Source organism: Setaria italica, chromosome III (assembly GCF_000263155.2).
Source record: "Setaria italica strain Yugu1 chromosome III, Setaria_italica_v2.0, whole genome shotgun sequence".
Taxonomy (NCBI): domain Eukaryota; kingdom Viridiplantae; phylum Streptophyta; class Magnoliopsida; order Poales; family Poaceae; genus Setaria; species Setaria italica.
Genome location: NC_028452.1, coordinates 29,099,037 through 29,171,125, shown reverse-complemented (window position 1 = coordinate 29,171,125; position 72,089 = coordinate 29,099,037). Strand labels below are relative to the sequence as shown.

Sequence of the window (72,089 nt, the reverse complement as noted above, 5' to 3'; positions counted from 1 at the left end):
GGGCCGCTAGGTGGTCCGGAGTTGACCTGAGGCGTGGGTTCATGTGAACAGGAGGTCTGTGTATTTCTTACGAGATGCATTTTACGCTCGTTATATATATAATACCCTGGAATAATATTATGTACCCGGGCCCTCCCTCCAACCGGCTCGCACCACGGCTAGTCCCTGGTTTTTTCTACCAATTTTTTCAACCTTTTTACTTCGGTCGATCCCACGTTACGAACTAATTCAGATCGTGGGTCCACATACCGTGCAGTTCCTGTCTTTGCCCGACTCTTTCCCTGCTGGCCACGACTCTCTCCCTCCCGGCCACCGCTCGCCGGCCGCCAGCCCCGCCGTTCCGTCCCCGCGCAGCCGCGCCCTCCCCATCCTTCCGTCGACGCGGTTCCTCACCTTGTCGACGCAGTGCTGTACACCGCAGGAGCCTACCGTAGCTAGGTCTCCACCAGCGCTAGGTGTTGGTGTTGCTCTTGCCATCGGCCGCTCAAATCCTCGCGCTCCGACGCTGCCAGTGAGGAACTCCACCGCGGTGAGTTCTACTTAGCTCTTACACAAGTTATCGTCGTCAATCTGCCGTGGAAGGACCCATCGCGTGAACCCCGGTTCTCGGCGCCGGTTCCTCCCCCGCCGCTAGATCCCGTTTCTCGGCGCCGCCCGTCTCCCCGAAACTGCCGCCACTAGCACACAAGCGTGAGGGGCTGAGGTCCAAACTTGTCGGCAGTTTGTACACCCTACCAACCAGCTGACCTAGATTGGAGACGCATTTGCGGAGTTGAAGCTCGGCGGCGGCAGGTTCCTACCCGTCCCTTACGGCAGCCTCCAATTTCTTTCCTCACCAGTTCCCCCTTCCAATCCCGCTCGCCAGGACATGAATCGCATTTGAGGCGTTGCTCCTCGATGGCAGCAGCTTCCTATCCCTCCCCTTCGGCGTGGATTTATTCGGATTAAGGAGCTATTCTCCCCCATTGCAAGGTTCCTTCCAGTCTCCTCCCGTATGATTTCAGTTGATTTTGATTGATTTCCCGCGGAAGTACCGTTGATTTGTGCAGGTTATAGAACAACGTTGGCCGTAGATTGTTGCAATGTCTTTGTTTCGTGATCATTTTCCTTGTTTCCCGTTTGATTCCATAGCGTGTATTTTTTTTTTCTATTCAATTTCGATCTCCAGTGGCTAGAATTGGACGGCGCGGCCAGCTTGACGAGTGGCCCCTACTCATCGGCGTCTCCCCCGCACCTACTGCACGGCGACTGGGGCTGCCTCCATCTGCCGTGGCAGGTGTGCAGTGGCACATTGAGGCATGAGGCGAGGACGCTGTCGCGAGATGTTGCCGCCAAGTACTCCGGGGTCATCGACGCTGCCGTAGCGGAAGATGATAGCCACCAACTAGGCTGCTTCATAGTAAGGATACTGTGCGACTATCTCTTCTCTCCTCGTCTGCTTCAGGTGTAGCAGGAAGTAGAATATTTGGTTACAGCAGTACTTGGTTGCACTTGCGCGTCAGGTGCTTGAGCAAATGCATATACGCTGTGAATTAAGTAGAATATTGCATTTTTGAATATTATTTTTCCTATCACACATTGATTATAACTGGTAGGCAATGATTTTTTCAACCAGCCCTCAAGCAAAGTTGCCTTCATTGGTGTTCTGCAACCTAATGCTCACATGCAAAATATGGTTCGTTGGCTGATTATTATGCTCATAGAGGCCTTGGAATTTAGCGCCCTTTATTACTGAATAAATGGTCACACATTTTCTGCATCTTAGGCTAGTCCCAGTGCAAGGTTTCATTGCACTGTTTCCAAGGATGCCACATCATCATTTGAGATGTATTCTCATGAATGAAATAGGGAGTCCCAGTGCACAGTTTCATTTCACGATTTCATAGGATGCCTATGACATTTAATTGTGAGGCATGTGATTGGATATGGTTAGATGAGATGAAACTCTATAGCCCCCAATGCAAGTTTCAATAGGTTTCATAGTCTTGGAAACAGTGTATACACAGTTTCATCCTGATGAAACTCCTTCCCTCTCTTACTTCATAACTACCATGCCATGTCATCACATATGCTGATGTGTCACCGTATTTAATGTGCATGAAACCTCTATGAAACTCCCACTGGGATTAGCCTTAGTAAATCAAATGCACTCTGAGTCTGTATTATTCTTGTTTGGTTATTGGAGTACTAGATTTTTTTCTTTTCCCAGGGCTTCTAAGTTTGTATTAATCTCAGTAAAATCTTGAGGCCCATCTTCTTTATTACTAGGGCCACGAGTAGTTTAGAAAATAATAATGGTTCAACACATTTGTAATTCAGGACCTAATGTTGGAGTAGACATTTTCAAGAGCATTTTTCTTTCGATTTTTTGTATACAGCAACTGATTTATACGAGATTGTAGATCCAAGTTTCTTGGAAGTTCTGACCATTTCCCTGTATATATGTTTTTGCATCTTAGCTGCAGCCTTTCCCTATTGAGTCCTGTCTATGGCAATGGTTTTCATGAACAAAGCAATTCTTATGCAGTATGAATTCCAAGACCCATCTCACTGTACGTTTATGGCTGATTTTCACGGCTGAGAATGTCAAACGAAAAGACTTCAGCTTGATGACCATAAAGAAGCTTCTTATGGTGCCATTACCCACACGGCCACACTGGTAAGAGTGCATTACTGGAGACTTCTTTGGGCTTCTTTCACATACAGCACAATGGTTGCTTCTGGCCCCTCACTTTCTTCATTTGATGTTTCGAAAATGGATCGAGCTCCATAGCTAACTTTAGTCTGTACGAGTACAATCATTTGGCCATGACCACCAATTTGTTGCTGATGACAAATGTAGTCTTGCCTGATTGATCTGTACAATACTGATGTTTTTAACTTCAGGGACTTGCGATCCCTAACATTTCAGGGGACTGCTTATTACCTTCATTATGACATCAGTTACAAATCTAACTATATATATTGTGCTAAAAGCGATATCAACAGATATCAGCTATTTGAAGCGATGAACAATACATCAGCTTTAACCTATTACCTATGGATACTACCATCTAACAGGCCATCCGACGTAAACGTCTTTATACCTCCTCATTAGCTGCATGAATCGGCTGGAACAGGAGCTTTGCAACATCTATGAATTCCTCTTCTTCCCAGGCCTTGTCGGATAAGCAGCGCACGTCATCAGACTCCCAAAGAGGCACATCGGCCGCAGCGATGCTAGTAGTTTCATCAGCTGCCACAATTTCTACCATTTCTCCATCCCATTCAATAAGTAGTTGATGCATTGTAGAAGGGATGCAACAATTAGCATGAATCCAATCACGACCAAGAAGAAGGTTGTATGAACCCTCCCCATCAATGACGAAGAAGGTAGTAGGGAAAGTCTTGCTACCCATCGTTAATTCGACATCTAGGATCCTTTTAGCTTCTAATCTCTTACCCTCAAAATCCTTCTGGATCATGTTGGTCTTGATTAAATCATCTGGAGTCTTCCCAAGCTTGCGGTAAGTAGCATATGACATTATATTAACAGGCGCACCACCATCAACTAGCATCTTGGTCATTGGCCGACCGTCAACATGCCCCTTCACATACAAAGGTTTAAAGTGATGATGTTTCTCCTCTTCTGGTTTTCTCAAATATAGCTTGCTGGACCAGCAAAACCAATTGGGCAACCTCCTCTTCACCGTTGTGATAGATCCCAAATTCAGCTGGTAAGATAAAGACCATATTAATTTTAGCCAATACCTCTTTTCCTTTAACAGGTTGCTTGATGCGCCACTCCTGGTTCTGTTCCTTAAAGCATAGGAGTTGAACCCTCTATCCTTGAGTCTTGATTAGCCCTTCTGGACACCAACGCTCTCTAGGGACCATCTTCTCCCTTCGGCTGATACGATCCTCCTTGGGCTCATCAATAACAGGCTTGCGTCTGGGTGGATAGCTTAGTCTTTCATGCACAGATTGGACCTGTTCTTTGATGAGGACATGACACACTTAGATATGACCATTCATGCTAAAGATAAGGTGAACTCATTCCTATGTATACTTTTTAGTTATTTTGAGAATAGATTGCTACCTAAAGATATTATTATAATTAGGAACCATGGAGAGGATCATGAAGTATTTGAAGAGAGGCACGGAGGCGGAGAGGACCGGACGTCCAAGCCAAGTTGGAGGCACAAACTATATCGAGTTCGAGTCCACCTTGGAGTACAAGAGCAACAAACTATATCGAGTTCGAGTCCACCTTGGAGTACAAGAGCAGTGCGCCTTAGAATTGACATCCAAAGAATGGAGTCCATTTTGGATGTTCTATATATGCATGCAAAGCTAAGAAGATACACTTTCCAATGTTACTAGTCACATGTCAAAATTCCATTGAGTCAATGGAAATCATCGAAATAAATGGACGTACAGAATCTGTCAGGGTGCTGCGTCACCTTTTGTCGGGCCTCAGGCCTTGTAAGTTTGCTTCAGACTTAGGCCCAACTTGTTGTGCGCCCCAACTAGGAGGAGAACGCCCCAAGGGTGCCCTAGGTCCTCCTCCCCTTTGGCCTCCACCTCTTGGATGTATAAAACTCAGTAGCTTCCACCTTAGACACTGGAGTTTTGCTTAGATTAATCTGTCTCTGAACAGTTTTGTCGTTTATCAGTTTGTGAGACCCCAACTCATGTGCTTCATATTATTAGCAATATTCAGATTGCATCTACCTTGTTCTTGCTTTCTTTGATTCGCATGCAGGGATTAGCCTTCATGGCGAGGTTAATCGAGCTGCACACGGTTGATAACCAGAGGAGAAGTGCTTCGATTGCAGGGTTTAGATTTTGCTGATCGGAAGTCGGATCGAGTGTGTTACTACTCCATCAAATTGAGAGTTATCCTTACCTGATGGAAGATTGGCCCTCTAGTTCCCATCAAGTGCTAATCAGAGATTCAGGTAATTTCCCCTAGTTTAGTTTGTGCTATCGTCCTAACACTAGTAGAGAACTCGCCTTTAGTCTCGGTTGGTAGGGTGCATATCTCCCGAAAATCCATCCGGGATAAACCAATCGAGACAAAGGGGGGTTCTTTAGTCCCGGGCAAAGTTTAAAGTAGCGAATAGCGGGTTGGTAGCGGATTGACGTCGAGGTAGCGGATTGCGGATAGCGGACGATATTGCGGACGATAAGTTCCAATAGCGGCACCTAATAATCTCACATAATTTTAATTATATATCTCATGAACAATAAGTATAAATAGATATTTAATTGCACACAAACAATTGATGTCTCACATGCTTAAATTAAGAAAATAAATATCAGTGTTCCACACGTTAAATCATCACATATTCACATATAGTTTGCAAAGAAACATATTATGAGCCATAAAATAGTTCACAAGACTATCATTCGTTGTCAGAAGCAACATCATCGGCCTCATGGTCATTTGAACCATCTCCATCTGCATAAGGGATGTTCCCTTCCTCTTCCTCTTCACTTTCAGAAGAATCAAATTCTTCCTGCTTTGCTTGATGAACTTTTATGGATTAATCTTCGCTTACCTCTCACACTTCCACTCTGAGCATCATCTTCTAATTGCGGTGCTGGTGCATCAGGATCTACAATCCATTCATTTGTTGACTCATCATCAATGAATTTCGCAACCAAGGGGTCCTTATCCTTTTGAGAATACTTCCATTGTAGCCTCTTGTTGAACATGACGAAGACAAGAGCATTTAGTTTACGCTGACCTAATCTAGTTCTTTTCTTAGAATGCACCTACAAGAACATAATGTCCAAGCATTTCATATTATTGATGATACCAACAGTGCATAACAGAATGGATGTTTATAGTCCAAAGTTGGAGAACTTACTCTCTCAAATGCGCTCCAAGTTCTTTCACATGCAGAAGAGCTACAAGTTAGACTTAAAATTCTGATAGCCATCTTCCTTAGATCCTTTGCACTAGCTCCATGTACAGACCACCAGTTTGCTACAATAATAGGAAAGAGCAGATTAACAAACTTGAAAATATTTTCATTTGATGAGAGAAAAAAATTAAGAATGAATTATACAACTGTACATACTAACCTGGGGAAATTGTTGGAATATTTCTTTGTCTTATAGCCATTGGTGTTCCAAAAGAACCTGTGGCTTCAGTGTACATAGTAAGCTGAGAAACAATATTATCTTGCATTGTTATATCATCACGGTGTTGGGATACGAGGTAGGCTACGCTAGCGCAAATCAAAATTTTCTACCGCGTATAACCAGGAAGAACTGCCGTATAAGGATCACGGGATTACCACTCGACGCACTACTGGTGCGGAAGATGTAGATATGCGTCGGTGCAGTGAAGACGATCACGTAGTCGTACGTAGTCGATCACGTCCAGCAGCTCCTCAGCAGCTCGTCCACGTGCACAGCAAGATCGCCTCCGGTACCGCGGCTCGTCGTGGCTCGTCGGCGGCTCGTCGGCGGCTCGTCCAAGTGCTGCAGGCGCAACACCTCCAAGGTATCCACACGTGCAGGGAGGAAGCGTCGCAAGCCGGATTGCTAGATCCGCGAGTTGCAACAGGCGAGGGCGTGGGAGGCGCGGCAAGTGTGTTCAGCCAAAAGGTGTAAACCCTAGGGCGCCCCCACCCCTCTATTTATAGAGGTTCCTGATGGGCCTCTGGATCCGAGGCCCATTAGTACTCCTAAACCTAATCCAACTCGGATCAGATCCGAATTGGGCTTCCAGCCCCTTAAGTGTGTGACCCTATGGGTTCGGATACGTATAGACATGGCCCGAGTACTCCTACTCGGCCCAATAGTCGGTAGCGGCCTCTAGCAAGACGTGCCAACTCCTATACGCACACGAAGATCATATCAGACGAACCATCACAACATAATATACATGCTATTCCCTTTGCCTCACGATATTTGGTCTAGCTTTAAGCCGACCGCTCTTTCTCGATCCTGTGATTCGGAATCCCTTTGTAGGTTAACTCTTAACCGTACGTAGCATGGCCATGCATTTTCGGATCCGATCACTCGAGGGGCCCAGAGATATCACTCTCAATCAGAGAGGGGCAAATCCCATCTTGACTGACCATGTCTCATAGCATGCTTCTTGACAAACCCGAAAGCTACCTTTATAACTACCGTGTTACGGCGTAGCGTTTGATAGCCCCTAAGTAGGTCGATCCACATCTAGAATACATGCGACAGTCTCAGGTCTAAGGACAAAGCGTATATGTTGTTTAAAGAGAGAACTACTTCTCGTGTTGGGTCAGTCCTAGCACATGTCTCCACATGTGTCCACATTATTAGTTCAACATCTCCATGTCCATGACTTGTGAAACATAGTCATCAACTAATACATGTGCTAGTCTAATATTCATGTGTGTCCTCACATGAACTCCGACTAGGGACAACTTTAGAATAACCATACAAGTAAAGAGTTTCACATACAATTCACATAATTGCAAATCAATTCAAGTATCCTTTAATGGATATTCAATGAACACAATATACAAATCATGGATACAAGTGGAATATCATCATCTCTATGATTGCCTCTAGGGCATACCTTTAACAGTCTCCCACTTGCACTAGAGTCAATCTAGAAGGTACCTAATACCCATAGCTCTTACATGCGCATCATGCTTAGCCTGCGGGAGTGGTTTTGTCAACGGATCAGAAATGTTCAGATCCGTGTGTATTTTTCATATCTTGATCTCACCCCGGTTAACGAAGTCTCGAATGAGATGACATCGCCGCATTACGTGTTTGTTCTTCTGGTGGTTCCTTGGCTCCTTTGCTTGCGCAATTGCCCCATTGTTATCACAGTAGAGATTCAATGGGCTGGACGCATTCGGGAACACACCAAGCTCAATGAGGAAATTCCTTATCCAAACACCTTCCTTCGCGGCTTCCGAAGCCGCGATGTACTCGGCTTCTGTCGTAGAATCGGCTACCGTCTCCTGCTTGGAACTCTTCCAACTAACAGCACCACCATTTAGCGTGAACACAAATCCTGATTGTGACTTTGAATCATCTGTGTCGGTTTGGAAACTAGCATCGGTGTAACTTGTTACAACGAGCTCCTCCTGACCTCCATAGACGAGGAACATATCTTTAGTCCTTCTCAAGTACTTAAGAATGTTTTTCACCGCTGTCCAGTGACTCTCACCTGGATCAGATTGGTGTCTGCTTGTCATACTTAGCGCATATGAAACATCTGGGCGAGTACTTATCATTGCATACATGATAGATCCAATAGCCGAGGCATATGGCACTCTACTCATGCGATCCCGCTCGTCAGCAGTCGAAGGACACTGAGTCTTGCTGAGATGTATGCCATGTGACATAGGCAAGAACCCTTTCTTTGCCTCTTCCATGCTGAACCGCTTCAACACTTTGTCAACATAAGTATCTTGGCTCAAACCTAAAAGCCTTCTCGATCTATCTCTATAGATCTTAATGCCCAGAATATATGCCGCTTCCCCTAAGTCCTTCATCGAAAAACTATTTTTCAGTGAAGTCTTTACGGACTCAAGCATATGAATGTTATTTCCAATCAGTAATATGTCATCCACATATAAGATTAGAAATACTACAGAGCTCCCACTAACCTTCTTGTAAACACAAGACTCTTTTTCGTTCTTGGTGAAGTCAAACCCTTTGACCACTTCATCAAAACGAATGTTCCAACTCCTAGATGCTTGCTTCAATCCATAAATGGATCTCTGAAGCTTGCATACCTTTCCAGCATTTTTCGGATCGACAAAACCCTCGGGCTGTATCATATACACGTCCTCAGCTAGGTTTCCATTCAGGAAAGCTGTCTTGACATCCATCTGCCATATCTCATAATCGAAATATGCAGCTATAGCTAGAATAATCCGAATGGACTTAAGCATCACTACGGGCGAGAAGGTCTCGTCGTAGTCAACTCCTTGAACTTGTCGAAAACCTTTTGCGACAAGTCGTGCTTTATAGATGTGAACATTTCCATCCATGTCCTTTTGCTTCTTATAGATCCACTTGCACTCTATGGCTTTAACACCATCAGGCGGGTCAACCAAGTTCCAAATTTGATTGTCTCCCATGGACTCTATTTCGGATTGCATGGCACTCTACCATTTTTCGGAGTCTGAGTCCATCATTGCTTCTGCATATGTCGCAGGCTCATCATTGTCCAACAATAATATTTCCCGCATTTCGCGGAGCCTTGCCGACCTTCGTGGTTGTGGCGGTGCTTCTCTTGCCATGGGTATCTCAACTTGTTCTGCTACGTTAGCATCACTCATTGATTCTTGCCCGATTGGCTCATCTTGAACTTCTTCAAGATGCACTGTCTTTCCACTCTTTTCTCCTTTGAGAAACTCTTTCTCTAGGAAAACCCCGTTCCGAGCGACAAACACTTTGCCTTCTGATCGGTTGTAGAAATAATATCCCAAAGTTTCCTTTGGGTATCCCACGAAAATGCACTTATCCGACTTGGGTGTGATCTTGTCCGACTGAAGTCGCTTGACAAACACTTCATATCCCCAAATCTTTAGAAAAGACAAACTAGGAACCTTTCCAGTCCATATCTCATATGGTGTCTTAACAACGGATTTAGATGGTACCCTATTTAGTGTGAAAGCTGCTGTTTCTAGAGCGTATCCTCAAAATGACAACGGTAGGTCCGACTGGCTCATCATTGATCGAACCATGTCTAACAAAGTTCGATTACGTCGCTCGGACACACCGTTTCTCTGAGGTGTTCCAGGCGGCGTAAGTTGTGGAACAATTCCGCAACTCTTTAGATGATTGCTAAACTCGTGGCTCAAATACTCGCCTCCACGATCAGATCGTAAGGCCTTAATTTTCTTGCCACGCTGATTTTCAACTTCATTCTGAAATTCCTTGAACTTTTCAAAGGTTTCAGACTTGTGCCTCATCAAGTAGACATAGCCATATCTACTAAAATCATCAGTGAAAGTTATGAAGTATTGGAATCCTCCTCTAGCCGTCGTGCTCATTGGTCCGCATACATCACTATGTACGAGTTCCAACAAGTCTACTGCTCTCTCAGGAAATCCTGTGAAAGGCGTCTTGGTCATCTTGCCTAGCAAGCAAGCCTCGCATGTCTCGTATGATTCAAAATCAAACGAAGTTAGAAGTCCATCAGAATGAAGCTTCTTCATGCGCTTTTCACTTATATGACCCAAACGACAATGCCACAAGTAGGTAGGACTCAAATCATTAGGCCGAGGCCTTTTAGCACTTACATTACAGACAGGTGAACCATCAAGATTTAAAACAAACAATCCATTCACAATGGGTGCAAAAGCCATAAACATATTATTCTTAGAGATCACACAACCATTGTTTTCACTCGCAAATGAATAACCATCCTTTATCAACCATAAAGGAGATAAAATGTTTCGACTTAAACTAGGAACAAAATAACAATTATTCAACTCCATAATAAATCCTGACGGGAGGTGGAGTTGCATTGTCCCGACGGTCAAAGCAGCAACTCTTGCATTATTGCCCACGCGGAAATCAACTTCTCCTCTTTCCACGCTTCTACTTCTTATCATTCCCTGCATCGAATTGCAAATATGAGCAACCGATCCGGTATCAAATACCCAAGAATTAATAACTGTATCAGCGAGAAATATGTTGTCTATAACATAAACAACAAGCGTACCTGAGGTAGAAGTACTCTTACTTCCGCCGTTCTTCAACGAAGTTAGGTACTGCTTGCAGTTTCTCTTCCAGTGACCAAGTTCATGACAGTAAAAGCACTCTTTATCTGGAGCAGGTCCAGGTCCAGCTTTAACCTTGGGCGGTGGGTTTGGCTTGGACGTTCCAGCCTTGCCCTTCTTCTTCCAAGAATTGCCCTTCTTCTTAAAGCTGGACTTGTTCTGTATCGCCATCACATGGCTGGTACTAGCGCTTTTCTTTATGTCAGCCTCTGCTGTTTTAAGCATGCCACACAGCTCATTCAGACCCTTCTCCATCCCATGCATATGGTAGTTCGAGATGAAGTTCCCATAGCTAGGCGGAAGAGACGAAAGAATGAAATCAGTGGCCAACTCTTGGCCCAGTGCGAAGCCCAGCTTCTCCAACCGTTGAGTGTAACCAACCATCTTGATTACGTGTGGTCCTACTGCTGCGCCTTCTGCTAGCTTGCTCTCAACAAAGGCCTTAGACACATTGAACCTTTCAGTCCTGGCCTGTGTTTGGAACATGTCTCTAAGCGCCACGATCATATCGTGCGCCTCATGGTTTGTTTCGAACTGCATCTGCAGCTCGGGTTCCATGCAAGCAAGCATAAGACAGCTTACTTCAAGGTTAGCATCACATGCTTTCTTGTAATTATTCTTAGCAGCAGCGGGTGCATCCTCAGCAGGTTCTTCTGGTAGTGGGTTGTCTAGAACATCTTCCTTTTTCTCAGCCCTGAGAACAATTCTCAGGTTGCGGATCCAATCCGAGTAGTTTGTTCCATTCAACTTGTCCTTCTCAAGGACCGAACGCAAAGCAAACGATGTGGTGGTGTTGCTAGGTGCCATTTAATCTACAACAAAAGTAATGCAAAATACACTAAGACAAACGTATCCATGATAGAGCAAATTACATTAAACTATTTTAACAGAATCTACTCCCACTAAAATCAATATCCCTCTATTGAAACTTAGTGATTCAGGATCCACAACTAACAAGTCCACTAGTGAGCTTTAGCATCACCGCTAGCAAACGAGGTAGATCGGTAAGCAACTTTTGCTAATCATATCACATATAACTCCTGTTGTTGGGTGACATCTCTATGTCTCGGCGCCCAACCTTTATGCCCCAAGGTCCTTAACCGTTAAGATGACCTCGTTAAGCAAACCAACCCTTATGCGTGTAAGTGTCCGACACAAACCCGTCTAGTCAAGGAAAACCAGTGGCACCTTAATTTCATAGACCCACCACTAATTGTACAAGACATGGAACGGTGCAAGTTTTAGTTGGGAGGGCATACTAACTTAAACTTTGTGAGGGATCGTTCTACTTCTAACATCACAGCATGCAGAAAGTAAGACATAAACAGAATAGCATTCACACAGTTGTGACACAGTATGGCCCGTTTTTCTTATGGTGATCTCCATCTCCATAGAACCTGTTCACCATGGTGATCTCCATCTCCATGTTCCATGTGCGCCATCCTCCTGGTGATGAGTCCTCCAAGAACAAGAGCATGCTATTACGCCTAATAGCTAGTAAAGAATCTAGTAATGAAGATTACATAGTTGCTTGGATCATCACAGATTGGTACGCAGACCATTAATTACAATAAAGTGACAACACATATGGCTCCTGCCGTGTTGCCGTACGCGTGACACGCAGGTCACGAATGAGTTACACACATGCATCACATACACAAGGGGGCCATACTGATCACAAGATACATGCATACATCCTGCAAAACAGAGTTAGGCGTCCTAACGTTCCAAACTTCGGAGGCCCGAAACTCCATCTTCCAAGCCGAATTTGGCAAATCTAATTTCGCCGAAAACGGCAAAGCGGTTGAAATTCACGTGTAACTTTTTCTGTAGATCAATTTTCGTATAGAAATCGCCCCGATCCGAGATCGTACCGAAAAGTTACGGCTGATTTACCGAAGCATGCGCATACGGCAAAATCCCGACCCCGGCAGTAGATCCCATCTACCATTGCACATCTAATGCGCCTGGCGTATGACCCTGGATCTCGATTCAACCAATCATATTGATCTTCCCTCACTGCAACTGGATTTACGTGTATCACTTAACTCTGATGGCGGAAACCGACCGGTAGGAGTATGTCGTTACACTACCATTGTAGCAAGGGCACGAAACCAGGACATAGATCAAACAGAAAACTCGCATATCTCCATATGCACACATCCCGAATCCAAAACTAAGCAGCTACGGCTCTGATACCACTGTTGGGATACGAGGTAGGCTACGCTAGCGCAAATCAAAATTTTCTACCGCGTATAACCAGGAAGAACTGCCGTATAAGGATCACGGGATTACCACTCGACGCACTACTGGTGCGGAAGATGTAGATATGCGTCGGTGCAGTGAAGACGATCACGTAGTCGTACGTAGTCGATCACGTCCAGCAGCTCCTCAGCAGCTCGTCCACGTGCACAGCAAGATCGCCTCCGGTACCGCGGCTCGTCGTCGTCTCGTCGTGGCTCGTCGGCGGCTCGTCGGCGGCTCGTCCAAGTGCTGCAGGCGCAACACCTCCAAGGTATCCACACATGCAGGGAGGAAGCGTCGCAAGCCGGATTGCTAGATCCGCGAGTTGCAACAGGCGAGGGCGTGGGAGGCGCGGCAAGTGTGTTCAGCCAAAAGGTGTAAACCCTAGGGCGCCCCCACCCCTCTATTTATAGAGGTTCCTGATGGGCCTCTGGATCCGAGGCCCATTAGTACTCCTAAACCTAGAGGCAATCATAGAGATGATGATATTCCATTTGTATCCATGATTTGTATACTGTGTTCATTGAATATCCATTAAAGGCTACTTGAATTGATTTGCAATTATGTGAATTGTATGTGAAACTCTTTACTTGTATGGTTATTCTAAAGTTGTCCCTAGTCGGAGTTCATGTGAGGACACACATGAATATTAGACTAGCACATGTATTGGTTGATGACTATGTTTCACAAGTCATGGACATGGAGATGTTGAACTAATAATGTGGACACATGTGGAGACATGTGTTAGGACTGACCCAACACGAGAAGTAGTTCTCTCTTTAAATAACATATACGCTTTGTCCTTAGACCTGAGATTGTCGCATGTATTCTAGATGTGGATTGACCTACTTAGGGGCTATCAAACGCTACGCCGTAACAGGGTAGTTATAAAGGTAGCTTTCGGGTTTGTCAAGAAGCATGCTATGAGACATGGTCAATCAAGATGGGATTTGCCCCTCTCTGATTGAGAGTGATATCTCTGGGCCCCTCGAGTGATCGGATCAGAAAATGCATGGCCATGCTACGTACGGTTAAGAGTTAACCTACAAAGGGATTCCGAATCACAGGATCGACAAAGAGCGGTCGGCTTGAAGCTAGACCAAATATCGTGAGGCAAAGGGAATAGCATGTATATTATGTTGTGATGGTTCGTCTGATATGATCTTCGTATGCGTATAGGAGTTGGCACGTCTTGCTAGAGGCCGCTACCGACTATTGGGCCGAGTAGGAGTACTCGGGCCATGTCTATACGTATCCGAACCCAAAGGGTCGCACACTTAAGGGGCTGGAAGCCCAAATTCGGATTTGATCCGAGTTGGATTAGGTTTAGGAGTACTAATGGGCCTCGGATCCAGAAGCCCATCAGGAACCCCTATAAATAGAGGGGTGGGGGCGCCCTAGGGTTTCACACCTTTTGGCTGCACACTTGCCGCGCCTCCCACGCCCTCGCCTGTTGCAACTCGCGGATCTAGCAATCCGGCTTGCGACGCTTCCTCCCTGCACGTGTGGATACCTTGGAGGTGTTGCGCCTGCAGCACTTGGACGAGCCATCGACGAGCCGCCGACGAGCCACGACGAGCCGACGACGAGCCGCGGCACCGGAGGCGATCTTGCTGTGCACGTGGACGAGCTGCTGAGGAGCCGCTGGACGTGATCGACTACGTACGACTACGTTGTTCGACTACGTACGACTACGTGATCGTCTTCACTGCACCGACGCATATCTACATCTTCCGCACCAGTAGTGCGTCGAGTGGTAATCCCGTGATCCTTATACGGCAGTTCTTCCTGGTTATACGCGGTAGAAATTTTGATTTGCGCTAGCGTAGCCTACCTCGTATCCCAACAGTGGTATCAAGAGCCTTAGCTGCTTAGTTTTGGATTCGGGATGTGTGCATATGGAGATATGCGAGTTTTCTGTTTGATCTATGTCCTGGTTTCGTGCCCTTGCTGCAATGGTAGTGTAACGACATACTCCTACCGGTCGGTTTCCGCCATCGGAGTTAAGTGATACACGTAAATCCAGTTGCAGTGAGGGAAGATCAATATGATTGGTCGAATCGAGATCCAGAGTCATACGCCAGGCGCATTAGATGTGCAATGGTAGATGGGATCTACTGCCGGGGTCGGGATTTTGCCGTATGCGCATGCTTCGGTAAATCAGCCGTAACTTTTCGGTACGATCTCGGATCGGGGCGATTTCTATACGAAAATTGATCTACAGAAAAAGTTACACGTGAATTTCAACCGCTTCGCCGTTTTCGGCGACATTAGATTTGCCAAATTCAAGTTTGGAACGTTAGGACGCCTAACTCTCTTTTGCAGGATGTATGTATATATCTTGTGATCAGTATGGCCCCCTTGTGTATGTGATGCATGTGTGTAACTAATTCGTGACCTGCGTGTCGCGCGTACGGCAACACGGCAGGAGCCATATGTGTTGTCACTTTATTGTATTTAATGGTCTGCGTACCAATCTGTGATGATCCAAGCAACTATGTAATCTTCATTACTAGATTCTTTACTAGCTATTAGGCGTAATAGCATGTTCTAGTTCTTGGAGGACTCATCACCAGGAGGATGGCGCACATGGAACATGGAGATGGAGATCACCATGGTGAACAGCTTCTATGGAGATGGAGATCACCATATGAAAACGGGCCATACTGTGTCACAACTGTGTGAATGCTATTCTGTTTATGTTTTACTTTCTGCATGCTGTGATGTTAGAAGTAGAACGATCCCTCGCAAAGTTTAAGTTAGTATGCCCTCCCAACTAAAACTTACACCGTCCCATGTCTTGTACAATTAGTGGTGGGTCTATGAAATTAGAGTGCCACTAGTTTTCCTTGACTAGACGGGTTTGTGTCGGACACTTACACGCATAAGGGTTGGTTAGCTTAACGAGGTCATCTTAACGGTTAAGGACCTTGGGGCATAAAGGTTGGGCGCCGAGACATGGAGATGTCACCCAACAACAGGAGTCATATGTGATATGATTAGCAAAAGTTGCTTACCGATCTACCTCGTTTGCTAGCGGTGATGCTAAAGCTCACTAGTAGACTTGTTAGTTGTGGATCCTGAATCACTAAGTTTCAATAGAGGGATATTGATTTTAGTGGGAGTAGATTCTGTTAAAATAGTTTAATGTGATTTGCTCTATCATGGATACGTTTGTCTTAGTGTATTTTGCATTACTTTTGTTGTAGATTAAATGGCACCTAGCAACACCACCACATCGTTTGCTTTGCGTTCGGTCCTTGAGAAGGACAAGTTGAATGGAACAAACTACTCGGATTGGATCCGCAACCTGAGAATTGTTCTCAGGGCTGAGAAAAAGGAAGATGTTCTAGACAACCCACTACCAGAAGAACTTGCTGAGGATGCACCCGCTGCTGCTAAGAATGCTTACAAGAAAGCATGTGATGCTAACCTTGAAGTAAGCTGCCTTATGCTTGCTTGCATGGAACCCGAGCTGCAGATGCAGTTCGAAACAAACCATGAGGCGCACGATATGATCGTGGCGCTTAGAGACATGTTCCAAACACAGGCCAGGACTGAAAGGTTCAATGTGTCTAAGGCCTTTGTTGAGAGCAAGCTAGCAGAAGGTGCAGCAGTAGGACCACACGTAATCAAGATGGTTGGTTACACTCAACGGTTGGAGAAGCTAGGCTTCCCACTGGGCCAAGAGTTGGCCACTGATTTCATTCTTTCATCTCTTCCGGCTAGCTATGGGAACTTCATCTCGAACTACCATATGCATGGGACGGAGAAGGGTCTGAATGAGCTGTGTGGTATGCTCAAGACAGCAGAGGCTGACATAAAGAAAAGCGCTAGTACCAGCCATGTGATGGCGATACAGAACAAGCCCAGCTTTAAGAAGAAGGGCAATTCTTGGAAGAAGAAGGGCAAGGCTGGAACGTCCAAGCCAAACCCACCGCCCAAGGTTAAAGCTGGACCTGGACCTGCTCCAGACAAGGAGTGCTTTTACTGTCATGAACTTGGTCACTGGAAGAGAAACTGCAAGCAGTACCTAGCTTCCTTGAAGAACGGCGGAAGTAAGAGTACTTCTACCTCAGGTACGCTTGTTGTTTATGTTATAGACAACATATTTCTCGCTGATACAGTTATTAATTCTTGGGTATTTGATACCGGATCGGTTGCTCATATTTGCAATTCGATGCAGGGAATGATAAGAAGTAGAAGCGTGGAAAGAGGAGAAGTTGATTTCCGCGTGGGCAATAATGCAAGAGTTGCTGCTTTGACCGTCGGGACGATGCAACTCCACCTCCCGTCAGGATTTATTATGGAGTTGAATAATTGTTATTTTGTTCCTAGTTTAAGTCGAAACATTTTATCTCCTTCATGTTTGATGAAGGATGGTTATTCATTTGCGAGTGAAAACAATGGTTGTGTGATCTCTAAGAATAATATGTTTATGGCTTTTGCACCCATTGTGAATGGATTATTTGTTTTAAATCTTGATGGTTCACCTGTCTGTAATGTAAGTGCTAAAAGGCCTCGGCCTAATGATTTGAGTCCTACCTACTTGTGGCATTGTCGTTTGGGTCATATAAGTGATAAGCGCATGAAGAAGCTCCATTCTGATGGACTTCTAACTTCGTTTGATTTTGAATCATACGAGACATGTGAGGCTTGCTTGCTAGGCAAGATGACCAAGACGCCTTTCACAGGATTTCCTGAGAGAGCAGTAGACTTGTTGGAACTCGTACATAGTGATGTATGCGGACCAATGAGCACGACGGCTAGAGGAGGATTCCAATACTTCATAACTTTCACTGATGATTTTAGTAGATATGGCTATGTCTACTTGATGAGGCACAAGTCTGAAACCTTTGAAAAGTTCAAGGAATTTCAGAATGAAGTTGAAAATCAGCGTGGCAAGAAAATTAAGGCCTTACGATCTGATCGTGGAGGCGAGTATTTGAGCCACGAGTTTAGCAATCATCTAAAGAGTTGCGGAATTGTTCCACAACTTACGCCGCCTGGAACACCTCAGAGAAATGGTGTGTCCGAACGACGTAATCGAACTTTGTTAGACATGGTTCGATCAATGATGAGCCAGTCGGACCTACCGTTGTCATTTTGGGGATATGCTCTAGAAACAGCAGCTTTCACACTTAATAGGGTACCATCTAAATCCGTAGTTAAGACACCATATGAGATGTGGACTGGAAAGGTTCCTAGTTTGTCTTTTCTAAAGATTTGGGGATGTGAAGTGTTTGTCAAGCGACTTCAGTCGGACAAGATCACACCCAAGTCGGATAAGTGCATTTTCGTGGGATATCCAAAGGAAACTTTGGGATATTATTTCTACAACCGATCAGAAGGCAAAGTGTTTGTCGCTCGGAATGGGGTTTTCCTAGAGAAAGAGTTTCTCAAAGGAGAAAAGAGTGGAAAGACAGTGCATCTTGAAGAAGTTCAAGATGAGCCAATCGGGCAAGAATCAATGAGTGATGCTAACGTAGCAGAACAAGTTGAGATACCCATGGCAAGAGAAGCACCGCCACAACCACGAAGGTCGGCAAGGCTCCGCGAAATGCGGGAAATATTATTGTTGGACAATGATGAGCCTGCGACATATGCAGAAGCAATGATGGACCCAGACTCCGAAAAATGGCAGAGTGCCATGCAATCCGAAATAGAGTCCATGGGAGACAATCAAGTTTGGAACTTGGTTGACCCGCCTGATGGTGTTAAAGCCATAGAGTGCAAGTGGATCTATAAGAAGAAAAAGGACATGGATGGAAATGTTCACATCTACAAAGCACGACTTGTCGCAAAAGGTTTTCGACAAGTTCAAGGAGTTGACTACGACGAGACCTTCTCGCCCGTAGTGATGCTTAAGTCCATTCGGATTATTCTAGCTATAGCTGCATATTTCGATTATGAGATATGGCAGATGGATGTCAAGACAGCTTTCCTGAATGGAAACCTAGCTGAGGACGTGTATATGATACAGCCCGAGGGTTTTGTCGATCCGAAAAATGCTGGAAAGGTATGCAAGCTTCAGAGATCCATTTATGGATTGAAGCAAGCATCTAGGAGTTGGAACATTCGTTTTGATGAAGTGGTCAAAGGGTTTGACTTCACCAAGAACGAAGAAGAGTCTTGTGTTTACAAGAAGGTTAGTGGGAGCTCTGTAGTATTTCTAATCTTATATGTGGATGACATATTACTGATTGGAAATAACATTCCTATGCTTGAGTCCGTAAAGACTTCACTGAAAAATAGTTTTTCGATGAAGGACTTAGGGGAAGCGGCATATATTCTGGGCATTAAGATCTATAGAGATAGATCGAGAAGGCTTATAGGTTTGAGCCAAGATACTTATATTGACAAAGTGTTGAAGCGGTTCAGCATGGAAGAGGCAAAGAAAGGGTTCTTGCCTATGTCACATGGCATACATCTCAGCAAGACTCAGTGTCCTTCGACTGCTGATGAGCGGGATCGCATGAGTAGAGTGCCATATGCCTCGGCTATTGGATCTATCATGTATGCAATGATAAGTACTCGCCCAGATGTTTCATATGCGCTAAGTATGACAAGCAGACACCAATCTGATCCAGGTGAGAGTCACTGGACAGCGGTGAAAAACATTCTTAAGTACTTGAGAAGGACTAAAGATATGTTCCTCGTCTATGGAGGTCAGGAGGAGCTCGTTGTAACAGGTTACACCGATGCTAGTTTCCAAACCGACAGAGACGATTCAAAGTCACAATCAGGATTTGTGTTCACGCTAAATGGTGGTGCTGTTAGTTGGAAGAGTTCCAAGCAGGAGACGGTGGCCGATTCTACGACAGAAGCCGAGTACATCGCGGCTTCGGAAGCCGCGAAGGAAGGTGTTTGGATAAGGAATTTCCTCATTGAGCTTGGTGTGTTCCCGAATGCGTCCAGCCCATTGAATCTCTACTGTGATAATAATGGGGCAATTGCGCAAGCAAAGGAGCCAAGGAACCACCAGAAGAACAAACACGTAATGCGGCGATTTCATCTCATTCGAGACTTCGTTAACCGGGGTGAGATCAAGATATGCAAAATACACACGGATCTGAACATTTCTGATCCGTTGACAAAACCACTCCCGCAGGCTAAGCATGATGCGCATGTAAGAGCTATGGGTATTAGGTACCTTCTAGATTGACTCTAGTGCAAGTGGGAGACTGTTGGAGGTATGCCCTAGAGGCAATCATAGAGATGATGATATTCCATTTGTATCCATGATTTGTATACTGTGTTCATTGAATATCCATTAAAGGCTACTTGAATTGATTTGCAATTATGTGAATTGTATGTGAAACTCTTTACTTGTATGGTTATTCTAAAGTTGTCCCTAGTCGGAGTTCATGTGAGGACACACATGAATATTAGACTAGCACATGTATTGGTTGATGACTATGTTTCACAAGTCATGGACATGGAGATGTTGAACTAATAATGTGGACACATGTGGAGACATGTGTTAGGACTGACCCAACACGAGAAGTAGTTCTCTCTTTAAACAACATATACGCTTTGTCCTTAGACCTGAGATTGTCGCATGTATTCTAGATGTGGATTGACCTACTTAGGGGCTATCAAACGCTACGCCGTAACAGGGTAGTTATAAAGGTAGCTTTCGGGTTTGTCAAGAAGCATGCTATGAGACATGGTCAATCAAGATGGGATTTGCCCCTCTCTGATTGAGAGTGATATCTCTGGGCCCCTCGAGTGATCGGATCAGAAAATGCATGGCCATGCTACGTACGGTTAAGAGTTAACCTACAAAGGGATTCCGAATCACAGGATCGACAAAGAGCGGTCGGCTTGAAGCTAGACCAAATATCGTGAGGCAAAGGGAATAGCATGTATATTATGTTGTGATGGTTCGTCTGATATGATCTTCGTATGCGTATAGGAGTTGGCACGTCTTGCTAGAGGCCGCTACCGACTATTGGGCCGAGTAGGAGTACTCGGGCCATGTCTATACGTATCCGAACCCAAAGGGTCGCACACTTAAGGGGCTGGAAGCCCAATTCGGATTTGATCCGAGTTGGATTAGGTTTAGGAGTACTAATGGGCCTCGGATCCAGAAGCCCATCAGGAACCCCTATAAATAGAGGGGTGGGGGCGCCCTAGGGTTTCACACCTTTTGGCTGCACACTTGCCGCGCCTCCCACGCCCTCGCCTGTTGCAACTCGCGGATCTAGCAATCCGGCTTGCGACGCTTCCTCCCTGCACGTGTGGATACCTTGGAGGTGTTGCGCCTGCAGCACTTGGACGAGCCATCGACGAGCCGCCGACGAGCCACGACGAGCCGACGACGAGCCGCGGCACCGGAGGCGATCTTGCTGTGCACGTGGACGAGCTGCTGAGGAGCCGCTGGACGTGATCGACTACGTACGACTACGTTGTTCGACTACGTACGACTACGTGATCGTCTTCACTGCACCGACGCATATCTACATCTTCCGCACCAGTAGTGCGTCGAGTGGTAATCCCGTGATCCTTATACGGCAGTTCTTCCTGGTTATACGCGGTAGAAATTTTGATTTGCGCTAGCGTAGCCTACCTCGTATCCCAACACCTTGGAGGTGTTGCGCCTGCAACACTTGGACGAGCCGCCGACGAGCCACGACAAGCCGCCGACGAGCCACGACGAGCCGACGACGAGCCGCGGCACGAGGGCGATCTTGCTGCACGTGGACGAGTTGCTGAGGAGCTGCTGGACATCGACGTGATCGACTACTTACGACTACACTGATCGACTTCGCTGCATCGACACGAATCTACATCTTCCGCACCAGTAGTGCGTCGAGTGGTAAATCCCGTGATCCTTATATGGCAGTTTTCCTGGTTTACGCGGTAGAAATTTTTAATTTGTGCTAGTGTAGCCTACCTCGTATCCCATCAGTACGTACCCCGGCCCTTTTGTTAACCTTTAGTAGGTTAGACTTTTTTATAATAAAATCAACTAGTATTTAAACGAATGAAATTAGTAATTATACAATTAATATATATATACACAATTCATATACAATTCAACTAGTATAATGAAATCAACTATATATACAAATCGATCTTAGCGCGTACTATATATACAAATCAAACTATATATCTACAATCTTCCCGTCGAGGTGTTGCTCGGAGCGTTTAAATTTCGTCCATCGTAATAAAATTCTCCTTGTGGATTTACCACCTCGTCCATTAGGAATCCAATGAGACCTTCACATATTGCCGCTACTCTTTCTTTCTTCAAGAGTCTTTGTTGAATATTTAACATCTATAATTTGGAAATATGTGAATATTACACAAACAATTAAATATAAGGAGTTAGAAAATAATTAACTAGTAATAGTTTTATTTTACGTACTTTAAAGTTGTGCGGCGTCATCTTTAGTCCCTTGGGTCCCGTAAAACTGTGCATGTGCTCACAGATGTAGTAGCCACATAGATTATTCCTAGGTTCATGTCTTAAGCACTTTAGTGCGGAAAAAAATAAGTTATGAAATATTTGTGTTATACAATGTACTAAATGTGCAGACTTCATACGTACCGGGAAGTTTGTGTTCCATGTAAGCTTTTCTTTGAATGGACCTTTGTGTGTCCTTATGAATTGTTTCCATGCGCTGCGGATTAGATTAATGAATGATATAGTGTAACAGGGATAAAATTTAGGAAACAAAATTTTGCATAGAGATAAAGGTCCAGAATTATTACAAGCCTAGCATGTCTTGCATGTCTCGGTACTCTACCGGATCTTTCCTTAACGAATCGAAGATAGTGATGTGGCTTCTTTCAGGCTCAATTATAATGAGGATCCAGTGGAAGCTGCGTACCTAAAATGTTTATACATATTAGAGCTACCTAACATTAATTAGGTAAGGAAAAAGAAAAATGAAAGTAGATGGTATACACACACATACTTGAAGTTGTATGGAAATAGTATCAAATCCTTGAATTCTTGTTTGTCTAGGAAATTGTATACTTCCACCAAGGTTTTTTCCAGCGATAATTGTATCTGTTTTTGATTAACTACGGATGGATCCATAAAGCCAATATGTAGGTACGCCTCTCGTCGACACGTCTGAATTAGTATCCTACATAAAATGGAAGACAAAGTTAGTACGGTGACGCACGCAAAAAAAATAATGATATGAGCCAAAATTTACATGTAGATAAACGGACACTTACAGAATCCAGACGCTGATCAGAGAGACGTCCAGGGCATCATGATGGTACACTTCGTATATATCCTCTAAGTCTAGTCACAGAACTTTCTCGCATTCGCCGTAAAAATCTATCGGTTTTACCTTAAGGCCGAATATCTCCCTCGAGTCGGCGGACACCTTCATGTACCATTGATGGAATTCGTACATCTTTGTTGATAGCTTTCGTACCAACTTAGGCCTTACTAGAGATTTGCCTAGCTCAAAAGTCCATCTCGGTTGAACTGGCGGTGCAGCTGGCGGCTCAACTTGCCCTAAACATTCATCAAGTCCCACACCTGTTTCTTCCATGAATTTCAATATTTGTGCTTGTTGATCCAAGGGCATTGCTGCTATCTTTTGAGCATCCTTTTTTGGTAGATGCCCGAGGTCGGGGACATCACCACTGGAATATGACTTTCCTTTCCTTTTGTCCCTCTCATCAGCCTTTACTAAATCCCGTTCATAGTTTGATAGTAGTGGCATCCTTTTCTTGGCTCCTTCCATCCTGATAAAAAAATTTAAATCTTTTCGATTTACTAGCGGTGGCTCCATCTCTCTTGCTTTTTTTTTCTTCGGCTTGTTTCTTGAACCACTCACTGGCCTCTGCTTGGATTTCTGCCCACTGTTCTGCATGACTTATTGCTTCCCAGCGTTCCTTACGAGTCACTTCAGGCTCCTTTGTTTTCTTCTTTCTCTGTCTTTGCTTGGGAGGCGGTGCTTGTGACTTCTTTAGTGGTGCTGTAGGTTCCTTTATCGGGGCTGCTCTTAGTCCCGGCGATGGTAATCGGGGAGGGGTGTTGTTATTGTCGTCGTCACTCTCACCACCAGGATGTGGTGGAGATGGAGACCTTCATCGAGCAGGAAGCGACGGTCCTGGAGCAGGTTGTGCAGGAGATGATGGTCTCGAGCTATGAAGAGAAGGTCGCTGCTGGGGATCTACGGGGACCGGTCTTGAACTCTGAGGAGATGGCTCCGTGCCGGTCATGATGATGTAGCGTTTGCGCCATAGAATGATCCCATGAAGCGCATCTGCCAGTGTCATTTCCTCGTTACCTCCTGGGAGGTCAAGCTCTAGGCCTTCATATTGGCTATCAACAAGTTGCTCTACGCTGATGCTGGCGTAGCCAGGTGGAATCTCCATTCCATGGCTTGTCTGCCCTACCAGGATCGGTAACGCACTCCCGTATGCCACCTGTACATATAACAAAAGTAAACAAGTTATTAAACTCTGATCCCGAGGCGTGAATCATTTGAGAAGATTGCATAAATATTATGTATAAGTATACCTTAATGGTGAGGTTGCCGACCGGTGCATGCAGCTCATATAAGATGCGTTGTGTGATGGCATCGACAGCGAATCGTTGCTCCTTCACGGGTAACCTGGGCGTCTGCGCATCGGGGAGCCCTGTAGAAGCACAACTGCTCAAGAGGCATTGAGAAGGGCTGGCGTAGTTTGGATTCGGCTATGCTCCAGATTGGGCCAACTCCGCAACTGCGTGGGCCACTCGATGATTGATTTCCTCCAACATTCTTTTTTCTTGTGACTGCACTTTGGATTCTATCATATGCCGCCAGCTCTCCTCGATCTGTTCCTTTTTTCACTTGCGGCTTCTGTACGATGTGCTGTCGTCTCGGAAAGCAAACTTCCACGGAATGACCCCAAACCCTCGGCAACGTCCTGGGTGCTCGGGATTACCGAGGGCCAATGTGAGCTCATCATTCTCTTGGTCCACCTTCAACCTCTCAGCCTTAAAATCTTCAATGTTCTTCATAAGCCTTTTGGCCTTCTGACGTATTGTCTCATTGAATATCAACGTCCCATCCTCTTGGCTCAGGGAGCCTCCATGAGCGTAATACCAATTTTTCGATCATTCGGGCCATTCAATAGTTGCAGGTACGATACCCCGTTCGATCAGGTCTTGTTCCATCTTCTTTCATTTGGGAATTGCTGTGCCATAACCACCTCACCCTAGATGATGATGGTACTCCTTCTGACCATAATATGTAGTGTTGGTCTGGATCTTTTTCACACCGTCTTTACTCCTCTTATATTCAACAAATGTCTCCCAGTGGTCCCTCAACTTTGGCCACACATTGAAATCTGGAGTTCGACCCCTTTTAAGGTAGTTGGCATCTAGCATCTTCTTGAATGTCTCGAATTGTGTAGCCATCTTCTTCAGCGTCCACACTTTCATATCCTTTTCAATATATCCTTCGGGAAATGTGAAATGTATCTTGACATCTTCCCACAGCATATTCTTTTGTGTCTCCGGGAGCGCGTACGGATTAGTGCTTTTGCCCTTCCATTCCCTAATGCTGATAGGCACGTTGTCCCTTACGATTGCCCTGATCTGACTCACGTACTTCTTTGCTACTTTTTCAGGAGCAACCGGCCTGCCCTCTTCTGTGACTTCCGTGATGACATCGGAGGAGGAAGAAGGGAACTCCTTGCTTTGTACCCTTGGGCCACCCCGCGGGCCACCCTCGGGGCCACGTTGGCCCTAGGTATGAAAACGGATAGCACCCCCGTGCCATGTTAGCCCTAGTTATGGAAGGTTGTTGTACTCGAATAGGGCATATGACCTCCAAGCCGTTGAAGGTGCCCAATCCCAAGACCAAGGTCCATGAGCTCCGTATCGAAGGGTATAGATGTCTTTTCCGATAAAGTTCTCCCTCGAGAATATAAATAGGGGGCACGAGGTCCTGTTTGGACATACAAAATTCTAGCCACTCAGTTGCCTAGAAGCTCTATCGTGTCCAAGAGCCACCCTCTAGTATTTCGTAACCAACGACTATGAGACTACTACGTCATTGTATGAGGTATGGTTGGCATATTATTCGTAAGGACAGGTTGTTACATGATGATACCAATGTATTATTGTGAACGAACCTCGTAAGGTTGTTACATGATGATAGCAATGTATTATTGTGAACGAACCTCGTAATATTCAAATACCAGAATTGGTATATTAAATATCCGAGCACCATCGATTGCTGCATGTCGAGGCAGACGTACACGCATCAATACGAAATAAAAATATTGCGGTAGCTGGTGTGATACTGTGATGGTATATGGTTAAAGTGTAATCGTGACCACCGAGGAAGTTTTAGTTTCTAAACGGATTATTTCTCTAATACGGAGAAATATTTTCTTAAAGGAAAACTGTTAGGAAAAGGAGAAGTAGGAAAAGGAAATAAAAAATTCCTCCATGAGCGGCGCCAGAGCCAAGCCCCATGTTCGGTTGACCGCTCGCCAGCCGTATCCGTTTTTGGGGGTGTCCGATCCCGTTTGCTTCCCCAGCTCGTTCAGGCAGGCCTGCTGCCTCTCCCTCTCCCCTCCCCGCGCCGAACAAGACGGGAAGACTCCGGCCGATCCACGCCTGCCTCGATCCAAACCGCCGCTTCTCCACCTCGTCGTCTCCCCTCGCTGAACGCCGCCGGCGGCGACCCGTTCCGGGCTTCTTCCTTCCTGAGGTAAGGAACCCCTGGTTCGCGTTGCTCCATCGGTGGTGGGTGGGTTTGCTCTCTGTGTTTGTTCTGTTCTGTTTAATCCTTATCCCTCATTCCTCGAATCCGCTGGCCCCTCGAATCTGCACCTCGAGTGCGACCATCCGCTTAGCCGCGTGCGCGACCCGGTCAATCGCGGACCGCGGTGCACAGTCCGGTCCCTAACCAGGCAATGCAATGGTTCCAGAAACCATTCCGTAGGACAACCGAGCAACAAAAGTATCCAGAAGAACGCTGCACTTCGATTCGAATTAGCGCGTTGGCATTCTTTGATGGGAAAACAGCCAAACCCAAACCGAACAAAAGAAACTCCTTTTCTGGGACGGAATCCACTCCCGCTTGGCATCTTGTTACAATGTCATGGATTTCTTTGCTGCAGGCCCTCAAAGGCACCTCGAATCGGGTCTGTTTCCCGCCTCTTGGATCAACCGTGGAGTTATTATCTATGTTGTTTAATGTGAAAAAGGTTTCTCTCACATGTTCGTCGGAAGAATTGTAGAGATTGAACAACATTTTTTTTTCTTTTTTTTTTGTTCGTTTTCTTCACCTTCTCCTTCACTTGCAAGCATGTATAGATTTCTTTCGGTAGCTGATTCGGTTGTCAGACAGCTTCTGCTTGCAGGTTCTGATCGCACAAAGCGCAATGGACCTTCCAGTAGCGGATCCTGGAACAGAGAGAGGCGAAGGCCCGCTCCTCCAATGCCCGTACTGTGATTCAGAGGCAATGCACAAGCTGGCACAGCTTCTTCTCCCTGGCCTGGCTGCGGTCTGCGTCGACAGCACTACAGGCGATCTGTTCAGGAAGCCCTCCGTTGTTGCAGTTGAGTTGAGGAAGGAGATGGTGGACTACATCACGCAGAGGAGCGATACTTTCATCGCCGATGCTCTTATTGAGTCTGAAGCAAATCAGGAAACCGAGAACGAGATGCCGGAGGACCCTTTCGAAATCGTTTCAATCTTTATGGATGATTTCAGCAGCACCAAGAGGAACATCATTGGCCATGTCTCTGGGTGGCTGCTAAGTGACAGTCGCGAGGATAAGATTGATGATTTTGTCCAGGAGATGGAGATGACCCGGTTCTGGCCACTGGACAGGAGGGAAGCCATTGCTGAGGTCCTCCTCAAGAATGTTGACCTCAAGACCAAGTTCCACTGCCCTGAGAAGTATGAAAACGAGGAGCGACTGGCTGATCACAAGCAACAATGTAGCTTCAGACCTGTTACTTGCCCAAATGATGGATGCCGAGCCAAAGTTTCTGTCCGCTGCATGGAGGATCATGATGCAGCTTGCCCATTCAAGGTCCTTCAGTGTGAGCAGAACTGTGAGAAGCGCCTCCTGAGGCGTGATATGGATAGGCACTGCGTCACCATCTGTTCAATGAGGCCCATGAAGTGCCCATTCGGCTGTGATTCCTCATTCCCTGAGCGCGATCTTGAGAAGCACTGCTTGGAGTTTCTTCAAGAACATTTGCTTAAGGTTCTTAAGGTCATTCACAAGAAAGGGCATTCAGAAGAACTGAAGGAGCTTGCTCAGAAGCTAGAAAAGGTCTTGCTTTTGATCTTTCTACATTACATTATATGTTTTTGAAATGAGTGTCCTCCTATTTGCTTCCGAAATATTATGAGAAAATTGAAACCACAGGCTTGCCTGATTCGATCGCTTTTTTATCTGATTATAGAATATGAACCTTTGTTCTATTTCTTGTCAATAGAATATGTCATTTCATTTGCTGACAAATTTTTTGGTGAAATTAAATGCTTGTGTTTATCTGATATTATTGCTTGCCACTTTTTGTAACTGATAATGCATTCCATTTTATGCAGTATGATGAACATGGTAAGCTGGCTAAAGCTCGGGATGCGAGACCTCTTACTAATGTTGTGAAGGACCTTGAAGCAAAGATGAAAGGTGAACCCTCTAGTTAAAGGGGTCTTTTATACATCCAAACCTCACAAGATGGATAATGATATGGTTTAGTTGAAGGGCTTTTTTCCTACATGCAGCATACAAAGAAGAATATAAGTTCTGCTTTATTTTTACTCCGTTGCAACAATTTTTTGCTTCTCGCTCCCATCGCAATAAAATCAATTTGCCAGTATGTATATTTTGCTATTGCTATGTGCCTGCAATTTTGTATGAGTATACTGTTTGTTTTGGTAATAAATAAAGGATCGCATGTAAATTGAGTTGCTTAATCCTGGAAGTTATACTTCCTTTGTCTAAAAAATCTGCCTAGCAGCACGGAAGCACACCTTGTGGCAGGAGATTTGAAGCAATGTACCCGTCCGTTTCAAATTATAGGTCGTTTTGGCCTTTTTAGACGTTTAGATACATAGCAAAATCTATCTATTTAGAAAGTCAAAACGATCTACAATTTGAAACGGAGGGAATAGTAAATTGAAGCAAATGAGATTGTATGGGAAGGAAAGATCAACATAATTCGAAATCGATACTACTTGTGAGCCCAACTCTTCAGTCCCTGTCTCCTTGATATGTAATCAATCAAAAGTAGTTTTCTGATTAATAAACTCACCAGTTCTTGATATGTAATCAATCAAACAGCTTTTGCAATTTTGTGATTAATAAACTCACCAGTTCTTGATATGTAATCAATCAAACAGTTTTTGCAATTAATAGTTTATAGCAGTGCAATGGCCAGTTTTGCAGGTGAAAATTCCCTCGGTTGCGATGTAAACCTGTGTGGCAGCAATGAGAAATGGTCGTCAGTCTTAAGGCCTGTTTGGCAACCAAGTGTTAAAGTTTAACACCCGTCACATCGGATGTTTGGATGCTAATTAAGAGTATTAAATATAGGCTAATTACAAAACTAATTGCATAGATGGAGTGTAATTCGCGAGACGAATCTATTAAGCCTAATTAGTCCATGATTTGACAATGTGGTGCTACAGTAACCATTTGCTAATGATGGATTAATTAGGCTTAATAGATTCGTCTCGCGAATTAGCACAGGGTTCTGCAATTAGTTTTATAATTAGCTCATATTTAGTTCTTCTAATTAGCATCCGAACATCCGATGTGACACTGTTAAAGTTTAACACCTCGTATCCAAACACCCCCTTAGTCTGAGAATTGGGCGTGGCGCTCAAACTAGTACAGTCTGTGGGAAGCCTGGGGTGGCGCCTTTGATGGCCACGGCAGTGCACGGCTGGCGCCTGCCCTCAAGACGTGAAAGCTACTTGCACAGCACTAAACAAAACGCGTTTGACCTCAAGACGTGAACCTCTGAATTTGGACAATTTTGGACCAAGAAGATGCGATGCCTCATCAAGCACAGGTTACTTGAAAGCGCTTCGTCTTCCAGAGAAGCAAATCCACTTTTTGTAATTATAGATAGAATAAGATAGTGTAACATTTTTTAATACCAACTCGAGACACAGGTGGAGATGCAAATAAACACAATTGGAGTTGCAAAAGGTCTTGTTCCGTTCCTCGTCCTCGTCCCCAAACAACAGAAGCAGCAGAAACAGCAGCTACCCAGCTCCTTTCCCGAAAGGCAACAACAGTACTGTACACGTATAAAACAAAATTAGAGAATGTCAGCCTATGATGTTAATTATCTGCATATGCATCACTTAAAAAAACAACAGGTGACTAGGTTCATGGAAATGGACATGGTAGAGCTAACTAAGAAATATGTACTGGCATTGCCCAAAGCAGCACAAAATTCTGTTTTTCCTTTACGGGCCATATCTAGGATATGTGACCATATCTGATGATCCAATGCGTAGATGAAATGGTTCCATTATATTTAGCATTCTATCTAATACTGACAGAAGCCTTTACAAGAATAAAGCAACAACGTCTGGGCAGTGGAACCAATGGGACAAATTTTACACAGTGATGACATGAGTCTAAAATCAAAATATTACTAAAGTAATACTCCTAGAAAATATGGATACTATAATTGACATAGTGGCACAAATCAAATTTTCTCATATCAATTACAGCTCCTTAGTAAAAATACCATCTTCAACTGATGACAGAAGCAAACCTATTTGTTAGCAGATTGGCCTTGCTCCTTGGCCGCACGGGCCTATTGGCCTTGTGCTCTGTAGGTATGTTAGATGATTATGTCACAGGCAAGAATCTCCATCGGTTGGTTCTGTTATTATAAGTCAAATCCTAGGACAATCCTTACCTATATACATGTACATGCCTTGCACCCATAATCAATCTACTATTCCTAGCCATACTTGCTTTCATGGTATCGCTCGCGAGTTAGGATTCCAATCCTACTCACCCTTCCGATGCCCTAGTGCGCCTCCCGGCTGCGCCTGCGTGCCTCCACTGGCTGCGCTCTTCCCAGCGCGCCTCCCCCAGCTGCGCACCTTTGTCCTAGCCGCTGCCATGGCTGGTTCACCTCATCTGACTCCCACTGCCGCTGCCACCACCGATGCTGCTGCCAAGAACAAGCAGCTGTCCGAGGAGGAGGTTGAGCGCGAGAAACGCGCCTAGGCCAAGGCTAGGCACGACGCCGCGCTTACCCAGGCGACCCAGGCTGAGCAGGAGGCCACAATCGCCGCCTAGGAACGCGACGCTGAAAGGATCTTGTGATGCCTAGAGGGGGCGTGAATAGGCTCACATGGAATTTTTCCTGAAAAACTTCGCAGTGGTATTAGATATGACAGAACTTCCGACACTGTGCCGGAACTTTCGATGGATGGGAACTTCCGGTACAGGATCGGAACTTCCAACAATATAGAGTGAGCTGAACGAAATTCAAAATGCAACCTGAATCTGCCAATTCTATTTGAAACAAAAGATTGTAAATGAAGTGTAGGGACTACTGTAGGTGATAGATAAGCAAGTAACTACACAAATTTATAGATCGGCCCAAAACAATCTTCTAGGTCAAAAAGAAATCGAAGAACACAACAAGCACAAGAGATAAGGATTTGTTTACCGAAGTTCACTTCCACAAAGGGAGCTACATCTCCGTTGAGGAGCTCACAAAGAGCCGGGTCCTCACTAACCCTTTACCTTCCTCAATCAACCACAAAGGAGGATTGAGTGAATTACTATGAATCCATGAAGGATGGGTAATACAAACGTTCCCAGGCGCACCACACAAGGAGGGCGCTCAAACGGGCGACGCCTAGCCGTCTAGAAGCAAGCTTCAAGAGTAACAAACACGAATCGAAGCCGAGGATGCTTGGAGTGCTCTTGAGATGAACAAGTTGAACCTCACCCTCAAAACCTCAAGTCTCACACCCTCAATCCTGCTCTCACCCAAACCCTAGCTTAAACTCTCAAAGATTTAGTTCAAAGGGGAGAGGGAAGGGAGTATTTAATGCTCAAAGAGGTGTTCTTGCTTGGGTAGGTTAGCAACAATGAATGAGGGGGGGGGGCTAAGGGGGTATTTATACCTAAGCCTCCAAAACTAGCTGTTATAGTACATTTATGTTTAAGTCAAATGGCAGAGGACCACTATCAGGAGTTTCAACAAATATCTGATCGTTAATTATCGGAACTTCCGATGGAGTGTCGTAACTTCCGATACTTTCAAAATAAATCGGTAGAGGACCCTAGTCAAGAGTTTCTGAATACTTTCGTCTAGTGACGGAACTTCCGACGGCAACTTCCGACACCCCGTCGGAACTTCTGACACTCATAGAAAAACTAAGGTAAAGGATGTGCAAGTGAGTGAATTGTATCTCTCAATAGGTGGTTTGCATCTTCAATTGAGCACTTTAGCATCTTGAAGCTATCCATCCGCATCCCCCTTACTAGTACGGCGTTCCTATACTCAAATTTAAAATTAGAAATTATGAAGGAGTCTTCTTTTGAGCTCAACACCATTCTTTCTTTGAAGTTAGGAGTTTCCTAAGATTCCTTTCAGACACCTTTGCACTTCTTTAGAATTAAAACCTGTTAATCACTTGATAAAATTATTAGTCCCCTAGCCATGCATGTCATCAACACCAAAACCCACTTAGGGGGCCAAATGCACTTTTAATCTCCCCCTTTTTGATGATTGATGACAACACAATTAGGGCTCACATGAGATAAATAAACATTTTGAATGCAACTATATAGGTGAGCTGCCCCTATATCCTTGCATTCGTGGGGTGCAAAGGTGTGATATAAATATCAATGTGATGCATATGACAAGATATAGCACTTCATCAAAGTGGAAATAACAATACACCAAACATATGACAAGATATAATCATCACAAATGATTTAGATATATGAACCACACTAGCAAGTCACAAATAAGTCTTACAAATTTAAAAGATTCACTTGGCACACTATGCATCACACCACACATAGTTCCCACATGTCCACAAGCCAAAACTAGAAAACCTCAAAAGATAAAGATAACTCCATCCATCCATGATGAGCTCACTCCCCCTTTGGTATCAACTGCCAAAAAGGGGAGGCCCTTCCATAGGCCATCACTCGTCGTCCTCATCGTCATCCTCATCACCATCATCTTCTTCTTCACCATCCTCGGAGTCCTCTCGCCCACCAAAGTCCTCCTCATCACCACCTTGGGTAGCCCCAAAGAACATAGAGGGCTGCCCTATCTCCTCCCAAGGATTGTAGAAAACTGGTGGAGGAGGAAATCCATAGGAGCACGAAGAGGTGAGTGGGGAATATCATTCTTGGCCATGAGCTCCTTTTGCGTTTTCTCAATCTCGAGAAGCTCCTCATCCATTTGCTTCTTGTGGGCATATATCTCATCCGCATTGTGTCACACCACATTGAAGCAAGCAAAAAGGCATTGGGAGATGAAGCTCAGAATCCCCTTCTTCTCAGGAGCACGAGTGGGGCCTCTAGAAATAGAGGGCCGACGTGAGGAATATGGTTCCATAGATGGTCCATGAGAGGAAGAAGGTCCAAGTGAAGGTCCTTGTGAAGTTGAAGGTCCTTAAGAAGCACAAAACCTTTGCTCGTCTAGAGGCTTAGTGAAGATATCGGCAAGTTGCCTCTTGGTGCTTACATGACGTAAAGCAATATCTCCCTTAGCCTCATGATCCCTCAAGAAGTGATGTCTAATATCTATGTGCTTTATTCGTGAGTGTTGCACCGGATTGTTAGCTAGCTTGATGCCACTCTTGTTGTCACACAAGAGTGGAATCTTGCTGAACTCACAACTAAAGTCACTCAACGTTTTCTTCATCCACAAAAGTTGTGCACAACACGCACCGACTACCACATATTCGGCTTCGGCGGTGGATAAAGCAACCAAGTTTTGCTTCTTAGAGCTCCATGACACCAAGGATCTACCAAGGAATTGGCAAGTCCCGGTAGTACTCTTTTGATCTACTTTGCAACTGGCATAATCTGAATCAAAGTAGCCAAGTAAGTCAAAAGTGGAGCCCTTGGGATCCCACAAGCCAAGGTTAAGAGTGTAAACTAAATATCTAAAGATTCTCTTAACAGCCATTAAATGACATTCCTTAGGATTAGCTTGAAATCTTGCACACATGCACACACTAAGCATAATATCGGGCCTAGATGCACAAAGGTAAAGTAGAGAGTCAATCATGGAGCGATATACCTTTTGATCAACCGGCTTTCCTTCTTCATTGAGATCAAGATGTCCATTTAGCGCCATGGGTGTCTTGATGGGTTTGGCGTCGGCCATGTGAAACTTTTTGAGCATGTCTTTTGTGTACTTGGTTTGACATATGAAAGTCCCTTCCTTCATTTGCTTGATTTGAAACCCAAGAAAGAACTTCAATTCACCCATCATGGACATTTCAAACCTCTTGGTCATCATCCTACTAAATTCTTCACAAAACTTTTCATTAGTAGAACCAAATATAATGTCATCGACATATATTTGGCAAATAAATATATCTTTATCGACTTTGTGAATAAAGAGGATAGAATCAGCTTTGCCCATCACAAAGTCATTCTTGAGAAGAAATTCCTTAAGGCATTCATACCATGCTCTAGGTGCTTGCTTAAGCCCATAGAGCGCCTTATGGAGCTTGTACACATGGTTTGGAAACTTTGGGTCTTCAAAGCTCGGCGGTTGTTCAACATACACCAATTCGGATAGGGGGCCATTCAATAATGCACTCTTCACATCCATTTGATAAAGCTTGAAATCATGGTGAGTAGCATAGGCAAGTAAAATACGAATTGACTCAAGTCTAGCTACGGGTGCATAGGTTTCACCAAAATCCAAACCTTCAATTTGGGTGAACCTTTTGCAACTAACCTTGCCTTGTTCCTTGTGACTACACCATGTTCGTCTTGCTTGTTGCGGAAAACCCACTTGGTGCCAATCACCTTTTGCTTTGGTCTCTCAACCAAGTCCCATACCTTATTTCTTGTGAAGTTGTTTAATTCTTCTTGCATGGCCATCACCCAATCCGAATCATCAAGTGCTTCTTCTACTTTAAAAGGCTCCAAAGAGGAAACAAACGAGTAATATCCACAAAAGGTTGCTAAACATGAACAAGTAGTTACCCCTCTTTGGATACTTCCAATGATGTTCTCGACGGGATGATCCCGTTGAATGCTTTGATGAACTCTAGGAAAAAACACTTGTGATTGTTGTTGAATAGGTCCATAATCATCATCTTCACCTTGTGGATCATCTTCTTGAGTTTGACCACCTTGTTCTCCCCCTTGATCAATGCCATGAGCTTGGTCGTCACCATGAACTTGATTTTGATCTCGGCTTTGTTGAGAGCTTGGCGGTTCAACTCTTGTTGATGATGGTGGATCATTTTTGTCATTTTCTCCAGAGGTTGAGATTCAACTTCACATGGTCTCACTTCACCGAAGCCCATCCTCATGATTGATTGGCTTGGTGGTTCTTTATAATCTACAAGGTCTTTATGAACTTGCTCTACTTGAGAGCCGTTGGATTCATCAAAAGTCACATCTACCGTGATCTCAACACAACTGGTGGTTTTGTTGACAACACAATAGGCGTGTTCGTTAGTACCATAACCAAGTAGAAAACCTTCATCAACCTTTGGTGCAAACTTTGAGCTTTTGGGTTTCTTGTTTAGAATAAAATTTTTACTCCCAAAAACTCTAAAGTAGTGCACCTTGGGCTTGTTACCAGTGATTATTTCATAAGGTGTCTTGCCCAAGTACTTGTGGAGGTAGAGGTGGTTGATGGCATGGCAAGCGGTGTTGATTGCTTCGGCCCAAAAGATATCCGGGGTCTTGTACTCATCAAGCATGGTTCTTGCAGCTTCAATCAATGTTCGATTCTTCCTCTCCACAATGTTGTTTTGTTGAGGTGTGTATAGAGCAAAGAACTCATGCTTGATTCCCTCTTCATCAAGAAATTCTTCAACATTGGTGTTATGAAATTTTGAGCCATTGTCACTTCTTATTTTCTTGATCTTCAACTCATTCATTTTGAGCTCTTCTTATGAATTTCTTGATTATATCTTGAGCTTCACTTTTATCTTGCAAAAAGAATACCCAAGTGAAACGGGAAAAATCATCAACAATAACAAGACCGTATTTGTTACCGCCAATGCTAATGTAAGCAATGCGTCCAAATAAATCCAAGTGTAGAAGTTTCAATGGTCTTGACGTAGTCATGATGTTCTTGGCGGGGTGTGGAACACCAACTTGCTTTCCGGCTTGACATGCGCTGCATACCCTATCTTTCTCAAAGACAACATTTGTTAGTCCTAGGATGTGATCGCCTTTTTGAAGTTTGGCCAAGTTCCTCATCCCAACATGGGCTAGTCGGCGATGCCAAAGCCAACCCAAGTTAGTTTTTGCCACTAAACAAATCTTAGGCTCAATTCTATCCGTTGTGAAATCAACAAGATAGAGTTTGCCCTTCAAGCGACCCGTAAAAGCAATGCAGGAATCCTCCCTTTTAAAGATGGTCACACCCTCATTAGTAAAGAGACAATTGTAGCCCTTTCAAAAAGTTGTGAGATGGACAACAAATTGTATCCCAAAGATTCAACTAAATAAACATTAGACAGAGAGAGTTGTCGTTTGAGATAGCAATGTTACCCATTCCGATTACATCCCCTTTGCTATTGTCACCATAGACAATGCTTTCTTTAGGTGTGTCACAATGCTCTCGGGATGAAAACATATCCTTCTCCCCGGTCATATGATTTGAACATCCACTATCAAGCAACCATGAAGTTCCACCGGAGGAGTAGGCCTACAAAAACAAGTTAAGCTTGGAATTTAGATACCCAAAAAGATTTGGTTCGTTGTTGGTTAGATGGATATATCGTTGAAACCCACACACTCCTAATGATAGTCTTTTTCGTGTAGGCACCAACATACTTGACCACTATTTTACCATTGTGGTCCATTGTAACCATGTAGTCGATGGTGTAGTTTGATGAGGGCTCATGTGCAACCACCTTGTCCTTTGACCTAGTCATAGACTTTTCCTTGACATTTACCTTGGTGGATGCATTGGCCATTAGCTTGACTTGAGTTGTGTTGGTCTTTGTCTTGCCATGTGCCATGTCTATCAAGTCACCAAGGTTTGCACACTTGTTGAACTTGATGACTTCCTCACCATTCACCACCTTCTGGTCACTTACCTTACTCCCCTTGTAGTGTCAAGCCCGTCCATGTGCCTAGGATGCCTCCTATCCTTATACTTGATCTTAGGCTCGAGCTTGGTATTGCCTTCATACCCTTGTGTCACTAACATGTTCAACCTCTTTATTTGAGCATCCCTTTCTTTGATTGATTCCTCTAGCTTGGCAATGTTAGTAACACAAGCATTCACATCAATTTTATAGCATCTTGTACAACCTTCACTAGTGGAGGCATTGGAGTCAAGATTTGCCTTGGTATTAGCTTTGGAGCTTTCCCAAAGAGCACCATAGTTAACTTCAAGGTCTTTGTACTTTACCATCAAGCACGAGAAGCTTTCTTAAAGTTCACTATGAGTGGCCTTTAGAGAAGCTAGAGATTCATTTGCTAAAGTAAGCTCCTTTGATATCCTCTCATGTGAATCATTTGCTAGAGATAAGTCAATAGCTAATTTTTCACCCTTAGCCTTTTCCTCGGCTAGAGCCTTCTCTAAGGCAAGGTTTCTCTCCTTCTCGAGGATGAGCAAGTCCTCTTGCCTATTGAGAGACTCCTTTTTCTCCAATTTCTCCAGAAGTTTTTTAATTTGTTTATAGCCTTTCTTACCAAATTCTTTTATCATGTTTACTTTAAGCTTTTCTTCCTTATCATCTAATTCATTTTGAACATTACTAGATATGGAGGAGGAGATGGATGAGGAGGATGAGATATTTAGTACCTTGGTCCCCTTTGCCATGAGACAAAAAGGAGTGTCATCTTCATTGTTGGAAGTGTTGTTCAAGAGTCTAGTTGGTGTAGTAGGCTTGAGTATGGCTAAAGTTGTCATGCACTTCTTTTTGGATTCTTCATCACTAGAATCCCACTCTTGACCAACATGAGCTTGACCTTGATATTTCTTCTTTTAGTCCTTGCTCTTGTACTTGAACCTCTCACATGCAAGTGGTCTCTCTTTCTCACATGCAAGTGGTGTCCACTGAGCCTCTCCCAGCCGCTCTTAACTTGGTAGAGCTTCAGCAAAACGTCAAGGGCCTCTCCTCCCTTTCACATGCACTGGCAGCTACTCCACAAACGCGGTTGGAGGGTCTCATATGACTTACAAGCCCTGAATTTACAACTCTTGGTGCACTATTGGAATTTCTTATAGCCTAACAGATAAATCCGCAAGCGTACGGATACCAATGTAGCTTTCACCCAGGAGTATTCCAGAGTATCAATTTCCACGGGGAAAGTGAAGTGCTCTAATCCTAACTAATTCGTCAGATGGATGGTAAGGGTGATGATGAAGAGAGAGGATATAGAGAAGCAGGAGGATAGACAGGGTACTTGTGTAGTCAAGCTGGCTATTCTGATGAATGAAGTTGATTAGAATCACTAACGAGAGTTCACTTCGGGCGCCCGAGGCACCACCACTTGCGGAAAGGGATGAGAAGAGGAGTGGTACCGCCTACCCCTAAGTCCTACAGGCCAGAACTAACATGGTGGACTACGTGGGCTGGACAGGACTGTCACCACCTGCCGACTACCAAACTATTCCATTGAATTGGGTGCAAACCAAGGCAATCTCTAGTCTAGACACCATGCCCACACTATCGATTACAACCTTACTCGAGCTCTGAAATTAGGCACTCACTCAAAGTAGGATAAACTACTAAACAGTGAATGAGGAACCTATGAAGAAATAAAGGTAAGAACTGATGCTTAATAAACTAGAGGAACCAGAGTTACCGAACAAGACCTGGATGTTACTCGAAGTTGAGCCACATCCACTGAGGTACAAGGTTGAGGAAGGGTCGACAGCTCCGGCTCCTCCCCCGCACTCTCACCTCGCATCTCTCCCTATTTTCGAAGAATGGTATTGATAGCACTTCACTTCTTTGATCTTCTCTTCTTGTGTGTCTTGGAAGTGAGATAGGAATCTTTATTTATAGGAGAATGAAATTCTGGAGAGTGGAGGACCTCCCCTTGATCCTAGGGGAATATTCCCCCTCACCTTCCTTCCCTTGGCGCCATCTGGCTGTAACTGACGTTACCTGGCACTAAACTCCCACGGCACGACATCCTAGAGGCGGTGGGCGAAGAACTGGAGCCAAACCGGACCCTAGGTGCTTGAACTACGCGCCTGTACGTCAGTTGTGGGGAGAACTAGGGAAAACTGGCCGAACCGGCCATTCCTCCCGCATGTCGCGCGCGCCAGGGGGCTGATCCTCAGCTTTGTGCCATGCTCCTACGCTAGCGGTGGGCCCGGCTAGTCCAGCCCCTAGAGGCGCGCCTGCCTGCAGCGCGTTGACCCGCGCAGCGCCTGCACCTGGGTCCGCTTGCGGTGGGGCCCACCCAATATGGTACAACAGGGTGCTGATGTCAGCAATGACATCACCGCCTCTTTATTTTTTTCCGTATTCAATATCATTTTCATGCAAGCTCCAAATGTAACACCCCAGGCGCCACAAAGCTCAAGATGTTACTAAAAGACCCTTCCCACATGCTGGAATATAAAACTTGGCAGCATAACCCTATAATAGAGTAAAGTGCGGAAGCAACAACATAAATGATACATAAAAATAAACCACACACTAGTATTTAACGAGCAACTTAACAAAAATAACGATAAACAAAGGTCAACCATAATAAGCCACAAAAGGTCACCACAACGTTTACTCTATGTTCATTATAGCAAGACAAAGATGTCATTGTTGTTGTAAAGAAAATATGTGGACAAAGAAGTGATGATGTGCAGCTAAAGCCATCCTTTCAAGCAAAGCATCCACTCAAGTACCTGGAAAGAGAAAGGGGTATGAGAATAAATCTCAACAAGCAAACTGTTTTAACAAGTTATTTAAACTACAAGTTCCTTAAACATCATTTTAAACATAGATACACGATAAAATAAGGTAAAAGTAGATCATATGAAATCATCCTCATATGAAATACAGGAATAAACCACAACCACTAATTTACTTTAGATCAAGATCTCATATCCACTTTCATAACAATGCATAATTCAAATATATAAACCACAATGAGTGCAAATACAATGCAAATGCTATGTCCACTACCTCCATACCCAACAAGGTATGAAGCTGCATCGTACTCCTCCTTGAGCAACGTACGATCCTATACAGGTATGGTCGCGGCGAGCAAATGGCGACATCCACGAATGGTGTGCCATGCAATATGATGCAATCATATGGTGCGATTGCAATTAAACTTACCACTTATGCCACATACAACCACATACATAAACACACCTCTTACCTCATGATGGAATAAACAGCCACAAGTATTATTATAGGACATGTAATAAATTAATTTAACAAAACCAACATTCCACTTTAAAATTTCAAATATGGAGTTCTAACCAGCAAACAATTTGATGAGGACATGACACCCATGCATACTGGCATGTTTGGCACATGGTATAGAGGGGAAGGAGGCCAGCAAGGGTGTCCAAGTTAAGAAGGAGGCCCGAGGCTAATTTGGTTCGAGTCCCCGAGGCGGAGGTCCAAAGCAACTCAAGTTCGAGCCCGTCTCGGAGTCCAGGAGCAGCACGTACTAAAAATGACACCCAGGTCCCATACGGTGTCCGTTTTGGGCGTTCTTGATATGTATGGAAACAGAATTTCATGGAGCTTCCAATGGCACCAGTCCCACCTTAAAATTCAATCGGAGTCAACAGGAATTGTCAAAATAATTGGACATCCAGAATCTGTCTGGGTGCTGCGCCACCATCTTTTGGGCCGTTGACCCGTGTATCATGTTGGAGCCCATAGGGGTGCGTCCAGGAGGGTCTCCATGACCTAACCCTCATAAATTTAGTAGCCATCACCATATTAGGGTTTGGGTTTGTTTAGTTCTAGTTTTTCTTTGAGAATCTGAGAATGATTTGTTGTAACTGTGGAGACAAGTCCTTTTACAGTGATTCAGGACCCCTGTTCTTATTCTCCTCGACTGTGTCGATTAGTCCTTTCGAATTGAGAGCTTGAACCCTTCTTTACTCTATTCATATTTGCAATATCAGATTGCGTGTTTATACTTTCTTGCTTGTGTCCTTCGATTCGCTTGCAGGGAAAGCCTTCTCAGCGAGGTCAATCAAGTTGTGCTTGGTTGATAACCAATAGAGTAGCGGTGTAGCGGTTACAGGGGTTCGAATCGTGTCTGATTAGAAGCTCGGATCGTCGACGTCAAGTCTCCACCAATTGAATTTATCACTACCTTTCGGAAGATCGGGCCAGTGCTACATCAAGTGGTATCAGAATTCTAGGTTACCCGTGAGGTATACACCTTTGTATCCCTTTAGATTTGTTTTTGTCAATTACCTATAGCCCACAAAAAGCCCTACAAAAAAATAATTCCGCTGTCCTACAACCCCATTTGTGCCCCACAATTTTTCTTTTCAGATTTGCTTTTCTGAGTTTTGGTCCCTCACGGTGTCATTGTGTTCGTCGTGTCTAGGTCTTGTTCTTGTCTTTAGTATCAGGTCCTGCTTAATTGTTTTGGCACCTGGTCGATTTATCCTCATAATAATTTTAGTGCCAATTTGTATTTGGGAAAATGAGTGCTGTTCTTGTTTGTTGCATACATAGTTAGAAAGAGGAAAGTATTATCAACGTGAGGGAAGAAAGACAAGTGATCTTTGCAGCGATTGGACTAAAATATTGCTATCCAATTTTAGAGTCCGAGTTCTTTTGGCAAGGACACTGTGCACAAGACATACTTCACCAGATTGTTGTCGATCTGAGTCGCAATCTTTTGCTCCTTGCTGTTTATTTGCACCTGATCTGTGTTGTGTCAGCTAGTCCTTGCATGGTTCCAGAAATAGCTGAGCCATAGGTTTCCTTGTTGCTACTCGACAACAAGGCTTTGGTTTTGTGCCGAAGTGCAAACTTGTGTATTTTAATTGTAATATCGTCTGCGGCACTTTTTATTATATTAAAAAAGAAACAAGCAAAAGGTAATGAGATGCTAAAAAAGTGAAGAAAAAGCTGCACCAAAAAAAAATAGGAAAGAAAGAAAGAAGGAAAAAAAGAATAAAAAGAATTCAAAAGTGCTTGCATCCTTTGAGTCCTTGTGGTGAGTTGTTTTGTTGCTTGCTTGAACTAAGTCCAGGACGAGTTTAGGCCGGCGACATAGACTAGCTTGGGACTACTTTTCAGTCTTGCAAATTCTGAATTGAATTATTGCTTTTCCTTGCTACCATATTGGGCCTGCCTAAAGCTCCACATACATACTTCTGATCAGTACAGGTTCACCTTGCAACTGTCACCCTCAAGCTCGACAACTGATTGTACCGCCCTGTTTGGCTTTGGTAAATACACTTGCAAGATATTGGTAAGCTGCTTGAGATATTGCATTCCACTTTCACCACCATCCAGTAGTTGCTAGTTGATAGGGATAATACTTTGGTCTTTTGCTATCTTCTAACAATGACAGGTTGTTCATATCCACCAACATATGATGGTATAGGTGTTGATGCATACTTGAGTGGGAAATTGCAATAGATAACATATTTGCAACTCGCTTCATGTGTCCAAGGAGGAAGGTAAAAAGTGTAGCTAGTGTTTTGCGACATTCTGTTTTATCTTGATGGGATTCTTTAAGTCCTTCAGATAAACTTCAAACTTGGAATGATATGAAAATTCTTATGAGAGAATCCTTTATTAATCCACCTCCTGCATTGAATTCATATGATGAGGTGCATAATTTAGAGGATCAATCCATTGTTGTATCTCTTGCTATGCCTAACCTTTTGCAGGATTATGAACAAAAGCAAGAGGACAAGGATGACGCAAACCAAAATGAGGAGCTCCCAACCTCATGTGCAAATTCAGAACCATCACTTCACAGTGCACCTATTACTCCTGCTGAGAATGAAAACACAGGTAATGCCCATGGTGCTACACTCACGGAAGGTGAGAATTATCTTAATGTGCTAAATTTTTCCACCAATCATGCTATTATAGAGCAATCGTTAGTGGAACCATCTCTTGATTTATCTTTGTCACATGATGATGTGCTTGATGTTCCTTGTGATAAAGATGAATTATTTGATAATGCTTCAGTGTTACATGTTTTGGAACCAAATACTTGTGCTGAAAATAAACATGTTACGCATATTGCTAGTGCCAATTATGAGCTAAAACTGCTGTCTTCCTTACATACTGTGGATTATATTGAATTTGATAATTTGTGTAATCTAGATTGTTTGGAAGAGAGACTTTTTAAATATGCTGAATTGCCTTGGTTTGCCAAACACACATATCATGTTATTGACAAATGTGATAACAAAGGACAGTATATGATACATAGAGTCTATATTCGTAGCAATATGAATTCTCCTTTTGTTGTGCAAGATTGTGATCGATTAGAGGGCAGCCATCATACAAATATATTCACATGTTCCTCTAGTAATTTGATCTTCCAAGAAGGGAAGCATTGCTAGTTGCTACCTATGCTTGTTAGTGCTGAATTTTCTTGCAATGAATCATCTATTCCTGCTGTGCCTTTTGTTGGTACTAATCTTTTGAAGGATAGTATTGACAAACATCGTGTGTCTTTCAATCAAGGAGCCTACAGGCTTGCTGAAAGTTTTCTGCAAGATCACACACTACACAATTGGGAACATGGTCACATCTCTCCTCACAATTGTTTTCATTCCTTTTGTCTTCGCAACCCCGTTCTCCTTTGTGTTGTGCAGGATCATTTTCAAGCACAATCGACGCCGAGGACGGCTTTTCGTCAAGAAGGGGACGATGATGAGGACATAACACCTATGCATACGACCATGTTTGGCACATGGTATAGAGGGGAAGGAGGCCAGCAAGGGTGTCCATGTCAAGAAGGAGGCCCGAGGCTAATTCGGTTCGAGTCCCCAAGGTGGAGGCCCAAAGCAACTCAAGTTCGAGCCCGTCTCTGAGTTCAGGAGCAGCACGTACTAAAAATGACACCCAGGTCCCATACGGTGTCCGTTTTGGGCGTTCTTTATATGGATGGAAATAGAATTTCATGGAAATTCCAATGGCACCAGTCCCACCTTAAAATTCGATCGAAGTCAATGGAAATTGTTGAAACAAAGGGACATCCAGAATCTGTCTGGGTGCTGCGCCACCGTCTTTTGGGCCGTTCGCCCGTGTACCATGTTGGAGCCCATAGGGGCGCGTCCAGGGGGTCTCCATGACCTAACCCTCATAAATTTAGTAGCCATAACCATATTAGGGTTTGGGTTTTGTTTGGTTCTAGTTTTCCTTTGAGAAACTGAGATTGATTCATTGTAACTGTGGTGATAAGTCCTTTTACAGTGATTCAGGGCCCCTGTTCTTGTTCTCCTTGACTGTGTTGATTAGTCCTTTCGAATTGAGAGCTTGAACCCTTCTTTACTTCATTCATATTTGCAATATCCGATTGCGTGTTTATATTTTCTTGCTTGTGTCGTTTGATTCGCTTGCAGGGAAAGCCTTCTCGGCGAGGTCAATTAAGTTGTGCTTGGTTGATAACCAACGGAGCAGCGGTGTAGCAGTTGCAGGGATTCGAATTGTGTTTGATTAGAAGCCCAGATCATCAACGGCCCTATTTGTATCCGCTTATTTCCCGCTTTATTGGTGGACATAAGCCATAAGCCCACCCAAACGCCTTGCTTATTTCCCGCTTGCTATGTAAGCTGCTTAGTTCACAATCTGGGAAAGAACTAGCACCTAGCTTATCCTGTACGCAGGTCGGGAGCCACTTTTGGGGCAAGCGAACCATTTTTCCCCCGCTACCCTCACCCACTGACGCCTCCAGCTGTCCGCCCCCGCGCCTCCCGCGACTGCCGCCGGCTCCCGTCCACCGCCGGCTCCCGTCCTCCGTCCACAGATCCTGTCTCCGGCTCCTGTCCGCCTGCAGATGCCTTCGCCACCGCTTGGTTTGCCTTGCCTGCCTCCTGCAGATCCCGCCACCGCTGCTCAGTTCGCCCTGCCCACCTCCCTGCCTCCGGCAGGCTTCGCCCCCGCCGCCGGCCGCCTCTACAACTGACGCCGCGCCCGCCGGGCTTGGCCCCCACACCTTCCGTGACAGCTGTCGGCTCCCGTTCGCTACCGGCTCCCATCCGGCGCTAGCTCCCATCCTCCGTCCGCAGATCCCATCGCCGACCGCCCCTACCCGCCTTCCTCCGCCTTCGTGCAAGCGACGCCGCGCCCGTCGAGCTTAGCCCCTGCCGCCAGCTACCCCTACCTGCCTTCCTCCACCTTCCTGCAACAGACGCCGTGCCCGCCGGGCTTGGCCCCTGCCGCCGGCCACCCCTGCCCGCCTTCCTACAACCAACAACGTGCCCCTAGGCTCGGCCCCCTCTGCTGGTCGCCCCTGCCCGCCTCCTGAGTTGAATTGTTCAGGCTAATTTTCTGTTCCTTCCTGATCTTTGTTTCTATTCTCTTCAATGTGTTCAAATTGACATCTTTAGATATTTATATTAGTCTTGAACTCTACAATCAATGTGTTCCTATTCTTTGTGAAGGCGAATCCATGCTGAAGGTTAGGTCCATGTAGTTAATTTGTTGTCGCGCATTGTCAAAACTGATTACCAGTGGATCTCATGGCCACTGTGTATGATCGACAATGAACATACTGTGCTTTATAACTTCTCTTTGGAGAACCAAGCCACTTTTATTTATTTATTACCTTAGTTGCATATATTTGATTAATTGCTCTAGGTTGTATTCCATGGCTGTGGATGATTGTTATTTCTGCTAACATGTAAAATTTATCTATAGATCAATTTCGTATGTTCAATCATTTACTTCCTCTATAAAGATAACAATTAGCTATCAAGACATGATTGCCATGTAGGGTCAACTAATTACTATTTTGTGTTATGTGCACCCTAATTATTCCGCAAGCGACATTCAGGGAGCTCATAACTTGTCAACGTGTCTTTCATTGGTTCAAAATACTTAGTTTGATTATGTACTTGCAATTATTTTATTACTTATAACCATCAGATATCACTTATTTAAAATTTGCCAAACCTGTCCATGCTGCTTCAATTAACTACATTTCTTTTTCACGACTTATGCGTAACCTTTCTACTTGGCGGTTTAAATGAAGTCATTAATTTTTTTTATGTTTTGATGGTTCAACCTAATTACATGATGGTCTTAACCTTAGCCAGATAATATTCTCCTTATATATTAGATAATCTTCAAAACAGATTTAACTAAATCTGCCCGTTCCCCTCTACAAATCTGTTTTACAGATTTCTCTTTGGAGAACCAAGCCACTGTTAAGGTTTCTACCTAGATTATTTATGAACAATGTGGCCTTCGTCATATAATACCTACTATACCTATAGTCTCTGTTTTGACTTGATCTACATGTATGTTTCACAAAGCAACTGCACATGTAAAGAATACACAGCCATGCTGTTAGCATATATATTAATTCTTTTTTCATTTTGCATTGGAGCAACTGGAGCTGTATGATGATAGAGTGAACTGAACAATTTTATTTGCATGCGTGCAGTTGCTGCGGAGGATCTGGCCAGCTGCTGCTGCTCCGACTGCAAGGCCGCCAACAAATAGCAAGGTAAAATTGATGTCACTTCTTGATGGATTGCTCAAATGGAAGATTGTGGGTGGTGCTTTAGGAGATGACGTGGATATGGGTGCATTGCGTGATGCTATTACTGTCACTATGGTTTCGTGATTCGTTGTTGTACCCATGATGGATGTTTCCATACTAGACCGATCTATCATATGAATTTCATATTATTGTAATGTAATTTCTATTTAACAAACTCCAAAGGTATTAGAATTATTGTCTTCTCCTCAGATTCACAACAAAAATGAGCTATTATCAGCCTCAGGGGCATTCAGGTCAATTTACCAGCCAGGACAGACAATCGACACAAAATATTCAGGATTGCCAAACACCCTGCTTATTCAGACAGTAGATTCTCCAAACAGTAGGCTTATCTCCTGCTTGCCAGATAAGCGAGTTCCAGAAAAGCGTATACAAACAGGGTCAACGTCGAGTCTCCATCAATCGAATTTATCACTAACTTTCGGAAGATCAGGCCAGTGCTACATCACAATTATGCTCTATACCAATATAGAAAGCATGATAAAAATCCTAAAACTTTGGTATTTATTGGAAGAACTGAATTTGCCTCAAAGGTCCTTAAAACTGAATAGATCTATTATTGTTCAGAAACTCGTCAGAACAAGATAGCTATCTTTGAATTGCAATATTTCTTAAACCATATGACCAAAAATTATGATCTAGGACTTCATGAAAATGTCTCTGAGTCTACTAAAAAACCTCTGCAGGTGGAAAAATTAATTCAGGCTGTAACCTTATCAAATGTACTGACAAACCGAAACTGCGGAATGTCAGGCTGCTTAAACTAATTACGAGATTGATATCTAAACCCCACTAATCCAACAAGAACTGCCAAATGCAGGGACTAAATCTCATCCAGGACAAGGGGAATTTGATTAAAATCATCTCACCTTTTTTCTCCGAAAGAAAACCTAGGCTTAATGCATACCCTTCTTCTCCTTTCCTTCTCTTCTCTTTTTTTCTCCCTTCTCTGGTTTCTCGGTGGCAGCGGCAAATCGCCAAGGAGGGGAGAATCTCGCCAGGGCTGGCAGGGGCGATGCACCAAGAAAGAAAGAGGCACCAGGGGCATGTGGACTTGGTCACCGAGAAGGAAAAGAAAGAGGCGCAGGTCTTAGTCCACGGGAAAAACAGAAAGGAGTCGACTCCTACTCGGTCAAGAGGAAATCACGTGGCTTTATTTTTTTTCCTTTAACACTAAACCAAACTTCTTTTCATCTTGCAACTCATTCATCTCACGTACAAAACTTGCATAGGGGTAGTAAAACGGAATCATCTCGATGAGCTCCACACATCTACAGTCTCTAATGATCCATCCGAGCTACTGTTCTAAAAGTCAACGTTTTTCCCTCTATTCAAAGCACCCGGTCAACGGCTCTTTGTAAGAATTTCTTGGGTGTTACACCAAAGTAGGCAAATAATATACTTATCTCGATCATCTCGATGAGCTCTTCGCAATGGTTCAATCCAACTTGGCATTTGGGATAGTTTGTGGTGATGATATATTTTGTCCCATAATTGCACATACTTTCCACTTTGCCATTTCATGTATATTTCAATATGTCCTGCAAAGTAGGTTAGAAGCACCAAAACTCGTGGAACTCATTAGTGCAAAGCTAATAATGCATAGAACATCATCTATACCCTATTTATTCATTGAGAGATTGGCGGTCGAAATTTTTAAATAATGGCTGCCAACATGCGCGCAAGCACAGACAACAAGGAGGTGTGCAGAACTCGCCTAACTCTAGGCTAATTCCTAAAGCAATGCGCTAATGGGTCAAAACTAGCACTAATTAAGATCTAAGCCTTAAGCTAATTTCCTTAATCTTCTCTTTAGCACTTTGGTGGATGGAGCACTTTGTGTATGTGTGAGAACCAAGCCTATAGCTTCTTCAAGCTCTAACACCCTTCTGTGTGTCATTGACTGATTCAGTGGTGCACACGGTAGCACCGAATGAATCGGTGCATGCCACCTCAGCTGGACATGAGGCAACTAATGCCTAGGCCCCATGGGTTATCGATTGATTTGGTGCCATGGCTTGATCATTACCGAATGGATCGGTGACACTTCTGAGCCGTTGCCTCCCTCTATCTTCAATCACTGACTAATCCGATGCTCTTGCTATTGTGCCCACCATATGAATCAGTGCAAGCTGAAATAACTTTGAGAATTTCTAGAGCCAAATCTGAGCTGATTGCGAGCCAAGCCGATCACACCAACTGATTTGATGGTGATCCATTGTTGACACCGAATGAGTCGGTAGTTATAGTGCACGCTGTCTTGGCTCTACTGCTCTCCATGGTCACCGACGGATTCGGGGACATCTCCAGTCATAACCGTATGCGTCGGTGCACTGTCTTTAGCAAGATTTGCTTCAAGTCTTCGCATGTCTTTGTTCCGGCTTCATTACCATCATTTGTAAGCCTTAGAGAAAGACTATCTCTGGATTTTTTCGATCATTTCGAGGCCATAGAATTCTTCTAAATCTTTCTTTTTATTCTCATTTTGATGGCTTTAGAATTCATCCTCATGACCTATAAAACACTAAAAAGGTACATCTTGTAGAAACATTAGTCCCAATGACTATGTTGTTATTAATCATCAAAATCATGATGGCCTAGGGCCATTTTCCTTACAATTGGTATCAGAACTCATTGCTCAAGAAAATGATGATCTCAAGTGGAAAAAGGCTCATATTCACCCAGGATTGAGAGCAGTTGTGTGGATTTTGGTAGTTTTCAATGGAATTGTAGTGTTTAAGATCCATACTTATAGAATATATTTTTTTTGAAAGAACAATGCCCAAGATAGTGTGTGTTTTATTGATATAACAGAAAATATAAGACTACAGCCCTAGGAGGCCATAGGTAGGAAAAGGAAAAGAAAAGGAAAATAAATAGACTCATCCGGTTGGATTGGGACATCAACGCGGGTTACCACTCAAACTCAAAAATGCCACACCCGACCGGTTGGATTGGGACGTCAACGCAGCCTCCTCACTCCAATATTCACGCTCATAGATTTGCTGAAACCTCTAGGTGTGGCCCTATGTCAACAAGAAATAAATAGAAGCAGACTGCACCGCACCAAGAAGGCCACCACCATGCAGGACCCTCCGCCATTGTGCCACTGCAACACCATGCTCTACCTGACGGAGTGATACCACCAAATACAGACCTCCCGCAGTCTGCCTCGCAGTTGCCACCACAGTAACACAATACGCGGGGGACCTCGCCACATCCACCGTTGGACTCCACCTCGCTCTCGTCGTCGCCTAAAGAAAGACCGCGCGCGGGGGCCTTGCCTCGCCCGCCACGGTACTCCATATCACGGATCCGTTTCTTTTATCGCCGTTAGAGTGGTGAGTAATGTTGCCCGACTCCACCAGATCTCTATCGATCAACCAAGCCATCACCGCAGGTCGACTTCACCTCGTTGCTTCACCCACACAAAAGCCTCCGCCGTCAAGTCAGCAAACTAGAGAAGTCGCTTGCGCTACCTTTCGTTGATGTACCGCACCGGGTAGCCCAGCCAAGCTGATGAACCCACCGCAGTCCGCTGCAAGCCTAGTTGTCCCATGATGCCGTTGCCGCAAGTGCCGCCTTTCGACGCAATCCCATGCCGATCTAACTGTTGCCAAGCAACACCAGCTGCCGCAGTCCGGTGCAAGCAGCCAAGCCGACAACCATGAGACAACCCCTGACCACCACCATATCTGCAATCGCTTCCACGTCGCCTCGGCAACACCCGTCCAGCTTTCCACACGGTGGGAGTGCCGCCACCAGCTGCGGCTGCCGATGACCAATGGACCAGCAATGCCACGAACCGAGATGGGTCTCTAGAGATGACGCCTGCAAGGAGGGCACGCCGCCAATGGTGTTGCCGTCGCTCGTCCAGAGTCTGGATAGGGTTTTCACCCAAAGGAAACCGTGTAGCGGGGTTGTAGCTCGGACATGATGCCCCCAACGGGGAGAATGATGCTGTAGGGCGCCGCTGCCATCTCTGCCAGCAAACGCTGGTGAGGGTTTTTGCCAGGAGTATCCCAACCCTCACTACACGCTCACGGCTCGGCACTCCCAAACCACCATCACGACAACCCATCCGGGGTGGCGTCACCGCCGCACATCCACGCACCACGCTGCCGTGCCTCCACCTCTACTTGCTCATCACGCGAGCCCCCACTAGAGCTCAGCTACGTTCCTCTTCTGTCACCGCATACGCAACTCCTCAAACCGAGAAGAGGTGGCCCGACAACGCTCGTAGCCCCACCTCGGTGCCGCCAGTGTGCACCTGTGCCAGGTGTCCTTGCCGTGCCTCCATGGCGTCACTGGAACACTTTGCACAGGCCACCCTGACCGCGGCACCATGCCGTCGTCATTGAAGGCACAAAAGCTGCCATGTCCCGGCATGTCACTCTCGTTGCCCCACTTGACTGCCATTGTGCAGCCACACGCTGGACCGGCTGCCCTCCGTCTGCCACAACTGACCGGTCCACTCCTTCCCCCACGCGGCACTACCTCATCTCCTCACCTGGGGCCAGATTCACAAGGCGCACCGCTCAACCCTTCGTGTGCGCTCCCGCCACCAATCCAACGCACCACATGCCGCCCCCACCACGCTGCCTCCGGCCATCGCAGCACCACCACCCAGGATGCCTAGGACGACTGCCACCATCGCCGTTCGAAGCACCGTGCCTAGGGCGGCCTCCTCCCTGGACAGGCGCTGAAGCACCGCGAGTCAGACCACCCTGGTTGTCGCCTCTGCTGCGACCATGATAGTGGTGGCCAACGCCCGAGCACACTCCATGTCGCCGGCCTCCTCGTCATCCTCATCATTAGCCACCTCCTGGCTGTCCTTCCGCCGCACCAGCGCCACCTGCAGATCCCCACCATCACCGTCCTTTTTGCTCGCCTCCGCTAACGTCTTGGACGCCGGGAAGTGCTCCAGGAGTAGCACCTTTGGCTCATCGGCTCCTCCGCAGGCCGCGGCCTCCTCCTTGCCAGCGCTAGGACGATTTCCATTGCCACAACCACCACCACCACCTGCTCCCCTTCCGTCGCCGCCTGCTCTCACCACACCGGGATGGGCTAGGCGCGTCTAGTTGGCTTTAAAATTACTATGCTTAACCAACAACCGGAAGCCCCCCACACCTGACGAGCTCTTCACAAAAAGTGGGTCAAAAAAATCCTTGAGCTCATTGAAATTTGAAAAAGATAACATGTCCGTGTGGGGAAGGGAACGAGTATAAGAAGCATATATCGTAAGATCTCAACAATTGAGCAACACATTTGGTTTGCAATAGAAGTTGATTGTGCGCGAGGACGAATATGGATCATTTCACCAACCGAATCATTTTTGTCACCTACAAAAGTAGGAAAGTTAATCTAGGCAAGAAGCAGGCCAGTGCGAGCCTCGTGACCGTTGTGGCATGTATATCTCCTAAAGTGTTAGACAATTTTTGCAATACTTGTAGTATCAAACTAGAACATTCTTTTATTGAACATCAGCTTGTGAAAATCTGAAATGTGTACATTCAAATTATTAAGTTCGATGAAACTTAAATAAAAAAGTTCCTAAACTATATGTTTTTCCATCAAATATCACTTATTAAAAATATTCCATCTTCATAAGAAAAATATCTAGTCTATATATGTGATTTCCCTCTAAAATGAAACATCTTAAAGTGTTTCAGTTCATGAAAAGAGATGTTCCAAGCAAAGGTTAAAAAACTTTTGGACATTTAAAATATGTTTTGATCGAAAACCAGAAATTTTTGTGAGCAACAAATGAAATATTTTAAACAAAAAATGTTTTGATTAAAAATATAAATTATTCTTCACAAGAAAAATGTTCCAAACAAATAAAACATGTTTTAACAAAAAATAATTTAGATATGTACCATATAACAATATCTGAACAATTAAAATATAATATGAAATAATGAATGTTATTGGAACAATTCAAATTTATATAACAGAACAATGAACTTTAATTATATGACCAAATAAATGTATTAAGGAATAATGAATTGCTATTGTTGATACCAATTTAAATATATACAAGATAAGTGAAACTAAAGCATAATCACGAAGCACAGTAAAGATCTATAGGAGGATTGGAGGGTGAATTAATTAAAAGGTAGTAAAGTAAAATGGGGAATAGAAGGAAAAGGAAAAAAACAACATGCCTTATTGCCCATGTTGGGTTACTTGCAGCTAATGTTGCCCTCCGATGTCACGCTCATTTTAAAAATAAACCGAATGCTACTTTTATGCATGTCCATGATCAAATTTTCATGCATAAAGTGATTTCATCAGTAAAATATGTTGGAGGTATGCCCTAGAGGCAATCATAGAGATGATAATATTCCATTTGTATCCATGATTTGTATGTTGTGTTCATTGAATATCCATTGAAGGCTACTTGAATTGATTTGTAATTATGTGAATTGTATGTGAAACTCTTTACTTGTATGGTTATTCTAAAGTTGTCCCTAGTCGGAGTTCATGTGAGGACACACATGAATATTAGACTAGCACATGTATTAGTTGATGACTATGTTTCACAAGTCATGGACATGGAGATATTGAACTAATAATGTGGACACATGTGGAGACATGTGCTAGGACTGACCCAACACGAGAAGTAGTTCTCTCTTTAAACAACATATACGCTTTGTCCTTAGACCTGAGATTGTCACATGTATTCTAGATGTGGATCGACCTACTTAGGGGCTATCAAACGCTACGCCGTAACAGGGTAGTTATAAAGGTAGCTTTCGGGTTTGTCAAGAAGCATGCTATGAGACATGGTCAATCAAGATGGGATTTGCCCTCTTTGATTGAGAGTGATATCTCTGGGCCCCTCGAGTGATCGGATCTGAAAATGCATGGCCATGCTACGTACGGTTAAGAGTTAACCTACAAAAAGATTCCGGATCACAGGATCGAGAAAGAGCGGTCGGCTTGAAGCTAGACCAAATATCGTGAGGCAAAGGGAATAGCATGTATATTATGCTGTGATGGTTCGTCTGATATGATCTTCGTGTGCGTATAGGAGTTGGCACGTCTTGCTAGAGGCCGCTACCGACTATTGGGCCGAGTAGGAGTACTCGGGCCATGTCTATACGTATCCGAACCCATAGGGTCACACACTTAAGGGGCTGAAAGCCCAATTCGGATCTGATCCGAATTGGATTAGGTTTAGAAGTACTAATGGGCCTTGGATCCAGAGGCCCGTTAGGAACCTCTATAAATAGAGGGGTGGGGGCGCCCTAGGGTTTACACCTTTTTGGCGAAACACACCTGCCGCGCCTCCCACGCCCTCGCCTGTTGCAACTCGCGGATCTAGAAGTCCGGCTTGCGATGCTTCCTCCCTGCACGTGTGGATACCTTGGAGGTGTTACGCCTGCAGCACTTGGACGAGCCATCGACGAGGCACGACGAGCCGACGACGAGCCGCGGCACCGGAGACGATCTTGCTGCACGTGGACGAGCTGCTGAGGAGCTGTTGGACGTGACGTGATCGACTACGTACGACTACGTGATCGTCTTCACTGCATCGATGCATATCTACATCTTCCGCACCAGTAGTGCGTCGAGTGGTAATCCCGTGATCCTTATACGGCAGTTCTTCCTGGTTATACGCGGTAGAATTTTTGAATTGCGCTAGTGTAGCCTACCTCGTATCCCTTCAGTGGTATCAAGAGCCGTAGCTGCTTAGTTTTGGATTCGGGATGTGTGCATATGGAGATATGCGAGTTTTCCATTTGATCTATGTCCTGGTTTCGTGCCCTTGCTGCAATGGTAGTGTAACGACATACTCCTATCGGTCGGTTTCCGCCATCGGAGTTAAGTGATACACGTAATTCCAGTTGCAGTGAGCAAAGATCAATGTGATTGGTCGAATCGAAATCCAGGTTCATACGCCGGGCGCATGAGATGTGCAATAGTAGATGGGATCTACTATCGGGGTCGGAATTTTGCTGTGTGCATGTGCTTCGGTAAAATAGCCGTAACTTTTCGGTACGATCTCGGATCGAGGCCAATTGTATATGAAAATTGATCTACAGAAAAAGTTACACATGATTACGACTGACTTTGTCAGTTTCGGCGAAATTAGATTTCCCAAATTCGGCCTCTAAGATGGAGTTTCGGGCCTCTGAAGTTTGGAACGTTAGAACGCCTAACTCTGTTTTGCAGGATGTATATATCTTGTGATCAGTATGGCCCCTTTGTGTATGTGATGCATGTGTGTAACTCTTTCGTGACCTGCGTGTCGCGCGTATGGCAACACGGCAGGAGCCATATGTGTTGTCACTTTATTGTATTTAATGGTCTGCGTACCAATCTGTGATGATCCAAGCAACTATGTAATCTTCATTACTAGATTCTTTACTAGCTATTAGGCGTAATAGCATGTTCTAGTTCTTGGAGGACTCATCACCAGGAGGATGGCGCACATGGAACATGGAGATGGAGATCACCATGGTGAACAGGTTCTATGGAGATGGAGATCACCATATGAAAACGGGTCATACTGTGTCACAACTATGTGAATGCTATTCTGTTTATGTTTTACTTTCTGCATGCTGTGATGTTAGAAGTAGAACGATCCCTCACAAAGTTTAAGTTAGTATGCCCTCCCAACTAAAACTTGCACCGTCCCATGTCTTGTACAATTAGTGGTGGGTCTATGAAATTAGGGTGCCACTAGTTTTCCTTGACTAGACGGGTTTGTGTCGGACACTTACACGCATAAGGGTTGGTTTGCTTAACAAGGTTATCTTAACGGTTAAGGACCTTGGGGCATAAAGGTTGGGCGTCGAGACATAGAGATGTCACCCAACAACAGGAGTCATATGTGATATGATTAGCAAAAGTTGCTTACCGATCTACCTTGTTTGCTAGCGGTGATGCTAAAGCTCACTAGTGGACTTGTTAGTTGTGGATCCTGAATCACTAAGTTTCAATAGAGGGATATTGATTTTAGTGGGAGTAGATTCTGTTAAAATAGTTTAATGTGATTTGCTCTATCATGGATACGTTTGTCTTAGTGTATTTTGCATTACTTTGTTGTAGATTAAATGGCACCTAGCAGCACTACACCGTTTGCTTTGCGTTCGGTCCTTGAGAAGGACAAGTTGAATGGAACAAATTACTCGGATTGGATCCGTAACCTGAGAATTGTTCTCAGGGCTGAGAAAAAGGAAGATGTTCTAGACAACCCACTACCAGAAGAACCTGCTGATGATGCACCCGCTGCTGCTAAGAATGCTTACAAGAAAGCATGTGATGCTAACCTCAAAGTAAGCTGCCTTATGCTTGCTTGCATGGAACCCGAGCTGCAGATGCAGTTTGAAACAAACCATGAGGCGCACGATATGATCGTGGCGCTTAGAGACATGTTCCAAACACAGGCCAGGACTGAAAGGTTCAATGTGTCTAAGGCCTTTGTTGAGAGCAAGCTAGCAGAAGGCGCAACAGTAGGACCACACGTAATCAAGATGGTTGGTTACACTCAACGGTTGGAGAAGCTAGGCTTCCCACTAGGCCAAGAGTTGGCCACTGATTTCATTCTTTCGTCTCTTCCGCCTAGCTATGGGAACTTCATCTCGAACTACCATATGCATGGGACGGAGAAGGGTCTGAATGAGCTATGTGGCATGCTTAAAACAGCAGAGGTTGACATCAAGAAAAGCGCTAGTACCAGCCATGTGATGGCTATACAGAACAAGCCTAGCTTTAAGAAGAAGGGCAATTCTTGGAAGAAGAAGGGCAAGGCTGGAACGTCCAAGCCAAACCCACCGCCCAAGGTTAAAGCTGGACCTGGACCTGCTCCAGACAAAGAGTGCTTTTACTGTCATGAACTTGGTCACTGGAAGAGAAACTGCAACCAGTACCTAGCTTCCTTGAAGAATGCCGGAAGTAAGAGTACTTCTACCTTAGGTACGCTTGTTGTTAATGTTATAGACAACATATTTCTCGCTGATACAATTATTAATTCTTGGGTATTTGATACCGGATCGGTTGCTCATATTTGCAATTCAATGCAGAGAATGATAAGAAGTAGAAGCGTGGAAAGAGGAGAAGTTGATTTCCGCGTGGGCAATAATGCAAGAGTTGCTGCGTTGACCGTCGGGACGATGCAACTCCACCTCCCGTCAGGATTTATTATGGAGTTGAATAATTGTTATTTCGTTCCTAGTTTAAGTCAAAACATTTTGTCTCCTTCATGCTTGATGAAGGATGGTTATTCATTTGCGAGTGAAAACAATGGTTGTGTGATCTCTAAGAATGATATGTTTATGGCTTTTGCACCCATTGTGAATGGATTATTTGTTTTAAATCTTGATGGTTCACCTGTCTGTAACGTAAGTGCTAAAAGGCCTCGGCCTAATGATTTGAGTCCTACCTACTTGTGGCATTGTCGTTTGGGTCATATAAGTGAAAAGCACATGAAGAAGCTCCATTCTGATGGACTTCTAACTTCGTTTGATTTTGAATCATACGAGACATGTGAGGCTTGCTTGCTAGGCAAGATGACCAAGACGCCTTTCACAGGATTTCCTGAGAGAGCAGTAGACTTGTTGGAACTCGTACATAATGATGTATGCGGACCAATGAGCACGACGGCTAGAGGAGGATTCCAATACTTCATAACTTTCACTGATGATTTTAGTAGATATGGCTATGTCTACTTGATGAGGCACAAGTCTGAAACCTTTGAAAAGTTCAAGGAATTTCAGAATGAAGTTGAAAATCAGCGTGGCAAGAAAATTAAAGCCTTACGATCTGATCGTGGAGGCGAGTATTTGAGCCACGAGTTTAGCAATCATCTAAAGAGTTGCGGAATTGTTCCACAACTTACGCCGCCTGGAACACCTCAGAGAAACGATGTGTCCGAGCGACGTAATCAAACTTTGTTAGACATGGTTCAATCAATGATGAGCCAGTCGGACCTACCGTTGTCATTTTGGGGATACGCTCTAGAAACAGCAGCTTTCACACTTAATAGGGTACCATCTAAATCCGTAGTTAAGACACCATATGAGATATGGACTGGAAAGGTTCCTAGTTTGTCTTTTCTAAAGATTTGGGGATGTGAAGTCTTCATCAAGTGACTTCAGTCGGACAAGATCACACCCAAGTCGGATAAGTGCATTTTCGTGGGATATCCAAAGGAAACTTTGGGATATTATTTCTACAACCGATCAGAAGGCAAAGTGTTCGTCGCTCGGAACGGGGTTTTCCTAGAGAAAGAGTTTCTCAAAGGAGAAAAGAGTGGAAAGAAAGTGCATCTTGAAGAAGTTCAAGATGAGCCGATCGGGCAAGAATCAACGAGTGATGCTAACGTAGCAGAACAAGTTGAGATACCCATGGCAAGAGAAGCACCGCCACAACCACGAAGGTCGGCAAGGCTCCGCGAAATGCGGGAAATATTATTGTTGGACAATGATGAGCCTGCGACATATGCAGAAGCAATGATGGACCCAGACTCCGAAAAATGGCAGAGTGCCATGCAATCCGAAATAGAGTCCATGGGAGACAATCAAGTTTGGAACTTGGTTGACCCGCCTGATGGTGTTAAAGCCATAGAGTGCAAGTGGATCTATAAGAAGAAAAAGGACATGGATGGAAATGTTCACATCTATAAAGCACGACTTGTCACAAAAGGTTTTCGACAAGTTCAAGGAGTTGACTACGACGAGACCTTCTCGCCCGTAGTGATGCTTAAGTCCATTCGGATTATTCTAGCTATAGCTGCATATTTCGATTATGAGATATGGCAGATGGATGTCAAGACAGCTTTCCTGAATGGATTTGCTAAAACGACAGAGACTTCCTGTCAGGAGTTTCCCGGTACCTCCGATAGGTATCGGAACTTCTGATAGGGTGTCGGAAGTTCCGACAGGAGCATTTTGAGTCCTGTTTTGATTCAGATCTTTGGTGTTTGCTTTCTGGATCTTTGGAGTTTGCTTCCAGTTGTTTCTTGAGAGTCCCGCTATGTTTATCGATCATCACCATAGACACCCAGCCACCCAGTTGGCTTGTGGATCTCTCATCTTCCGCTCGCTTCAGTTTTGGGGTTTGAATTTAGGACAAAGGACTAAGTCTTCAACAGGAATATTTGAGGCTCCCATTCACCCCCCTCTGGTCACTTTTTTGGTCCTTCACCACACTTCCATGGTGTGATTGCATAGGGACGCTACCAGGCCTTTACAAAGATTCTCTAGTAAGTGGTAACCCACTAAAGTTTCCGTATCAGTAGCAGAGCATATCAGCCCCCTGTGGGTACAATGTCTTAGCAAAGCCTACATCCCAAGAGGACAGGTGCTATACCCCATCTGCCACCGCCCCTCCTGCTCTTTCGGTAAGATTACCCCAAACTAGAGTTTCTAATTATTCAAACAAGACCAGAGCCATTTAGTCTTGTGGTAGCACTGTTTTCCTGGGTGGTCGCTCCATTTTCCGATTAAACTTTATGATCTTGAATTAATGGAAGGTATAGCAGAACTAAAGCAAATTTAATCATTGATTTCAATTGAACCACCATAACCCAAATAAGCAATAAGCATGAGCTACCCAACATAAAAGTAAACCCGGTTGGTCAAGGCAAAGGTAATGAAATCTAGGACATCCTTAATTGGGACCCATCAAGTTTAAACTATTAAGTGCATAGCGATGTTGTATTGAACATGAAAGTAAAGGTGAATAGGAATTTAAAGAAGTGATCAAGGACACGACCCTCCTTCTTAACCTTGCTTTTCTTGCTCGTACTCCTCGAAAGCTTGATCCTCAAATCTCTCGAACTGCTGACCGTCTACACACACCACACAAGCACATACAAGCAAACAAATGAATAACACAAGAAAACAGTACACCAATCATCATAAACATAGAAAATAAGCTTGAAAAACTATTCTGCATGTTAAAACGAACATGTGGACATAAAGAATGCTAGAAACGGAGCTAGGATGCAAAAGATACGCTTAAAACAAACTACAGGGGCCTATCTGCGAGAAAACTAAACTTCCAGGGGCTAAACAGCAAGAAACCAAGGACCTAAATGCAATTACACACATAAAGTGAAGGTTTTACATGCAAAAACACATCTATAGACTGCGGGTTGATTTCGTAAAAGCGCAGGGTTTAAAACGAAAGAAAACAGGAGTTGTTTTGAAATACTTTTTAACTGATGTGGATCGTGGAGCAATTTGCATAAATCATGAGGGCTTAAACAGCAAAAGAGGAGCGGTGCGGTGTGGTTAATTGCACGCGACAAATCTAGGCTGTCGGATCCCGATTGGACGGCTGATGGCGGCTGTGCGGCGGCGAAACAGCGGTGCACGGCGGCGCTTCACCGGCGAGTCGCCGGAACTGCTCAGAAGCGAGCTCCCGGCCATAGTTTGGTGCACGAAGACAACCAAAAGAAAGAGGCAGGAACAGCGATCTCGTTTCGGCAGTCAACGGTGGCCAAGACACAGCGGCGTTTGAGAAACCCTTGTTGCAGCTAGGGTTTGAGAAAAGAATCGAGGGTGGCGACCTTATATAGGGGCGTAGCGCGGCGTGCTAGCCCGAACTCAAGCTGGACCCGGAGTCGGGCGCAGCGCACCGGCACGGAACAAGGAAAGTGCGGGGAAGAAAGGAAAGGGGCGGAGGTGGAAGAAAGGAAGGTGGAAGAAGGAGCTAATCGGCAGGCCCCGCGTAGTAAAGAGAGGGAGGGAGGCCGAGCCAGCACTGGGCCGGAGGCATCTAATCGGTGATTTTGATTTGCACCACCAACTCTGAATCATTAGAGAATGTGTCCGCCGTCGCTTTAGGAGACAACGAATTGCTCAGCTCCAAATCCGTCAGCCTAGAGATTTCTCCTCTTCATCAGAGGATGTGATATACGCCATTTCTCTAGGAGGCGATGGTGCCATGGGGAGAGGAAGAGGTGCGCTACTAGACTGAGGTTTTTGGTGGTTGCAAGAATGAAGAAGTAGCTTACTCAACAAGGGAATAGAACGGGTAAATAATATAAACTGACGCTGCACTTATTGAGAACTGGCCCCGCAAAGTAATGTAAAATCATAAAGCGGTCCTCCAATCTCTCCATGAGTGCCACACCATGGCGCTTTTTCCAATACATTAATTTCATTTCACGGTTTCCAATACACATCAATGGGCATTTCCTATTTCCAATACATTAATTTCATTTCGTGATAATATCTAATTTATAGTTTAAACTGTTCACACACAATGCAAAGTTTCATTGGTTGTTGTCTCCAAGGCATACAAGCCATAGCATTTAAATGATAAATGTGCCCATGAATAGCTAAATATCATTGTTACTCCCTCTGTTCCTGTTTATAAGGCCCACACTATCGGTGTTTTAGACCGGCAACCCACCTAGGGGGTACCCTAGGTGGTATTTTATGCGGTAAGGGTCGTCGAGAATCAAGGAATCAATGGTGACGCAGGGAGCATGATTTAGACAGGTTCGGGCCGCTAGATCGCGTAATACCCTACGTCCTGTGTGTTGGTTTGTATTTGATGAACTGGAGTTGTCCTCGTGTGTTGAGGTGTCCCGATCTTGAGGGGGGTCCCTGCCCACCCTTATATACACGGGAGGGCAGGGTTACAAGTCTGAGTTCTAGTCGGGTACTATTACAAAGTTCTACTCGGTAATGGCCCGAGTAGCTTGCCATAAACATACTTGACTAGCCCGAGTAGGATACGCCCATCCTTGTTCTGATCTTGTCCGAGTACATCCCTTGATGGGCCATCCAAGGCCTACTTGTGGACCTGGGGTGTATGCCCGACAAGCCCCCGAGTACTTTGTAGTCGTGTACCACAGTCTTGGGCACTGCGGGCACTATTTGAGTAGCTAGTCGTAGAGGTTGCAGACTAAAGTGCTCGAGTACTGTCGCGTGGCTAGAAGGTACTCTTTTTGCTCATTCGAGTTGTTTTCATCCCGAGTAATTTTATATGGTAGTGCGATGTCAATCGCACTCCATATAGAGTAGCCCCCGAGCCTTAGGTTGAGTCGAAGAGTCAGGCTTAGGGTCAAACCAGCTTTTGTCCATTTTACCCTTGGAGATCTTGGGAAAAAAGAAAAAATTGACCAAGGGTACGGTACCCGCAGCCCCCGAGCACTTGGGCGATCTCTGTCGTTGAAGTGGTCAGCAGTCCGTTGAAAAGAGTAGCCGTTGAGTGTTAAAGACGATTAATCTACAATTAATCTGTCCGTTGCACAACTGACGCATGGAAACCGGAGGTGGCGGAGATAAAACTGGAGGGCCCTCTTTCGGTTAGGTTTACCCTCTGTAGTAATCAGATCTGTTTTTCTTCCTCCCCTGTGCCTCTGCTCCACGCTTGTGCCCTCGCAATTGCCAAGTACCACCGCCGCCATTGCTCCCCTTTGAGAGAGATCCGAGAGTGAGTGCCTTTTGCTGAGGTTGAAATTGGCGGATGCGCACCAAGAAGATGGGCAAGAAACCCGAGAAGATCCAGGGCAAGGCTCCGGCGGCGGGCAAGGTGAAGTCCAAGAAGGGGAAAGAACTGGTGCTACCGGCGCCGAAGGTGGGGCCGACGAATCAGACTGCGCTGCCACCGCCTGGAGTGATGTGGTAGCATTCGGTGATGAAGGAGGAGGCCGTGCAAGCACTAGTCGATGCAAAGCTTCTACAGTCGAAGGAAATACTCGAGTGGCGCCCAGCTTTTCCAAAAGCGTGGCAATTTGAGGAACATCCAGGCGAGACAGTGATGCTCGCACACTTTGTGGAAAGGGGGTTGGCAGTGCCCACCTCCGACTTCTTCAGAGGTATTCTCGAGTACTATAAGCTTCAACTCGTGCATTTGAACCCCAATGGTGTACTGCATATGTCAATTTTTCTACACCTCTGCGAAGTGTATTTGGGAGTTCCTCCGAGTCTCAAGTTGTTTAGGAAGTTGTTCCGTTATAAGCCTCAGCCGAGTGCCCAAAGGACGGAAGTCTTCGGAGGCACCGGGTTCCAACTCAGGATCTCGGGCGCATACATTGAGTATAATCTGACTGACTCCCATGGGGAGTGGAAAAAAAGGTGGTTCTACATCGGGAACCATGAACCTCACTTGCCTATCATGACTGGTCACGCGCCCAAGCATGCAGAATGATGATGTAGAGAAGAGTTCAGCCGCTTCAAAAACGTGCTCACTCAGGAAGTGAGTACACAGGTCTTAAAGATCCATCGCGTATGTCCGATGAGGATATATCCGATGATGATGTAGAGTTTTGCAGGAACTACCAGGGAGTACCAGTAATCCCTGCAGCTCTGCGTCAGTATGATGCCTGGTATGAGCCAGAAGTGGTATGTCTTTTGCACCTGACTTGTTCTCTTTTGACTTATGTGATATTTTTTGTTGATACCGACTTGTTGTTTGTAGTCTCGAGTTCTTGCCAGCTAATTGGCACAATCGGAAGAAGAATCAGAAGCTGTCACTGAGGAGTCGGAGGACGAGCCTTCTCGTCCTATCAAGAGACGCAGAGTAGTCCGCAAGATGTCTGCGGCTAAGTCTGCTTCAACCCCTGAGAAGTCTCGGGGTACCAAGGTATGTAGTCATGAATGTATCTGTAGCTGATGAATTTGAACTTGCTATTGATTAATTCGTCTTTGTCATAAAGAATGTTGACACGGCGCTTGGTGGTGGTGAGGCTGCTTCTGAAGAAGTAGTCGTATCCGACCTAGATGTCGGTGAGGTATCAGTTGATATGGTGCCAGAGAAAATACCATCGACAGAAGTTGGAGTAGCCCCTGAGCTATCCACAGTGACTCCGTCGGCTGCCATGCTGCCCATTGCTGACCAAGCGGTCTTGGGGCTGCCTGCTGGAGTAGCGGGTGTTGCAAAGGACGTGTCGCCAGTACTTGCTACTGGTACTTTTTTGTCCAATGTGATCGCTAGTGGTAAGCATTGTCCCTTCTGATTGTATTTGTTTGAGTGGTATTGTAGTCTTGACTTCAGCTTTATAGGCCTTGGCGAGAAGACAGCGCCGGTAGCTGTTCCCGCGGCGCCCAGTACTCGGCCGCCTGTCGCCGAGAAGAAACGTGTGCGATTGCCGCCACGTTGAACCCGGTGAGCTTTCTTGTCTGTTTTGAATGACTTTGAGTTGGCTTGAAATCATGTGGGGACACATTTTGGTGCAGAGATGTAGAGGAAACTATCCCTGTAGAAACAGGGGTAGGGCCGGATCCCTCGACTACAATATCTGTTCCTTTTGAGGATTTAGTCGTTGAGGAGGTGCCCGGGGTTGACGCCGGTCGTCTTGGAGCTACCATGTCGATGCTCCAAGATGTCATCCGTTCGGCGGAAGTTCCCGCCGCTGCATCGGGCTCAGGAAGTGCTGCCTTAGCAACATCTACTGGCGGATCGCTGGCTGTAGTTGGTGTTGAAAAAGCCAAACAAGCAACTGCTCCAGGTATGTCTCTGTAGTCTTTTTATTGTAGTCATAGCAGGTAGCTGACATGATAAATGTTGTAGGTGCGACTCTGGGTATGATTCCTCATCTTGCTGGGAGTACCCAAAGACCAGTACTTAGCCTGCCCTCTGACTTGGAGTTCCAAAGGGCCATCGATGTTTTCCGGGGCTTCCAGGTAGATTTCCTTGTTGAGTTGTCGCATGAACCGAGTAGTTGTGAGGCTTTAAACTCACCATTCCATACTCAGACCTTTTCAGGAACGAAGTCATCAACTGGAGCAGGAATGTGCCCGACTGACAGAAGCTCTGAGGGTTCATGAAGTTGGAGCGAAATCTTTTGCTGTGGAGCGTACGGATCATGCGGTCCTGCAGCAAAAACTGGAGAGCCGCTACAAGTCGCTGAAGAAGAAGTATCAAGGTAAGCATTTCTCCTACTCTGGGTGTGTCCAACTGTAGTTGGCTGTGATTGAACTTGTTGTCTTGTAGATCTCAAGAAGCAAGAGGCGGCTGCACGGAGCCAAGTTCTCGACTGGAGAAACGCACACGACCGAGTGGCGGATGAAGCCGAACATCTTTGGGCTGCGCTGACGGAAGCACAGGCTGTTTGCGAACATCAACGGGACCGAAAGATGCAAAATGGCGTGATGCTTGCCATGGCCATGGTGGCATGCAGAGATCATGCCCAGACCATGGGAAGACTTCGGGGCGAGCTCCAAGAGCTGTCTGTAGCAGCTGAAGACTTGGTGAACACCATAGCCCCCGTGGAAGAAGGCGCAAGGCCGCAGTCACTAGTTGAGCGATTGAAGGCTGCCCCGAGTAGAGTGGCGGGACTTTGCAAGACTGTTTGCAAATAGGTCCTTGCAGTTGTGAAGTCCTACTACCCGAGGGTAGACTTGGCGGCAGCTGGTGATGGCGTGGCTCGCAACTGCACAGAAGAAGCATATGCGCAGTACCTCGAGGAGGCGGAGCCTATTGCATCGAAGATGTTGGAGTTTATCTCTGTAGAAGAGCCTTGAGCTTTGCATGTACTCTTGTATTTGTGTCGAGTTCTTTGAATGATACTTTTGATAAATGAATACTTGGCCATTGGACTTGTTGCTTGAAGTTTGTGGTCTTGCGAAAAGTAGTTTCACTCCATCTTATCCGACCTAAAGTGCTGGAGTCGGCTGGGCCTGACACTCTAGGGGAGGAGCTCCGTCTCGCCCGACCCTTAGTCTTGGGGTCGGCTAAGCCTGACCCCTTCGAGGGTGGAAACTACGATTCGCCCGACCTCAAGGGGAAACCCCACTTTGCCCGACCCTGAGTCCTGGGGTCGGATGTGCCCGACCCTTGAGCAGGGGGTCAGAGTAGTCGAAGCCCCCGAGATAATGGTTTGAGTGTAGGCTGCGCTTGACTTGGAGTAGTTCCGAGGGTCGAGTAGTCGCAATGCTGTCGAGTACTCGTCTTTTGAGGGACACGGGTGTACTGTACTCCTTTGTCCTTTGTAAATAAGTACCGTCACGTGGGCAGAGTCAGGAGTTGTCAGACTCATTGATCACGGGTGCATAGTAACTCTTGGGCAGGTGGTAGTTGTGGCTTTCGACTATAAATAGAGCCACCTAGTGAGCGAACCAACTCAAGTTCCTGAGTAGCGATGGATTGCCTTCGGTTGCTGCTGTTTGAGTGTAAAGAGCCATCAGAGAGTGCAGCGGTGCTAGAAGATTCCTCGTAGATTGAGGCCACCTTCCCTCCACAGACTCCTGCGCTCGTAGGGATAGCCGCGATGCTAGAAGAATCCTCGTAGGAGGTTTCGTCGCACACCTCATCTTGCAGCTCATGATCTAGTGGAGTACGCGCTGGAACTCGCGAGTGATGAGTGATGAGTGCTGCGGTCTTCATCCCGCTCTCTAAGAGGTGGAGGTGTGGCCGTAGATTGGATTGGCTCCGCAAGGCTAGCAAAAGAGCAGCCTTGGTTCCCTCTAGGCGCGTCGTGCCGGATTCATCGTTGCCGTTGTCAAGGTAATGGCAATGCTGGAGTTCCTGGCGTTGCCTTGGGTAGGGTACCTGGGTATGGCTGCGTTTTGCGCAGCTTCCTTGCGTGTGGGCCCTTCCTCTTGTGGTGGGCAGACCTGAATGGCCTTGTGATATAGTAAAAGCCTGAGGCTTAAATGCAGCCCGCCAGTAGGCAGTTGCTTGTAGTCTTCGTGTATTCCGAGTACTTGCACTCGTATGTAACTTGATGTATCCTTGTTTCAGTAAAGAAATATTGATACGGAGATTTTGTACCAGGGCAGTGATCCTTGTTGAGTTGATAACTCTTGTCAAAGCTGAGGTATCTTGAAGTCGGTAGTCGGGAAGTTAGCCCGAGTAGTAATCATGAGTTATTTCCTTGGAGTGATTACTCGGATGCCACTATGGGTAATACGACAGAGATGTTCTATATTCTAGGAGTTTGGTACTTGTTCTCTGAAGAGCTCTTGGAGTCTGTAAGATTCGAGTCCTGTAACCTTTGATACAATGTAAGGACCTTCCCATGGTGAATTGAGTTTATGCAACCCTGACGTGTCTTGGATATGCTTAAGGACCATATCGCCCGAGTTGAAAGATCTTTCCTTGATGTTGCAGTCGTGGTAACGCCTTAAACCGTCAAGGTATCTGGCAGATTGCACTAGTGTTGCGCATCTTGTTTCTTCTAGACTGTCTATATCTGTTCGTCGTGTTTCTGTTGCCAGTTCTTCGTCGTATTGTTCAATGGATGGTGATTGCCACATGATGCCAGCGGGTAGTATGGCTTCCGAGCCATATACCAGGAAATAGGGTGATAGCCCCGTAGTCTTGCACGGTTGGCTATGGAGGCCCCACAAAGTATTTGGTAACTCTTCGAGCCATTTGCTACCACTAGTGTTGCCAAAATCATGTGGTCTTTTCTTCAGGGCATCAAGTATCACGCCATTAGCACGCTCGACTTGTCCGTTGGCTCGCGGGTGAGCGACTGAGACATAGCGAACGTCGATGCCATTGTTCTCTTAATATTCCGAAAAGTCGTGATTATTGAAGTTTGACCCTAGGTCTGTGATAATCCTGTTAGGAAAACCGTAGCGGTGTACGATTTCATCCAAGAAGTCGAGGACTCGGTCTGCCTTGGGGCAAGTGACCGGCTTGACCTTGATCCATTTGGTGAATTTGTCGATTGCCACGAGTACTCTGTTGAATCCTCCTGGCGCAGTTGGTAACGGACCTATCATGTCGAGCCCCCAGCAGGCAAACGGCCATGTTGGAGGTATTGTGACTAGCTTGTAGGCCAGTACATGTTGCTATTTTGTGAAGAATTGACAACCTTTGCATTTCTAAACTAGTTGTTTGGCGTCAGCCAGAGCCATTGGCCAGTAGAAGCGTGCTCTGAAAGCCTTGCGAACTAGTGTCCTCGAAGAGGCGTGGTTGCCACAGATTCCTCTATGAATCTCTTCTAGGATTTCTTGGCCATCTTCTCTGGTGACGCACTTCATGAGTACTCCAGACGATGCACCTTTCCTGTAGAGCTTGTCTCCGACTAGAACGTAATTTTTTACTCGTTGGGAGGTTTGCTCAGCTTTATTTTTGTCGGAAGGTAGCTGGTGATCTTTGATGTAGTCGATGAAGGGTGTCCTCCAATCAACTTCTATCATCATGATTTCACGAGAGACATCAGTAGCCGGGACTACTGGCGGTGTGACTTGTTTAGGTATGGACGGCTTGCACAGTTCGTGTACAAAATTTCCTGCTGGAACTTCTGCATGAGTTGAGCCCATTATGGATAAAACATCGGCGGCAACGTTGTTGTCGCGGACGATGTGATGAAATTCCAAGCCTGAGAACTTGTTTTCCAGTTTACGGACTTCTTTGCAGTAAGCGTCCATGTTGTCCTTGTTCCGGTCCCACTCGTCATTGACCTGGTTTATAACGACTAGAGAGTCGCCGTACACCAGTAGTCGTTTGATGCCGAGGGAGATTGCGAGGCAAAGGCTGTGTAGCAGTGCTTCGTACTCCGCTTCATTATTAGATGCTTCCCAGAATATTTGTAGCACGTACTTGACCTAGTCTCCCCTAGGGGAGATGAGTAATACGCCTGCACCGGCTCCTTCAAGTTTGAGGGATTCGTCGAAGTACATTACCCAATGTTCTGGTCGTTCGACTGGTGTTGGAACTTGATTTTCAGTCCATTCAGCTATGAAGTCGACCAAAGCCTAGGACTTGATGGCTGTCCTTCGCTGAAGTTCAATGTGAGAGCTCCGAGTTTGACTGCCCATTTGGAGATTCTACCCGTGGCATCTCTGTTGTGGAGAATTTCGCCGAGCGGGAAGTCGGAGATGACTGTGATGCTGTGCTCTTGGAAGTAATGGCGCAGCTTCCGAGAGGTGAGCAAAATAGCATATAAGAGCTTTTGTATCGGTGAATACCGAGTTTTGGAGTCCGAGAGTACTTCGCTGATGAAGTAGACAGGTCGTTGGACCTTGTAAGCGTGGCCCGGTTCAGACCGTTCGACTACTATTGCCGTGCTAACGACATGAGTAGTAGCTGAGATGTATAGGAGCAAGTCTTCGTTGGGAGAAGGAGCGGTGAGTGCAGGAGGCTTTGACAAAAAATCTTTGAGTTGTGTTAGTGCCTCATTTGCCTCTTCCGTCCATTTGAACTTGTCCTGGCGTTTGAGAAGCTTGAAGAAGGGTAGTCCCCGTTCTCCAAGTCTCGAGATGAACCGGTTGAGAGCGGCCATGCAGCCTGTGAGTTTCTGCACATCCTTAATGATGGCTGGTGCCTGCATGTTTGTGATGGCAGAGATTTTTTCCGGGTTGGCCTCAATGCCGCGATGGCTAATGATGAACCCGAGTAGCTTATCGGAAGGTACTCCAAAGACGCACTTAATAGGATTGAGTTTCCATCAGAAAGCGCGGAGACTAGAGAAAGTTTCCTCCAAGTCAGCAATGAGTTCCTCCCGGTTTCTTGTTTTGACGACGACGTCGTCGACATAAGCTTCGACATTGCGGTGAAGTATCTTTTCGAAGCACATCTTTATGGCCCTTTGATAAGTTGCTCCTGCATTTTTTAGTCCGAAGGACATTGTTTTGTAGCAAAAAGCTCCGAAGGGCGTGATGAACGCTGTTTTGGCTTGATCTTCTTCTTTGAGGCTTATCTGGTGATAGCCGGAGTAGCAGTCGAGAAAGCATAGCAAAGCACACCCAGCAGTGGAGTCAACCACTTGATCGATCCTGGGTAGCCCGAAAGGGTCTTTTGAGCAGTGTTTGTTGAGGTCGGTGTAGTCAACACACATTCTCCATTCGTTGCTTTTCTTACGAACAAGCATAGGATTGGCGAGCCAGTCAGGATGAAAGACTTCTTTGATGAACCCTGCCGCGAGTAGCTTGGCTAACTCTTTTTTGATTGCTTCTCGTCTGTCCTGAGCGAATCGGCGTAGTCATTGCCGTTTTGGAGTAGCTTTGGGATCAACATTGAGAGAATGCTCGATCAGTTCCTTGGGCACACCTGACATGTCCGCCGGTTTCCAAGCGAAGATATCATGGTTAGCCAGAAGGAAGCTGACGAGCGCGAATTCCTATTTAGGATCTAGCCCTGTTCCGATCAGGGCTATGTTGGAAGGATCACCTGTCTGGAGGTCAACTGATTTGAAGTCTTGCTCACTGGCGGGTTTCACCTTTGTGGACCCCGACTTGTTTTCCGGGATCTCTAGTTCGGTTGGATTGAGCTTCTTTGAAGCTGTGAAGACTTGTTGTGTGAGACTGGGTGCTTGAGTAGTCGCGGCAATTTCCACGGCTTTAGTGTCACATTCGTAGGATCGCCGTAGATCTCCTCATAGCGTGAGCTCCCCCTTGGGGCCTGGCATTTTGAGTACCAGGTAGACATAATGTGGTATGGCCATGAACTTGGCGAGTGCTGGCCGTTTGAGTATAGCGTGGTAAGATGTCTCGAAGTCTACGACTTTGAACCTCATGTACTCGGTACGGTAATGTTCTTTAGTGCCGAAGGTGACTGGAAGGACAACTTGTCCTAGTGGTATAGCCGTGTTTCCAGGCACGATGCCGTAGAAAGGTGAATCCGTTGGGGTAAGCATTTCAGTAACGTCGAGGCACATCTTCCTTAATGTCTTGGCGAAGATAACGTTGAGGCCGCTTACGCGATCGATGAGTACTTTGGATCTAGGACTAGTGGGAAATGGTCTGGTTCTAAAAATTTTGTCCATTTATCTTTTCTGCTGAAAGAAATTGGATCTTCTGACCATTTTAACGGTGTAGGATCCGTTGGTTCGATGACCATGATCTCCCTGAGTATGAGTTTGTTGGCTCGCTTGGATGCAGTGCCTGGGATACCGCCGAAAATGACGTTGACGGTTTTTGAAGCTGTCTGGAAGTCGCCTTCTTCATCTTCGTTGTTGCGGGCTTTATTCTTACCCTTATCTCTATTCTTGGTGTACTCTTCAGGGGGTGGTGGTGCGGGTAAGTCTTGCATGACTCGGCGCATGCTGTAGCAGTCTATCGCCGAGTGCTTGCTAGTCGGATGCCATGGGCACTGCTTTTTGAGTAGCTTAGTGAAGGTTGGCCCTTCATCGTTTCTGCGGTGTTATCGTTTCGTGGGGCGATGTTATTGCCTGCAGCTCCCCTGCTACCTTCTTGATGAGATGTGATATGAGGAACAGACGGGATTGGTGATTCTTTGTCGAGTAGCTTGTAAGCTTGCTCCACGAGTTGTGCGATCAGGCCGTTGCCGCGCTGCACGAGTTGAGCTATGGCTGCGTTATCCTTATCCTGAGGCATCAATGTTGTTAAAAGGTTGATTGAGGCGATAGCCACGAGTGGAGTATTGTGCTCCTGAGCCTGGACTGCGTTGAAAGCCCTTTCAAGATTTGTGATGGGAATATTTGTAGCCATCAACTGTCGTCGCTCGGCTCGAGTAGCATTGCGCGCCCTTCTTTGGTTGCGCTGCTCGGAGGTTTCACCATGAGGGGCATCAGCTGTAGACTCATCTTTGGAGATGTTGTCGATTTGTGCTAATCGCCTGGGGGTTCTGTTCTGGCTAGTACCCGGGTTGTTATTCTGAGTAATAACAAGTATCTCCCTGTCCAGGTAGTAGCTTCCGGAGCTTGATGTTGCAATCTCTGTGGAACTTTCTTCGCGGTTGGAAGTGAGTGGAACGCCTTCTTGATATGGTAGGTTGTCTATAAGGGCAACGAGGCGCGAGTCGTAGTCACGGTCGAGAAGAGGTGGTCGCAATCCTGGCCAGTGGACGAATCTGCCTTGTGATGTCGAAGTTATTACCAATCCTTGGGCTAGACCAGACAATGGTATCTCTGGTGAATAGGACGAGTCGGAGTCGACGTCTTCGTTATGCCCGAGTTTGAATCGGGTTCGAGTAAGGAAACCTTGGTGGACTTTGGTTGCGTTGCGGAGTCCGTGCGGGAACTGCTTTGAAGTCAAAATCGACTTGGATACTGGCTGGGACCAACGAGTCCGAGGTGAGTCCGACCATGAGTCCTAGGGTTGGCTGAGCCCGACCCTTTGGGGGAGTAGCTCCGCTTCGCCCGACCCCGAGGGGTGGAACTCCACCTTGCCCGACCCTGAGTCCCGGGGTCGGATGCGCCCGACCCTTTGAGGGTGGAACTCCTCCTCGCCCGACCTTGAGTCCTGGGGTCGGGTGCGCCCGACCCCTGAGCAGAGGGTTGGAGTAGTCTGAGGCGAAGTCGAATCCGACGCATAGTCAAACTCGAACTCGTCGATTTTCAAATCTTGATTTTTTCCGATCAGATTTTCTGGTTTCTTCTCCTGAACGTCGACGATCTGGCGCCGGAACGAACCCGAGCCTTCGGCGACGAAAAGCCAGGATCCAAAA

The 72,089-nt window shown here is 45.4% G+C and overlaps 1 protein-coding gene across 1 annotated transcript; it reads left to right on the top strand.

The window, feature by feature from the left end:
- The first annotated feature begins 26,426 nt into the window (after positions 1–26,426).
- Positions 26,427–28,885, top strand: LOC101777002. The gene is made up of 3 exons (XM_022824795.1): positions 26,427–26,656; positions 27,295–28,235; positions 28,514–28,885. The coding sequence occupies exons 2-3, from the start codon at positions 27,333–27,335 to the stop codon at positions 28,613–28,615; spliced, it is 1,005 nt and encodes a 334-aa protein (XP_022680530.1). The 5' UTR covers positions 26,427–26,656; positions 27,295–27,332; the 3' UTR covers positions 28,616–28,885.
- The last annotated feature ends 43,204 nt before the right edge of the window (positions 28,886–72,089 follow it).

Excerpts from the sequence above, each read along its gene's own strand:
- LOC101777002 (XM_022824795.1), top strand. The coding sequence starts at position 27,333 with ATGGACCTTCCAGTAGCGGATCCTGGAACAGAGAGAGGCGAAGGCCCG. Across the intron at positions 28,236-28,513 it reads TTGCTCAGAAGCTAGAAAAG|TATGATGAACATGGTAAGCT; the intron begins GTCTTGCTTTTG and ends CATTTTATGCAG.